A 72089-nucleotide genomic window follows, 5' to 3' on the forward strand; every position below is an offset into this window, starting at 1 on the left:
TGAAATACATCCGGAAAATCTTGTACAATTTGTATGTTACCCAAAGATACAGTAATCCCCTCCTCCGTCTCCTACTCTACCCGAAAAAAAAAATAGGTGCTATTGTCCCCGCTAGAGCGTGGCATAGCAACGACGTAAAATATCCTAATTAGGTATGGTGAACACAATAGACCTTTCCAACATAAATAACTTGAGTATGGTAGTAATAACCAATCCATCTCAAGTATCACGTCATATGTGTGCATGTCTAGGACCAAAAGACTTGTTAGACATCTGAGTCTACCAATATCTAGTGTCACAGGACCATCCTCCTATGTAAAGTGGTGGTATTGCCAAAAAGGTGTAGAAATACCCTGAGGTCTATTGCATACATGTGTCACCAACCTAAATCCCAACGGTTCAAAACACGTAAAATAAACAAAATGCTCCGAAATCTACTCAGAGTTAGAACGTCGCTCTATTTTGAGAATCTTCCTTCTATACCAAACCCAACACATTGAGTTTACACAAGTTCTTTTATAACTCCTTGGTAATCATCCTATTTCAAGACAATGAACCTATAAGCAAAACTTTGTTTGCTTGTCCAAAAACCAATCACCCTACTGTGACTGACTTCCTTTCCTTATCGCAACGTACACATTCCAATCCAATTTAATAAAACCATTCATGTATACATCACAACACAACTTCCAATAAACAAAATTGAGATAGCCAAAACCACAAGTTTACTTTATTAAGAACTTTTCAAACCAAAACTGTCAAACAAATAACCGTAAGGTATTCTTTAACATAATCCTAATGTACGTGATTAAATCCGTACTACATTCTTACTAATACTTCCTCCACTACTAGTAATTAAAAGTACTCTTAAAAGAGCAGTCATCCTTGAACTCTGGTGCCCTCCATCTCGGATGCTCCGGTATCTCCTCCATCCTGATCTTCTTCAGGGTCTTCCTCTCCCCTTGGCTCAGCTTCAAGCACCACCGAAGTTATGTTAGGTCCACAGTATGGTGGCCAATCCTGCACGCAAGAAACTTTCCTTGACTTGTACTCCGAAGCAATGCCTATTGGAATCAACTCCTTAGTCTCCAATTTTGCCTTCTTGATCGGCCTTCGTAGGGGAATTACCGGCGTAACCTTCCTCGGCCTTGGGCCCTTCTTTGCTTTCATCGCGGCCCTTATCCTCCTCCTAGTGCCAAACATTCTGCACTTACAGAATAAACTTGACATCAGTAACCTCTAAACGAACCGTAAAGGAATACGACGAATCCTAAACTTAAGCTCTAATCAAGAGAAAACGCTACGCGGAAGACTTAATACGAAATATCCTAGAGACACTTGAACCTGGAGTGCTCTGATACCAACTGTGATACCCCTCGGATCCGAGACACGGGTTGATCAGGCCCAGGCCCAAACCCGAGGGAATATCAAACAATTAAAGTATTTTAAATCGAACACAGATGACAAAATGAATTTAATAAATAAAGTTTAAGCTGGAAGAAACTAAAAGTAAAATCCTTTATAATTAAATACTTAGAATCTGATAATCCAAAACTCCATCAGTTTAACAACTCGGGAATCCGTCTCTAGTGGACCCCTAATAAAAATCCCAAACTGAATGAAAGTAAAAATTGAAAGTAAAATCCAAATCTAATATTTGGAAAGAAGTCCTACGTCGTCGGTAGAATGGAAGATCATCTCTCCTCAACACGAACAAGCTCTAGACTGGAAATGTCCGATACCTGAAAAATGATGAGTGGGTCAGGCCCACATGCAAGTTCTATACTACTACTACCCAAGCAGAGACCCGATACGCATGTACATCCTAACCAATCCAACAATAGCTAATAGTCCGTAGATAAATATATATATATAATCACACTACAGGACTCTTACTGGACTACAGGCCCATCTCAACCTGACTAGTAGGCACCATGCGAAAACGCACCCAAAGGTGGGCATGACTACCTAGTTCTAGCAGGGTACACATCCAACCATCATACCCAGCTATGCATCCCAATGCATATACGTTCCCTAACCAACGACTCTGAGACTCAAGCTCATATCGTGGCATCATAAAAATATATTTAAATTCCATTCCAAACCAAAGTGTCACTCAATTATTTATTGATCTGACACAGAAGACAGGTAGGACTTAACTTTTGTAGTTAATCCGTCCCTTAATCCAGAGTAGGTAACTTAGCATTTTTGAGTTAATCACCCTAGTATGACACCGTCCCATACCGGTGCATACAAACCATCCATCCAGTATTGATAATATATATACGATAGCATAACATATCAATATCAACATATCCAATCATAAGCATAACAAGAATGTTTAATTAGCATGCTTGTTCCATACATCTAGTACCTGATTTTCTGATAAATTTTTAAATGCGGAGAAGAAATATAACCATCCTGTAACTCACAATAAGCATAATAATAATAACAACAGTATATACATGCTTACTTGTAATTGTTCCACAACATCCCACAAGTTGACATAAATAAATTCTTGGTAACATCAACTAGTTCCTTATTAAGTATTAACTGAATTTATATTAGTTAATAGGCTTAATCCCATACCCCTGATATATGATTTACTTATCAAACTCCTAATTCAATTGCTAAATTAAAATTAAACAACTTGAATCATCCGCACAAGGCAACCATGTAAACTTTCTTAACAGTTTCATCACGTCCCTTCTACTAACCTTCTATAGTAATATGTATTTTCATGCCTTCTGAAGTTTTAGTAGAATTAAACGTCACTGAGAACCTCTAATTAAACTCTCAGTTGCCCCTAGAAACCCATTAACCCAAGCACAGTATCTAGCAGTCTCGCAGAAAACCAAAAAAATGAAAACCCACAAAGGAGCCGGCTCCACCCAAAGTGGAGCCGCCTCCATTACCAAGTAGAGCCGGCTCTACTATAAAGTAGAGCCTACTCCACTTTTTAATTGAGCCTGCTCTACTTGAAATAGAGCAGGCTCCTTCCCCTGTGCGTCGTTTTTGCAATTCCGGCGGTGTCCGGCTGTGTTGATCCTCCAAACCAAATTTCTTACTGATTAAAATTAAGTCCTTGGGTGTTCAAAAGTTAATTAACTTCCTTGATTAATAATCACATTCAGTGGGAACAAGAATTAAACAAAATAATTTAAAAACGATTAACATGCACCAAAAAGAAAACATGTTGTTCAACTTCTTCTCCAACTCCGGCAACTTTGTTCCTCTAACCCAAGTTTCTTGTTGATTTAAAACTAAATCCTAGGGTATTCCAGAGTAATTTAAATTCATCATTCATTAATTGAATTCAATTGGAACAAGAGTTACACAAAACAGCTCCTAAGTGGATTAAAATCCATACAAGAACACATACTGTTTCAGGTATCTAGCCCTGCGTCCCAGATTAATTTTAAGATTCCCCATTATGTTTTAGAACTATTAAAATTCTTAATCCATCAATTGACATCATTAAAATCATGAATTAAATAAAACAAAACAGTAAAACAACAACACTGTAAAACAAACAATTTAACAGATCATGAACATATGTTTATTAAACAATGCAAGCATGCGAACCAGATTTGTTTTAATCCTTATTTCATCCTGAGATTGTGTTAGGGATGCAAAGAACACAGGTCAAAGAGGTAGAGCTAGTTATAAAACTTGCCTGTGAGACTCGGTTCAGAAATCTCAACGTCTTTCTTCTAAGTTTTCCCGGCGCCCCTTTGGTTTTCCTCCTCTCTGTTTCTTCTGTCTCCACAACGTGGTTAGGGTTCTAAACCCTCGACAGCCTTATATAGATATATTTATAGGTTTATAAGTTTACACAAAACCCTAGTTTAATTTAAACCCTAAACTAAATCCTTAGTCGGCCCATATGAAACATAATTAATGCTTAATTATGTCGGCTACATACATGATTTCTATAACCAAAACCCTTAATTAATCCTACTAACATAAAACTCTATTTATAGAAAAACCATTTATACTAAATTAAATCATTTAACAATTAATTCAATTTCAAGAAAAATAATTAATTCTATTTAAAAATAATTACATCCAATAATTAAAACCCAATTAAATAAACAATTAAATAAAATAATCAAACAAAAACAAGTCATTTAAATAATTCATAATGAAAGCAACAAATTCACAACTAAATCAATAAAACACAATTTAAATAATTAAATAAATTCCAGAATTATCCTTATTAAATTAGGGGTATTACAAATACTGACTAGTCTCTACACATATGATTGTTATATCTCATATCCAAGTACCACAAATTTTGGTAAGCTTCCTCCTTAACATAGCACACCATTAAAAGTGAGACAAATTCCTCTTACTTCTTTGCAAAGTTAGTCTTTTCACCATGCTCTTTATTTAAGTTTGTTCTACATCCTATAACACTCAATATTGGATTTGTCTGTTGACCTTTGTCTGTAAGTGGTGGAATGATGGCTACCTCGGCCTCTTCCTCTCCCTTGGGAACCATGAAAGTGATTATCATCTGACTTTTGGTATTGGTGTTGTTGTTGATTTCTACGGTCCTTGTTTCCTCTGTCTCTACCTCTTTTTTGTTTGGTGTTGTATAGTGATTGTCATGGTTGCTCATCTTTCTCTTGTTGGGTTATTTTCTGCTCAGGAACCAACAACAAAGTTTATAATTCATCAATTGAAAGTTCTTCAATATCTTTAGATTCCTTTATAGAACATACAACAAAATTAAATTTTGGTGTCATAGACCGAAGAATCTTTTCAATGATGGTAACATCCTCCGCCTTGTCGCTATGGATCCACATTTTGCTGACGATTGCCATCGTTCTTGAGAAATAATCTGAGACCAACTCACCTGATTTCATTCGAAGCATTTCAAACTCTGAACGAAGTGCTTGAAGCTGCAGCCTCTTTGCCCTTGATGATCCTTGGTACTTCTTTTTCATCGAATCCCAAATCTGCTTAGAGGAGTTATTGCAAAGAATGGTTTCCAAAATTGAACAATCGATTGCTTGGAAAAGATAATTCTTTGCTTGAAGATCCTTCAACTTCTGCCCTTCAATCTCTGTTTTCTGCTGGTCCGTTAGTGTTGTGCCTGTTGTTGGTTCTGCTACTCCAGCTTCAACAATATGCCAATACTCTTTAGACCTTAAGAAGTTCTCCATTAGCATGCTCCAATGGCCATAGTGACCATCAAAACGTGGAAAGGCTGGTTGCACAAAATTTTCAGAGGCCATCATTTACTTCTACTACTACTGCAAATAAAACAGGTGAAATAGAAATAAAGTTACTGCTATATCACTCTCTATCTCACATTCTCTCTCTCTCTCTCTCTCTCTCTATATATATATATATATATTTGGCTTTGTTTGGCACTCTCAAGTCTCAACTTTTCTTTTCTCACTTTCTCTCTCTCTCTCTCTCTCTCTCTCTCTCTAACCTAGGCTTGGATGCCACTGTTACAAAGTAAGGCTGTATATATGAAAAGTAAAAGTGAATAGAAGAAGAAAGTGTTGAACTCTACATACTATTATTCATTAAACAAAAGGCCTATTGGCAAATACACCATGGATAAAAGCAAAAAATAAGGAAAAAATTAGCCACTAACAATAAAAATAATAACATACTACCACTACTGCATTAATAGTGGAGCTCCTAAAGACTAGCTCTCCTTATTGCATCATTTCTTAAAGACTAGGACAAAAGAAACAAACTATGACTCACATGACAGCACACTTTGATTCTAACAAACTCAGCTTTTTCAACATGGGAGTATGAGTTTTATTCAATCTCATTGCATAATTTATTTTGTAGGAAGTTTCCCATTGAAGAACTTCGATAGAGAAAAAAAGATATAAAGTAGTTTCTAATCAATCGCTAATGCGTTACCTATCCATAGAAGGAAAGCTTGGATTTTAATTCTCTAATAAGAGCCCAATAAAGGATTTTTTCAGAGTGACCCGTGACCAAATCAATTGCCAAAAAAATAACATCAGATCATCTTTATTTTCCCTCCATGAATGTATTGTATTTATATCTTTTTTAATACCCAACACATTGCTCCATATATTATCGCCGACGGGTGACAATTTATACCCAAACCTGATATCCAAATTTAAGTGAGTGAGTCAGTAATGTATAAAAAGTGGATATCCATACAATTCAATGGTCAATGATGAGTTAAGAATGTAAATCCATCTTAACCCACTCAAACAAAACTTTTTTTTTTTCCAGTGATAACTCTCTCTCTCTCTCTCTCTGCCTCACTTTTCAACTTTCTATATATATAAATTTATAAAAAGAATAAGACACGAACACAACAATGATACGGTAATAAAATAATAATATAATTATATTAAATATATGAATATAATTTATAACTCTATTTCAATTACGCCATTAAATATTTAATATTTCTTTTCGACAACAATCTTTATATTGTGTAGATAATCTTTATATTCAAAAGGTGCATGTTTTATAACTGGGCCCAAATTTGTTGCAGATCTACTTTTTACTTCTATAGCTACAGTAGCTCGTTACAGTAAAAAAATATATAAAAACATAAATTTTTTGCTCAGGTCATTTTAGGCCCATTTTACGAAACATTTCAGAAAATATGAATTCCATTACAAGACCATTGCTTCGCTATAGTAACGGGCCCAAACCTAAAAAAATACAAAGTAAAAATAAATACCAAACATGATCTAATTATCCAATGGAGTACTGATATTGGGCTTAATTACTTGATGACATGAAGTGAGAACTCTAATGAACTTTATACGTTTAAAATTAATAATAATAATAATAATAATAATAAGGGTAAAGTGCATTAAACCACCCTCAACTATACCCAAATAAGCACAAAACCCCCCTAAATTTCTAAATGAGCAGAAAACCCCCCAAACTATAGTGTTTGGTTGCAAATCACCCCATCTGGCAAGGGTCCGGTAGATTATGGCCGGTAAACACAACACATGTTATCACGTGATGTGAATTATAAAATTAAAGGACCATAGTCCCCTTGTTCACATGAAAGGACTATAATGCCCCTTTGTCACCATTACACCCAAAATTCCTTTCTGATCATCCAAGTTAGTGAATTGTAACCCAATTTCAGAGAGTTTCATCTTACAAACCAAATCCAAACCGAGCAGAGCATAATCATCTAAATTAAATCAAAAAAATGACCCAAGTCAACCACCTACATTTTTTAGTTCTTCAATGGTGGCAAAGGGTATCCGTAGAGATCCTTATTCCCCTCTAAAAGCTCACATTGAACCTCGGCAAATTCCCACTCCGATTCCCCAACGAAGCCAGAATCGGACCGAAGAGTCTATTATTGGAGACGTTGAACACTAAAAGGCAGACGAGGCAGCCCAACTGCTAAGGGATTTGATCGGTGAGCAAATTGTCGTGGAGATCGATGACGTTGAGGTAGGCGCAGAAGGCGAGCTGTTGGGGAATGTCATCGAAGTGCCGATTAGCGAAGAGGTTGAGAAGGGCGAGGTTGACAAGGTATTAGAGCTCCGGCGGGATGGGTCTGATGAAACCTTTGGAGGAGAGGTCGAGGGACTGGAGATTGGTGCAGTTGGAGAGGTAAGGGGATAAGGAGCCTTTTAGAGAGAGATTAGTGAGAGAAAGCTTCTAGATGCAACCATTGTTGCAGGTGGCGCCTTGGATGTAGGAGGTGAAGCCGGAGCAAATATTATAAAGCTGATATGGTGTTTTCAATTCTCTGTTAGGAAATGTGGTGTTTGGGACGTGACAGTATAACCCTAACCTATTTTGACAAAATCCCAAAATTAAATCCCCAAATCACACTAAATTATTTGAGTTTATAGAGAGAAGTAACGGCGATGGTGGGGTGATGGCAGTGGGTTTGTGTGGCTAAATTGGGTTAACGATGTGGTGGTGGTGTGTGTTTGGAGTGATGATAGTGGGTTTGTGTGTGGTTAAATTGGATTTGACGATGTGGTAGTGGTGATGGCATGGGTTTGTGTGGTGGCGTACGAGCATAGACGGTGTTATTGGTGGGAGTTGGGGAGCTGATAGTGTAATGACCCGGATTTTTGGATAAATTTTTTTTCTGTTGTCTTTTCCCTTCTGAGTTTGGTTTCTTGTCGATTAGTGTCGTCTCAAGTGCTCTGGAGTGATTTCCGATACTCTTTTCTTTGGATTGACAACTTCCTTTGAGGACCGAGTCATTTTCACATTTTTCGTTTTTCGACACTATTCATTTTTCGTCCTTTTTCTTATTTCGTCTTTTTTCCCTATTTTGTCTTTTTCCCGTTTGTCACTTTGTTGGTATAACCACACTTCTTGTATTCGGAGTTGGTTTTTGACTTCACGTATCTTCATCTTGAGTGGTTTCCATGAAATACGTATCATTACTTTTGCAAAAAAGTACTCTGGTTGCTCCAGGTGTCAATAGGGGCATGGATGCAAAGTTCTTTGGTAACTTTTCCTTTTCTTGGGGTATTTTTTGTAAATATCTTTTGAAGATATTTTATTTCAGGGGTATCTAAGAAAATATCTTTTGGAAGATATTTTTATTCAGGGGCAGTTTTGTAGTTAACCCTTTTTGTAGGGGCCATTGTGCAATTAACGAAAGTTATTGCAAAATATCTTGTAACACCCCCACATTTCCCACGCATAAGTTGATCAGGCTTATACACGAAAAACGAGGGATATCAAAAACAATTGGCAATATACAAGCATGGAATACAAAATGATGGAAATAAAAGAATTTAGACAGGAAAGAAACATTAAATAATACAACATCCATCCATCCTTTATTTGATACAGTACTTCATTACAACTTGGAAATCCTACGTCAGGGATCCCTAAATATAACCCTGAGAGTTCAACGTCAAAAGTAGATAAAAACTGAAACTGAAATACTACATAAAACTTCTACCCTGCACTGGATCGTAGGAGTAGATGAGTTCGGATGATGGTCCCACACTGCTAACCTCAGCCTTGAAACGGATACTGACCGTATCCTGAAATAACAACAATGGTGGGTCAACCCCACGAGCAAGTCCTCTCTACTATGACCCAAATCAGAGAATCAAATAAATTAATCATTATGAATCGGATGAGTACTATATCTGTATACATCCTACGGGAACTATCCGATGTATAACATGACCTCAACCAGAATAGACGGAGATCACTTAGACTCACACTAGGTGGTCAAGTGTCGCCTTTCCCTACCCGGGAAATCAGCTATTATACATGGTGCACGGTACTGACAACACAGACTATAACGAACTACACAGTGATAACACCTCGCAAAGTACTGATGAATATACTGAGCATATAAATTAGGCAACACATGCCAACAATATTAATAAATGTACCGAGAATGTCAATTTAGGCAACACATGCCAATAATATTAATAAATATACCGAGTATGTCAATTAGGCAACACATGCCAATAATATTAAACCACATACCCCGACAGCCACACATCTGTCTATCGCAACGAATGCATAAGGTATAAATGAGTCTAAACTTATTAGTCAGCTCACATGGTTCTATATGGCAACACATCCATATAATATAAATGCGACATAATAAACAGTCCATTTATTCCCTGAAATGCACACAGCATAATAATCATGGTTTATATATCAATTAACAGTATAAACATCCTATAAGATATCATGGATAATTTATCTGACTAAAACCATGACCTTATTTAATTTAACAGTAATGTTTGATACCATTAAATACGATAATAACACTATTTATATTTAACAATGTCGTTAAATAAATCACATTAGTATCCGTACTGCGAACGAGCCAATAAATGCTTAGAAAAGATTAATCGGCCATAAAAATGAGTAACGGGTGTTAAAATAATAATTTCGTGGCCCGTTAAACCCGTAATTACCAACACAGTACCTAAAAATCCAAGTTTAAGGTTCTGGAATTTACAAAACAGGCCCTAGGGGTATTCTGGTAATTTCCAGCAGCTGTAGGGACCCCACATGCGCCCTCACGCGCCTCCCAGAGCCTCCCCACGCGCAGCCCAACCTTCCCCACTCTCCCACGCGCCTCCACGCGCGTCTGGCATCAGCCACGCGCTCCCACGCGCGTGCACGCGCTGCCACGCGCGCACTAAGGGTGCCTTGCTGACGTGTCACTTCCTGGTTGGTTGGCTGCATCCGGATTCCGTACTCGCGTCACACCGGATCATCTCACCCTATCTTCCCTCCATCCAACGCCCACAGATCCGGGTGTACCGCGGTATCATGGACCGCGATGCACCGGATCAATCAGACTCCACTAATGGCCAGGATGCGCGCGTACACCCTCCTATGGTGTGCCGCGTCGCACCGGATCACTCCGGTCGTCTCCCCCACTGCCGGCGACCGGAAAACTCGCCGGAAGGTCGCCGGAAATTGCAGAAAATGCCCGGAAAAATCTAGAAAATTCTAGAAAAATCCCTAAAGTCTTATTTAATTATTTTTAGCCATTATTAATTTCATAGGACATTAAATAAATATATACCATCCTATATAATTAAAATTCCATTAATTTAATAAAATAAAATTAATAATTTATTAACCCCCAAACCTTGGCTCTATGCATAAAAATAAGCTAAACAATTAATTTATTAATTCAAAGGGGAAAAGTAGATAATAACTTGCCTTTTTGGATTTAAAATAAATCCGCCGGTCTGCGCGTAGTCGGGTAAAATTGCCTACACCGGTCCAAGCTTCTTTCTCTTTCTCTTTTCCTTTCACTCTTATAAAATAGCTCTCTAGAATTTATACTTTGCTTCTAACTCCCTTTATTTTTTTTTCTAAGGCAAGCTAGTTAATTTATAGACAAAATATATAATATAAATATTACAAATATCTAATTTATAATAACTTCTCACCCATTTCTCATATTCCTACCTATATGGCTTTAATTCCAACCATAACCATTGATGCAATCCTATCCTAATCTCTAATTTCATCATGACTTTGGTTTAATACTATTATTATTATTATAAATATTATTATTATTATTACTAATATTATTATTAATAAACTTTTATAATAATTATTATTATTATAATATTATTATTATTATTATTATTATTATTAAACTAATATAATTATTATTAAACTAATATAATTATTATTATTACAAAATAATACATTATATCATCATAATACTATATAACACAAATATAATACTTTAATTAACTAATAATGATTAATATAAGCATAACCAACAAATAAAATTATTATTAATAATACATGCATAAATAAATTTACTATTTTAACATACACAATCACTTTACATGCACAATTAAATGAACATAATATAATAATGTAGTATGCACAAATAAATAAAATTAATTAACCTAACACAAAATTAATTTAAATACATTCTTTAAAATTACGGGGTATTACATTCTCCCCCCCTAATAAAGGAATTTCGTCCTCGAAATTCACTACATACCTGTATTAAAAAGTCCTGGATACTTGGCACGGATAATATCTTCCCGTTCCCAAGTAGACTCTGTAGCATTATGATGACTCCACTGTACACGTACTAATGGAATAGTTTTCGTGCGCAGTATCTGATTCCTACGATCGAGAATACAGTAAGGTTGTTCCAAATAGGTTGCATCGGGTTGCAACTCAATCTCACCCACATCAATGTGTTGGTATCGATCTTCATCCCGTAGAAATTTTCGCAGCATAGATACATGAAAAACATTATGTACCCTATGAAGATTATCTGGTAGAGCCAGACGATAAGCTACTGCCCCAATCCGATCTGTAATCATAAAAGGACCCACAAAATGAGGCGATAACTTACCCTTTGACCCAAACCGCATTACTCCCTTCATAGGAGAAACCTTAAGCAAAACCTGATCACCAACCTTAAACTCCAAAGCACGAGTTCGATGGTCAGCATAACTTTTCTGTCTGCTTTGAGCTGTACGCATCCGATCCCTAATAATAGCGATCTTTTCTGACGTGTCCTTAATAAATTCAGGACCCAAAAAGCTGTTCTCACCAACTCCAAGCCAACAGACAGGAGACCTACACGGTCTGCCGTACAAAGCCTCAAATGGTGCCATACCAATAGTTTTCTGATAACTATTGTTATAAGCAAACTCTGAAAGCGGCAAATATTCCTCCCAATTGCCCTTAAAATCAAGAACACATGCCCGCAACATGTCTTCTAAAATCTGATTAACTCGCTCAGTCTGTCCATCTGTTTGAGGATGATAAGCAGTGCTAAGATATAGTTCTGTACCCAAAGCCTGCTGAAAGCTCCTCCAAAATCCTGATACAAACTTCGGATCTCTATCTGATACGATGGACAATGGTACACCATGAAGTTTCACCATTTCTGCAATATACAGCTTAGCATACTGTTCTGACGTAAAGTTTGACCGAACAGGCAGAAAGTGAGCGGACTTGGTCAATCTATCAACAATGACCCAAATAGAGTTGTGATTTTGCTGTGAAGTAGGTAATCCCTCTATAAAGTCCATGGAAATACTTTCCCATTTCCATTCTGGTATGGGAAGTGGCTGTAACGATCCTGGCGGTCTCTGATGATCAATCTTAATCATCTGACAGGTGCTACATTTAGAGACAAAGATAGCTATATCTCTTTTCATGCCGGCCCACCAAAACTGGCGTTTCATGTCCTGATACATCTTGTCTCCCCCTGGATGTACAGAGAACTGAGAAGTGTGTGTCTCTCTCATCACAACATTTCTCAAATTATCAGCTGAAGGCACAATTAAACGTCCCTTGTACCTCAATCCTCCATCAGTCCCTATAGAATAAAAAGGAACATCTCCGGAGGCTAACTCCGAAACCAAATCAATACACTGTTGATCTGAGAGTTGCGCTTGAATGACCTGATGAATGATAGAAGGAGTTACTACCACACATGTCATAAAAGCGTCTGCTAACTCATCAACCGTCTTCAGAGCATCCCACTTTGTTGTAAACAAAGCTGAAAGGCTGACATAGGGTCGGCGGCTGAGTGCGTCTGCTACAACATTCGCCTTCCCTGGATGATACTGAATAGAGAAATGATAGTCTTTCACGAACTCCAACCATCTGCGCTGTCTCATATTCAGTTCCCTCTGTGTGAACAAATACTGTAGACTCTTATGATCGCTAAACAATCGAAAAGTCTCCCCCAAAAGATAATGTCTCCAAATACGCAAGGCAAAAACCACTGCTGCGAGTTCTAGATCGTGAGTCGGGTAATTAAGCTCATGAGGCTTAAGCTTCCTAGACCCATAAGAAACTGGTCGCTCTTCTTGCATCAACACACAACCCAAACCCTTCAGAGAAGCGTCGGTAAATACTAAATACTCGATTCCACTCTGAGGTGTGGCTAAGACAGGTGCAGAAGTTAACTTGCTCTTCAATTCAGCAAAAGCAGTCTGACAAGAATCATCCCATACAAATGGTACATTCTTCTTAGTCAGATGAGTAAGTGGACCCGCAATTTTGGAAAATCCCTGGATGAACCGGCGATAATACCCCGCTAATCCCAGAAAACTGCGAATCTCTGTCGGTGAGGTAGGCTGTCCCCACTCCATAACGGCCGCAACCTTGGCTGGATCTACTGCTAACCCTTCTTCTGACACTACATGTCCCAGAAATTTGACCTCTTTCTGCCAAAATTCACACTTCTCAAACTTCGCAAACAACTGATGTTCTCGAAGTGTCTGCAATACTGTGCGTAAATGTCTGGCATGGTCCTTCTCCGACTTGGAGTAAACCAGAATATCATCAATGAAAACAATGACAAACTGATCTAAGTATTCTCTGAATACTCTATTCATCAAGTTCATAAAGACAGCTGGAGCGTTCGTTAAACCGAAAGGCATAACACGAAACTCATAAGATCCGTACCTCGTGAGAAATGCTGTCTTTGGAACATCTTGTTCTCTAACTCGTAGCTGATGATAACCAGACCTCAAATCGATCTTTGAGAAGTAAGTAGCTCCCTTCAACTGATCAAACAGGTCATCAATTCTGGGCAACGGGTACTTGTTGCGAACAGTGACCTTGTTCAGTTCTCTGTAATCAATACAAAGACGAAGAGATCCATCCTTCTTCTTTACAAACAGTACTGGTGCTCCCCATGGTGAAGTACTCCTGCGAATAAATCCCTGGCTGAGCAACTGTTGAATTTGATCTTTCAACTCTCGCATCTCCACTGGTGCCATTCGGTACGGCGCCTTAGCAATAGGCGTAGTGCCTGGAGCTAAATCAATAACGAAATCTATCTCTCGACTCGGTGGCAAGCCTGGAATTTCCTGGAATACATCCTGGAATTCCTGTACTACCGGGATGCTGTCAAGAGATACCGCAGTCGCTTCCTGTGAGTCCTCCTCAAGAACGAATAAATAAGTGCTAGGCCCTCTATCAGGTTGTGGTACAACAAGAAGATACATCTCCTGTCCTGGTATGGAAAATACAATAGACTTTTCGTAACAGTTAACCTGAGCATGGTACTGAGATAACCAGTCCATCCCAAGTATAACATCATACGAATGCATATCTAACACTAACAAATTTGCAAGAAATCGAAGCCGGCCCATATCTATAAGGATATCACCGCTATACTCTCGTAAAATTGCGCCAACTCCCAATGGTGTATAAATATTAAGAGGTTGGTCACATAACTGAGTCGTCATACCAGATAAGATAACAAAAGATCTAGACACAAAAGAATGTGATGCACCAGTGTCAAATAGTATACGAGCAGTTCTACCATGTATAGAAAACATACCCTCAATAACCTGAGGAGCCTGCGCATTATGTGGCATGAAGTTATAAACTCTGCCATGATGCAACTGCTGTGGAGGTTGTCCCAGAGGAAATGGTGGTGCTGGAAGTGCCGGAAAATTCTGAACTTGCCCACGTGGCATCGGTGGGGCCGGTAGAGGTAACGGCTGATTAGGTCTCGGCTGCCCATACTGTCCCTGTTTAGCTTTGGGACACATCTTGGCCGGATGCCCAATCTCTCTACAGTGATAACAACGTCCCGTAAAAGGACCTACCTGCCTCCTCTGTTGACTTCCCGACCACTGTTCCTGTCCGGTCTGAGGTATCCCACCTTGTCTACCCTGATTAGGGACTCCATCCCTCTGCACATCTAGGTTTCCTTTGTTTTTCTTCCAAGGTTGATGTCCTTGAAATCTGCCCCGATCATTGGACTTGGCACCACTGCTGCTTCCTTTCTCCACTGTCTGGTAGTCTCGGTTAGTCCGCTTATCTCCCTTGGACTTCCGGTAATCACTCCTCATCTGGCAGTGCTGTAAGGCGGCATTAACCACCTGGATATAAGTAGTATATGCCGGACTACCTAAGATCACCACTTTAATCGGCCATATTAACCCCTTCACAAAGCGGTCTCTCTTCTTTTCTTCCGTATTGACCTCCTCTGGTGCAAATAATGACAAATTTATGAACTTCTGTTCATACTCAGCCACAGTCATCTCTTCCTGTTGCAGATCCAGAAATTCGGTCTTCATCGCTGATCTTACTGACATAGGAAAATACTTGTCGTCAAAGCGAGTCTGAAATTCAGCATACGTCAGTCTGGTCCTCTCATCGACAGTAGTAATAGACTCCCACCACTGCAATGCATTGCCTATCAACATAAACGTAGCTAGCATCTGTTTCTGCACTTCGGTACAGATTACCATCCGAAGATGACGCTCGCTCTCCTGTTTCCACTGATATGCTAACAGGACATCTGTGGACCCCGCAAACGTTGGTGGATTTCCCCGGATGAACGAGTGACGAACTTTGTCCCATGACATTGGCTGTGCCACTGGTTCAGGAACAGGTACTATCGGAGGAGGTTGCTGGTTTCGTAGAGCAGATGTTACTCCTGCTGCTACAGCTCGTGCAATGATATCAGCAACTTGAGGAGAAAATTCCTGATTCTCATTTTGAGTTGGGGAAATACTGCGATGACGGTTCGCATTCCTTGTCCCACGCCGAGACATCCTTCTTTTAAATTCAGAAAAATCTAACGTCAGTACATTATAATGGACCGACTAAAAGAATACAAAGAACCCTAATACTTAGGCTCTAATTATCAGAATACACAACGCGGAAGTATAGTAATCACAGATCCCTAAGACACTCGAACCTGGAATGCTCTGATACCAACTGTAACACCCCCACATTTCCCACGCATAAGTTGATCAGGCTTATACACGAAAAACGAGGGATATCAAAAACAATTGGCAATATACAAGCATGGAATACAAAATGATGGAAATAAAAGAATTTAGACAGGAAAGAAACATTAAATAATACAACATCCATCCATCCTTTATTTGATACAGTACTTCATTACAACTTGGAAATCCTACGTCAGGGATCCCTAAATATAACCCTGAGAGTTCAACGTCAAAAGTAGATAAAAACTGAAACTGAAATACTACATAAAACTTCTACCCTGCACTGGATCGTAGGAGTAGATGAGTTCGGATGATGGTCCCACACTGCTAACCTCAGCCTTGAAACGGATACTGACCGTATCCTGAAATAACAACAATGGTGGGTCAACCCCACGAGCAAGTCCTCTCTACTATGACCCAAATCAGAGAATCAAATAAATTAATCATTATGAATCGGATGAGTACTATATCTGTATACATCCTACGGGAACTATCCGATATATAACATGACCTCAACCAGAATAGACGGAGATCACTTAGACTCACACTAGGTGGTCAAGTGTCGCCTTTCCCTACCCGGGAAATCAGCTATTATACATGGTGCACGGTACTGACAACACAGACTATAACGAACTACACAGTGATAACACCTCGCAAAGTACTGATGAATATACTGAGCATATAAATTAGGCAACACATGCCAACAATATTAATAAATGTACCGAGAATGTCAATTTAGGCAACACATGCCAATAATATTAATAAATATACCGAGTATGTCAATTAGGCAACACATGCCAATAATATTAAACCACATACCCCGACAGCCACACATCTGTCTATCGCAACGAATGCATAAGGTATAAATGAGTCTAAACTTATTAGTCAGCTCACATGGTTCTATATGGCAACACATCCATATAATATAAATGCGACATAATAAACAGTCCATTTATTCCCTGAAATGCACACAGCATAATAATCATGGTTTATATATCAATTAACAGTATAAACATCCTATAAGATATCATGGATAATTTATCTGACTAAAACCATGACCTTATTTAATTTAACAGTAATGTTTGATACCATTAAATACGATAATAACACTATTTATATTTAACAATGTCGTTAAATAAATCACATTAGTATCCGTACTGCGAACGAGCCAATAAATGCTTAGAAAAGATTAATCGGCCATAAAAATGAGTAACGGGTGTTAAAATAATAATTTCGTGGCCCGTTAAACCCGTAATTACCAACACAGTACCTAAAAATCCAAGTTTAAGGTTCTGGAATTTACAAAACAGGCCCTAGGGGTATTCTGGTAATTTCCAGCAGCTGTAGGGACCCCACACGCGCCCTCACGCGCCTCCCAGAGCCTCCCCACGCGCAGCCCAACCTTCCCCACTCTCCCACGCGCCTCCACGCGCGTCTGGCATCAGCCACGCGCTCCCACGCGCGTGCACGCGCTGCCACGCGCGCACTAAGGGTGCCTTGCTGACGTGTCACTTCCTGGTTGGTTGGCTGCATCCGGATTCCGTACTCGCGTCACACCGGATCATCTCACCCTATCTTCCCTCCATCCAACGCCCACAGATCCGGGTGTACCGCGGTATCATGGACCGCGATGCACCGGATCAATCAGACTCCACTAATGGCCAGGATGCGCGCGTACACCCTCCTATGGTGTGCCGCGTCGCACCGGATCACTCCGGTCGTCTCCCCCACTGCCGGCGACCGGAAAACTCGCCGGAAGGTCGCCGGAAATTGCAGAAAATGCCCGGAAAAATCTAGAAAATTCTAGAAAAATCCCTAAAGTCTTATTTAATTATTTTTAGCCATTATTAATTTCATAGGACATTAAATAAATATATACCATCCTATATAATTAAAATTCCATTAATTTAATAAAATAAAATTAATAATTTATTAACCCCCAAACCTTGGCTCTATGCATAAAAATAAGCTAAACAATTAATTTATTAATTCAAAGGGGAAAAGTAGATAATAACTTGCCTTTTTGGATTTAAAATAAATCCGCCGGTCTGCGCGTAGTCGGGTAAAATTGCCTACACCGGTCCAAGCTTCTTTCTCTTTCTCTTTTCCTTTCACTCTTATAAAATAGCTCTCTAGAATTTATACTTTGCTTCTAACTCCCTTTATTTTTTTTTCTAAGGCAAGCTAGTTAATTTATAGACAAAATATATAATATAAATATTACAAATATCTAATTTATAATAACTTCTCACCCATTTCTCATATTCCTACCTATATGGCTTTAATTCCAACCATAACCATTGATGCAATCCTATCCTAATCTCTAATTTCATCATGACTTTGGTTTAATACTATTATTATTATTATAAATATTATTATTATTATTACTAATATTATTATTAATAAACTTTTATAATAATTATTATTATTATAATATTATTATTATTATTATTATTATTATTAAACTAATATAATTATTATTAAACTAATATAATTATTATTATTACAAAATAATACATTATATCATCATAATACTATATAACACAAATATAATACTTTAATTAACTAATAATGATTAATATAAGCATAACCAACAAATAAAATTATTATTAATAATACATGCATAAATAAATTTACTATTTTAACATACACAATCACTTTACATGCACAATTAAATGAACATAATATAATAATGTAGTATGCACAAATAAATAAAATTAATTAACCTAACACAAAATTAATTTAAATACATTCTTTAAAATTACGGGGTATTACATATCTCGTCTGGAGCCTGGATCCTCGTACGAGATTCATTTTCACTTTTCGTCGAGTCATGTACTCTTAGAATTCCCTTCTGGTCGATATTTTCCAGTTTCATGGTTTTTGGCCCTGGTTAGTGCTGAACGGTTAGTGGTACCTTCTGCTGATAACTTGTTCTGGCTTTACCGGCACCGCCGCAAACTCAGGGACAGGCACCACAGCAGTTGCATTATGGCAGGGTGTATAACCCCAAGCCACAGGAGTGGTGAGTCTCAGTCATCACATCCTTCCTCAAATTATCAGCAGAAGCTACCACTAACCGTCCCTTGTACCTTAAACCTCCATCAGCCCCAACATAGTAGAATGGAACATCTCCGGAAGCTATCTCTACGACCTTGTCGACAAACTGCTGATCGATGAGTTGTGCTTGTAAAACCTTGTGAATGATGGAAGGTGTAACCACCATGCAAGCCATAAAAGCATCCGATAACTCATCCATACTCTTCAAAGCATTCCACTCAGTAGTGAATAGAGCAGAAAGACTACCAAGAGGTCGGCGACTGAGTGCATCCGCCACTACATTCGCTTTCCCTGGATGGTATTGTATAGAAAAATGATAGTCTTTTACAAACTCCAACCACCTGCGCTGTCTCATATTCAGCTCCCGCTGAGTGAACAAGTACTGCAGACTCTTGTGATCACTGAATAATCTGAAGGACTCACCCAACAGATAATGCCTCCAAATACGCAAAGCAAAGACCACTGCTGCCAACTCCAAATCATGTGTTGGATAATTAAGCTCATGAGGCTTAAGTTTCCGAGATCCATAAGAAATCGGTCGCTCCTCCTGCATCAATACACATCCAAGACCCTGCAACGATGCATCCGTGTAAACAAGATACTCTATCCCGCTCTGCGGAGTAGCCAGAACCGGTGCAGAAGTCAGCTTCCTTTTCAGCTCATCAAAAGTTCGCTGACAGTGTTCATCCCACACGAACTGTACACCCTTCTTGGTCAGATGAGTGAGTGGTCCTGCTATCTTGGAGAACCCCTGGATGAATCTCCTGTAATATCCTGCCAGACCGAGAAAACTCCGAATCTCTGCAGGTGATGTAGGCTGTCCCCACTCAACCACCGCTGAAACCTTGGCCGGATCCACTGCGATCCCCTTTTCTGACACCACGTGACCCAGAAATTTCACCTCCCGCTGCCAAAATTCACACTTCTCGAACTTGGCATACAACTGGTGTTCACGAAGCGTCTACAAGACTATGCAAAGATGTCTAGCATGATCGTCCTCCGACCGAGAATAGATCAAGATGTCATTAATAAAGACAATAACAAACTGATCCAAATAAGCCCGGAAGACTCTATTCATTAAGTCTATGAACACTGCAGGTGCATTAGTCGTCCCAAACGGCATAACACGAAACTCATAAGAACCATATCTCGTGAGAAACGCTGTCTTAGGAACATCCTGCTCCCTAACCCTCAGCTGATGATACCCAGAACGCAGATCAATCTTGGAGAAGTATGTGGCTCCCCTTAACTGATCAAACAAGTCATCAATCCTGGGCAAAGGATACTTGTTACGAATCGTAACCTTGTTCAACTCCCTGTAATCTATACACAGACGAAGCGAACCATCCTTCTTCTTCACAAACAGAACTGGTGTTCCCCAAGGTGATGTACTCCTACGAATAAAACCCTGGCTGAGTAACTGCTGAATCTGATCCCTCAGCTCTCTTATCTCTACCGGTGCCATCCTATAGGGTGCCCTAGCAATAGGCACAATGCCTGGAGCTAAGTCTATCGCAAAATCGATCTCGCGACTAGGTGGCAACCATGGAATCTCCTGAAATACATCCGGGAAATCCTGTACAATTGGTATGTTATCCAATGACACAGTAATCCCCTCATCCTTTTCCTCCTCCACATGGAACAAATAGGTGCTACCGCCTCCTTTAGAACGTGGCATAGCTACTACGTACATATCCTGACCAGATATGGTAAAAATAATAGATCTATCAAAACAATCAACTTGGGCATGGTAGTGAGACAACCAATCCATCCCAAGTATCACATCATAAGTGTGCATGTCCAGGACCAGTAGATTGGCTAGAAATCTGAGTCTGCCAATATCTAGTGTCACAGGCCCATCACTCTCATATATAATAGCTGTATCACCCAATGGTGTAGAAATACCCTAAGGTCTAGTGCATACCCTCGTCCTCATCCCAGATAAAGCAACAAAAGTCCTAGCTACAAATGAGTGTGTAGCACCTGTATCAAATAAAACACGTCCATGTAAACCATGAATAGGAAACTTACCCTCAATAGTCTGAGGTGCCTGAACATCCTGTGGCTTGGGGTTATACACCTTGCCATAATGCAACTGCTGTGGTGCCTGTCCCTGAGTTTGCGGCGGTGCCGGTAAAGCCAGATGTGTCTGTCCCTGAATCCGTGGAACCTGTGGAGCTGGTAGAGGCACTGGCGCCCTCTGTCCCTGCTGCACATACTGTCCCTGTCCCTGTCCCTGTCCCGCTTTAGGACACTGCCTGGTGGTATGACCATACTCTCCACAAGTGTAACAACTACCCTGGAAAGTACCAAATGGCCTCCTCTGTCGGTTAGCCTGTGGCTGACCCAGTCCTGCCTGTGGTCCCCCATTCTGTTGCCTCTGAATAGGTGCCCCATTCCGATGAGCATCTGAACCACCCTTGTGCTTCTTCCAAGGCTGTTGCCCTTGGAACTTACCTTTGTCATTCTGCCGGTGACCATTGCCATTCCCCTTTTCAGCTGACTGATTAGTAGAGTCTTTATCTCCCCGCTTCTCACCACGAGCCTGTCTGATGTCCACAGTCAACTGATACTGTTGTAGAGCGGCGTCTACCACCTGAGCATAGGTAGTATAGGCTGGACTACCTGTAATAGCTCTCTTGATAGACCACATCAGTCCCTTGACAAAACTGTTACGCTTCTTCTCCTCTGTATCCACCTCCTCGGTGCAAAGAGAGACAAGCGTGTGAACTGCTGCTCATACTTCGCCACTGTCATGTTTCCCTGCTGCAGACTTAGAAACTCGATCTTCATAGCTGCCCTGACTGTATAGGAAAAATATTTCTCATCAAAGCGAGCACTGAACTCATCATAAGACAATGTCATCCTCTCCTCTGAGGTGGTAACTAACTCCCACCACTGTAGTGCATCCCCAACTAACTTGAAAGTAGCAAGCATCTGCTTCTGAACCTCCGTGCACTGAACCAAACAAAGATGACGCTCAATGTCCTGTTTCCACTGGTGAGCTGCTCTCGCATCGGTTGAGCCTGAGAATACAGGTGGACTCCCCTTTGTGAAAGAGCTCCTAGCCTTTCCCCAAGAATCCGTCTGAACCACTGGTGCTGGTACAGGTGCCTGCTGAACCTGTGGTTGGTTTCGGAGTGCAGCTGTTACCCCAGCCTCTATAGCCCGAGCAACGAGGTCATTGAGGTGAGGAGGAATCTCTGGATCTCTGACCTGGTCCAGAGTCTGTTGAACATTCTCCTGTTCCTCCTGAAACTGATCCATGTCATCTTGAAACCCAAGCCTTTGTTGCTCTTCCTCCATTTGCTGACGCTGTAGGAGATATTGTTGCCTACGTGCCGCTCTCCTTTCCTTCCTAGTTCCTTGCATGTTCTGTCCATTTCTAGCGTTAACCATCTGTTAACACGAAAAGACAGACATCAGTACCATTTCTATACGAACCATAAGGAATACAATGAATCCTAACTTAAGCTCTATTCAAGAGAACGCTACGCGGAAGACTTAATACAAAAACATCCTAGAGACACTTGAACCTGGAGTGCTCTGATACCAACTGTGATACCCCTCGAATCCGAGACACGGGTTGATCAGGCCCAGGCCCAAACCCGAGGGAATATCAAACAATTAATATTTTATAGCGAACACGGAATACAAAATGAATTAAGCAATGAAAGTTTAAAGCTGAAAAGAGAACTAAAAGATAATCCTTAAATAATTAAATACTTAAATTTGATAAACCAAATATCCATAATTTGAACAACTCGAGAATCCATCTCTAGTGGACCCCTAATAAAAATCTCACACTGAATGAAAGTAAAATGAAAGATAAAATCCAAATCCAAGATCTGGAAAGAAACCCTACATCGTCGGTAGAATGGAAGATCGTCTCTGCTCAGCACGAACAAGCTCAAGCCTGGAATTGACGTACACCTGAAAAATAGGACTGGGTCAGGCCCACGAACAAGTTCTATCCTACTACAATCCAAGCAGAGACTCGATACGCATGTACATACTAAATAGTTCAACAATAACTAATAATCCGTACATAAATATATCCACACTACTGGACTCTCGCTAGGCCATGAAGGGGGTCTCAACCTGGATAGAAGGCATCACACAATACGCACCTGAGTAAGCATGAGTACCTAAACCTAAACAGGGTATACCTCAACCTTCACAGTCAGCTACACATCCAACTACATATACGCACCCTAACCGTCGACACTGAGACTTAAGTTCATGACACGGTAACATAAAAATATATCTAAACTCCGTTTCTAACCATCCACAAGAAATCCAGTAAGTCACTCGGCGTATTCAACCATACCGACTTATATATATAAGGAGGATTGTATTTTATAACTCGTGCCCTTACTCCAAAATAGGTAGGACTTAGCAATTTGAGCTAATCCAAACCTAGTATGTCACCGTCCCATACCGGTACATACAATCCAATCCGTCCAATAGTTGATAAAGCATATACAAGTACATAACAATATCAACGAGTCCATATCAAGCATATCAGAATATATTAACAACCGTTCTTGAATAGTCCCAACAAATTGATTAACATTGGAAACATAAATATCAATATTAATTACTCTATTCAACGCATTTAAATAATTTATAAATACCAAAACCAACAATTCCAACCTAACCATGTTAGAATAGATTAACCATCATGCTTTAATAAATCCAACCACTGATTAAGTACTAACAGTATCAGTGTCAAAACCCACAGTTCCAAACTAAGCACATTAAAGTATACTAGAAAAACATGCTTAATTAATCCAACAATAAGCCGTTACCTGATCACCCACATGACTGTGTCTGTAAATATAAGTTTATTCCCGGTATCCATAATTAACAGAGCTTAAACAAATGTTATAATATTTATTTCCATGGCATGCATAATAAATCTAGACAATTTATCATACTGTTAAGCTCCTATTCAACAAAATTGACGAATTAAATGTTAAGTTTAATCATCAATTAATCTTTAGCAAAAATACAGATTCCTTGTATGTATGTATATTCTAAGAATTTGCAATTAGCAGTGCACAAACTCTCACAAGAAATTTTACATTATAATCTAGAAGTTAGAAACTCCAAATCCACACAAGTCTACAAGACATTCGTAATTAACTCCATGTAATCCTAATGATTAATGCTTTGTGTCCAATTCTATGTTAATCTGATCTTTGAATATTTATGTTTACTCTAGACCACTCCTAAACCATCCATTACAGTATTCATTCTCCACTAAAACATATTAAAACAATCACTATGAAGGCTAATCACTGAAAAGTGGAAAAACAAACAACAGAACCAAAAACCCCCGTAGAAAACAACCTGGAGCCGGCTCCAGAATATTGGAGCCGCCTCCAATGGCCTTGGAGCCGGCTCCTAGACCATTGGAGCCGCCTCCAATCCAAGGAGAGCCGGCTCCAACCCAATAGGAGCCGGCTCTCTCCCTCCTCTTCTTCGTGTTCTCCTCTCCAGTCGTCGTTTACGCCTCCGACACTTCACAGTATAGGTTTTCAGAGAATTTAACTTAATCCCAGAAGATTCCAACCCTTAATTCAGTCCTTATTATGCTACTAATATGGATACCAAGAATTAACAAGAAAGTTCAAAGTTAACCAGTTTAACAATTTTAAAACAAATTCAGTTTCAATTAAACTCTAAACATGAAACAGATAACATTTTTATTTTTAAACATGTAATTCATCCTGGAACTATTGAGTATGTAAAGAACACGAGTATAAGGGAGAGAGTAAGGTTAGAACTTGCCTTTGAGATCTTTGTCCAAAAATCTCTACGCCGTCTCTAAAGTTCCAACGAAAACCAACGTGAACCCTCTCTGTTCTTCCTTTGTCTCCACAGTCGTATACTTGGTTTTGTTATGTTTCTCAAACCCTAATCAAACATCTAACATATATTTATAGGATTTTACTAAACCCTAAATTAATTCAAGCCCCAACTGAAATCCTAACCGGCCCATCCAACATACTGAGAAACCTACGACGGCTTACAAACTGATTAAAAGTAAAACCTTACTTATTAAATCAAGACAATTACCAATATAACCCTAATTATTAAATCAAGACAATTACCAATTTAAATTTACAATAAAGAATTAAATATAACACCATTACAATTAAACACATAACTAAACAATTAACTTAAATAATCACAATTATCACAATTAATGTAAATAATTCAAATAATTAATTAAACCAAAGAAAACAAATAAACCAACTAATTAATTCAAATAACACAAATAAGCCAAGTAAATCAAATAAGTAAAAAGTCAATTAAAACATATTAAAACATAATTCAAAACGATTAATGAACCAAAAATAATTAATGAACAGAAAACAATTAAACAAAATACCGAGACTATCCTTTTGAAAATTAGGGGTATTACACATTTATCTTTAATGGTTTGGAGATTTGAAGTTCTTTCAAAGCATTCTTGTTCACATGCAAGTGTTGGCATGTTTAAGTCTTACTTTTAATATTGTAACACTTAGTTAGGTTTAACATGCTCTTTTTGCTTTTTTATGTGTAAAGTGTACTAGGATACACTATTTGGGACCTATTTGATATGTATGATTTGTGGCCAAGGGTCACCAACTTTAAAGTTCAAGTGTATGCACTTAGATTCCAAGTTTTGCTTTTGAAACGTATTGTTTTCCAACTTTGAGGTTTGGTATGTGAATTTGAGCAAATGTCATGTAATGAGGTTATAGGTCATTGTAATACATTTTAATATGTAAATTATACTTGCTAGCATATTTATATAGCTTAAAATCATGTTTTTGGATCATATCCATGTTGGGGTTTGAAGTTTGGGTGAAGCTTCATCAAATCTTGGTCATAGCAGGTTCATTCTGAGCTTTTTGAGTTGTTTCGGTCGTCCAAAACTTCATTTCGGTCGACCGATAGCCTTTGGAGTTGTTAATGCACAGTAATCACTTATTTCCAGTAGGCTTTTGCACTATTTGGACCTATTTCGGTCGTCCGATGGGTTATTTCGGTAGACCGAAATGACCCCTTTCACCCAGCTTCTTCAGTTCAGTTTCAGCACTAATGTTCCGACTTCAAACGACCATAACTCCTTCATTTCTTATCCAAATGGGGTGATTCTTAAGCCTAAATTCATGGATTTTGAGTCATCTTTCCAATAGTACCAATCCCATCCTCAGATTCCAAACATAGTGGGAGTTATTCATATTTTAGTGAAGTAGTATCAGTTTTCACTTTAACCGGGATAGGGCACTTTGAGGGATTCATGTCCAATGTTCTTAGAACTTCTTGGAATGTTTTGAAATGATTAGATTAAGTTTTTTTAACCTTGTTTGACTTGTTTAGAGTCAAGTTTCTCCTTTTAATGGTGAGTTGACTATTTTGCCCCTTGGTTCACGATTTTTGCCCGTTTTGACCCTTGTTTTCGCTTTCATTCTCTTTGAGCTTCGTGACTTCATGGAAGGTCACATTGGTGTCTTAGAGATGGTTTATATCTCTAAAGACTTCGGTTTCATCTTTTGCTTCCGCATTCGGATCCGTTACCGGATCAACTTTCGGTTCATCACTGACGCACCGAGTTAAAAAACTTGGGCCGTCATAGACGGCCGGCGACTGACCGCCATGGAAATGGGAAGTGGTGGTGGCTCTCTGGTTGGTGCAAAACTATGTCATTTCATAACAAGGGCGAAATTATCTTTTATCTTTTTCGGTCACCTGATGGAGTAAAATGCAACAAAATCATAGTTTAGGGGGGGTTTTTTGTAGTTCAGTGGGGTTTTTTTTTTGCATTTAACCCTAATAATAATTTAAAATATATATATACTGTTTGTCAAATTTGTGAGATTAATTATACATTTCCTTTCACCACTCTACTATTCTTAGATTTTATAACATCAATTAGTGCAAAATAATAATAATAATAATAATAATAATTGAAAAAAAAATCTCAATTAAAACCAATTTGTTTGAGCCCTTCGCATAACCTAATAACCTTTTATCAATTTAATCAAACAATTCAGCACTTATTTTATTCTACCTTCATAAGTCTAGTAATTCCATATTTAATGTCAACACTTACATGTGTGTATATACAAATTTATATTATTAATGGGGTTAATTTCTCTCAGATCCCTTGAGGTTAGGTCATATTTCACTTAGATGGAGATTTGATTTTTAATTTGCACTCATATTTGAATTAGTGACTTAACATTTTACTTACACCCCAAATATCAATTTTTAGTGGGGTCATAGTACTTTTGAGGTGTTAAATGACTATGTTACCCTTTGATCTCATGTTGACTATTTTTGTGACTAAACTACCCCCAACACACATTTCCTCTTATCATCCTCTCAGACAATCATCCCAATTAACCTACACCAATCTGTGACCGATTCTTTGACTTGTAAAGACTCCATCTTCAACGGCGACCGAAGAACGGCATCATCGTGGAGGGATTTTGAGAGAAAGAGCGAGTTAGAGAAGGTTGGGAGGTGAATCGAAGAGATTAGGTGTTGGGTCTTGAGGTTGTCGTCAGTTGGGAGGCAAATCGAAGAGGGTTGGGAGGTCGGCGGTTGAGAGGGTTGAGAGATTGGGTGTTGGTGTCGCTGCCTACACCTCTTGAGATCGACGTCGGTTGGGAGGCGAATCGGAGAGGGTTGGGAGGTCAGCGGTTGAGAGGGTTGCGAGATCATTTGGCTGATGAAGTAGGGCCGATGAGGAAGCACAGTGATGAATTGGGGCCAATGAACTGTCACCGCTCTATCACCTAGAAGAAGCACAGTGCCGGAAAGACCCATACCATATCTTCGCCAGAGAATTCATCGCCACCACGACAGCAATTTCGGATCAGAATTGCCTTGTCTTCACCGCCGATGCTGCGTTACCGCGGAGTCCATCACCGTCGTGACTTGGTGGAGAAGAAGCAAAGAAACAATATGGATCACAATTTGCATAGAGTTGTGCGACAGCCGAGAGCTCCACTGGCCGAGCTCGATGGTCTATCTCCTCGGTTTCGGATGCAAATTTCAGAATCGCCTCTGTTTTGTATATGTGTGTGTATATATCTACCCTCACACATAAGCCATCTTCTCTCTCCTCCAATCTCTCTCTGTGTGCACAGACCCATGAATTTCAAGGAATTGACGCATAGACTTTGAGAAAGAGTTAAATTGTGATGTGGGTTCCCTGAATTGATTCAAGCTACGTCCTATTTTCACTTCTGGGTTTGAATTGTAAATTATTCTGTCATTTGGCACTTGGGTTTGAGCTTTTTTTTATGTTTAGTTAATTGAATTTACCAGAAATTGCTTATATTAGTTGTTTTACTGATTTTTCTAAATTCTGCGGGAAAAAGCCCAGTGTTATTCTATATTGTTTTGTTAATTGTCTCTGTTTAGCCATTTTGATTACAATTTGTTAGTTTTCTGTTCTTTTTTTAAATTGGAGGGTGAAACCGTTGATTTAATTTTACCAAAATCCCAGTCGGCGATTTGGGTGAAATCATTAATGAACAATCTAAAGAGGATTGGTCTGCAGAGAGAGGAGAGAGAAGGTGTTAATGTGTGCATTTGGACTATTGGGATTGCGGGACCATAGATGAGGTGGTGGTATCGGGACTAAGTGTACAAATAGTCTGTATATATATACAGAGGTGAAGACGAGGCGATTCTGAAATTCTGATCCAAAATTGCTCTGTCATGGCAGCGATGAATTCTCTGAGAAGGATGAGGCAATGGTGGGTGTTTGTGTGTATGATGTTATTTGTTGGGTGTGAGATGTAGAGGGTAGTTTTGTCTTTTAGAATTATATATATTTTTGTATTAAAAAGTTAAGGGTAAAAGAGTCAATTCACATGTGTCAGAGCCCAAAAAGCAAATTGGGGTGTAAGTGAAAGTTAAAAACTAAATCTTCATTTTGGTGAAATATGACGTAACCTCAGAGAGTCTGAGTGAAATTAACCATTATTATTAAAATTAGGGTTAATTACAATGACACCCCCTGAGGTTTGACATAATGACAATCATATATAACTTAGTTATTTTTTTAACACAGACACCCCCTGTGAGAATTTTTATCCAAACATGCCCTTAAAATGCTATAAAAGACTACTTTGTCCTTCAATGTTTAATTCATTTTTATGATAAAATATTAGAACTCATGAAAAATCAAATTTGCCCTTATAGATATATACACTATTACATCAGCACCATCAGATCAATTGCAATAAAGTTAAAGATAACCCAGATGGGTTAACACCATCCCCAGTTGAAACAATCCAGAAAACACCAAAAAATTAAGAAAAACACACACACATATATATATATAACCACCATCGCCACCCACCTACGGTCCTACACCACCGCAACTTCCACCCTCACTCTCCACTGCAACGTTCCCCACCTCTCTCCACTCCTCCACATCAGCCGTCGCTGCCGGATCGCCCCAACCACATCCGCTGCCGCTATCTCCCCAACCATAGTCGCCGTCTCTCCTACAGTCCTACACCACCACAACTTCCACCCTCACTCTCCACTGCAACGTTCCCCACCTCTCTCCACTCCTCCACATCAGTCGTCGCCCCATCCACATCAGCTGTCGCCGCTGGATCACCCCAACCACTTCCGCTGCCGCTATATCCCCAACCACAGTCGCCGTCTCTCCCCAACCACAGTCGCCGCCATCATCTCCCTCCTTATACCGCCACCACTTCTCCACCACAGCCCCCGCCACCACTTCTCCTCCACCACCAGTTATTGTGTGTAAGAACTCGAGAATGTGATCGCAACCCAGCTATCGAACGGCTACAATCTCTTCTACGACGCCATCGACACCTCCGACCTCTAGTACAGATCCCTAACGCCGCTGCCTTTACCTTTTTCTCTCCCTATGCCACCTACAACACACACACACACACACACACACACACACACACACACACACACACACACACACACACATATAAACCCAACCAACACCGGAATCATATCACCGAAGTCCAATCTCATCACTTTGGTCGTCATCGTCGCCAGAGCCCAGGAGAAAGACTTGTAGAATTTCCAAGCAAACCAATTTTCTCTCATCCCGACCAATCTCATCAATTGTGAATGTTTCCATCAAAATTTTGAACCCAAAGGTTGTAGTTGTCTCAACTGCAATCCTTTTGCCCTTGCCGGTGGCATAGGTGGCAAAAATTCTGAAATTGGGTTGGGGTTTGGGGGTATTTGGATTGTGGAGCTTTTGGTGAGATTGAGATACAAAAAGGGCTATGGGGGCTGTGAAATGGTGGTGGTGGTGGATGTTTGGTTTATTAGTATGAGTAGGGTTACTTAGGGTATTTTGGTCAATAATAAAGAATAGTAAATTGGATAAATTGGTAATTGAATGAGTCAAAGGATAATAATGTCAATTCACCATGTGTGAGGACCATTGAGTACCTTTGTTAACATTATCAAACCTAAGAGGGTGTCATTGTTTAAAAAAGACTCAACTTGTTTATAGTTGTCATTATAACAAACCTCAGGGGTGTCATTGTAATTAACTCTTAAAAGTATAAAGAATTTTAATACATATATTAATTTATTTTGTAATTAAATTATTTTAAATTTTCTTTTCAATTTTAACTACTATAAACATATAATATTAAAAAATTAAACTAATGAATAAAATCAAATTAGAAAATGATTCAATAAAAGACTATTGTAAATATACAATATTAAAAAAAATTAAACTACCGAAGAAAATCTAAGTAGAAAATGATTAATATTTAGTCCCAAGAAAATCTAATTAGAAAATGATTCAATAAAAAGAATATTTAGTAATAATTATAAAATAAACCCAATTTTATTGTATTTCTAAGTCTTCCCTAAGTAACAATTTTACAATAATATATTTCTTCTTCGTCTTTTTGATTTTGCTTCTAGGGTTTTTTCTTTTAATTTTTAATGTTTATTATTTTTAAATTTCTCTCTGTTTTGTTTCTAGGGTTTTTAAATATATTAATTTATTTTTTAATTAGATTTCTTTAGATTACTGAAGAAAATCTAATTAGAAAAAGGATTCTATAAAAGGAATATTTAGTCAGAAGAAAATCTAAAATCTAATTAAAAAAGGATTCAATAAAAAGAATAATTAGTCCTAAGAAAATCTAATTAGAAAAGGATTCAATAAAAGAAATATTTAGTAATAATTATAAATAAATCCTTTTTATTGTATTTCTAAGTCTTTCCTAAATAGCAATTTTACAATAATATATTTCATCTTCGTCCTTTTGATTTGCTTCCAGAGTTTTTTCTTTTAATTTTTAATGTCTCTTATTTTCAATTTCTTCTCTCTATTTTGCTTCTAGGAATATAGTAATTTATTTTTGAATTAGATTTCTTTAGATTTCCTTTACAATTTTAACTACTATAAATATATAATATTAAAAGTACAAATACTGGAGAAAGAAAATCTAATTAGAAAAGGATTCAATAAAAGGAATATTTAATCTGAAGAAAATCTAATTAGAAAAGGATTCAATAAAAGAAATATTTAGTAATAATTACAAATAAACCCAATTTTATTGTATTTCTAAGTCTTCCATAAATAGCAATTTTACAATAATATATTTCTTCTTCGTCTTTCTCATTTTGTTTCTAGAGTTTTTTATTTTAATTTTTAATGTCTCTTATTTTCAATTTATTCTCTCTATTTTGCTTCTAGGGTCCTTTCTTTTAATTTTTAGTGTCTCTTATTTTCAATTCATTACCTCTGTTTTGTTTCTAAAGTTGTTGTTGTTTTGCTTCTAGGGTTTTTAAATATATTAATTTATTTTTGAATTAGATTTATTTAGACTTCCTTTTCAATTTTAGATACTATAAATATATAATATTAAAAAATTAAACTAGTGAATAAAATCTAATTATAAAAAGGATTAAATAAAAGGAATATTTAGTCTGAAGAAAATCTAAAATATAATTAAAAAATATTCAATAAGAAGAATATTTAGTCCCAAGAAAATCTAATTAGAAAAGAATTCAATAAAAGGAATATTTAATTTTATTGTATTTCTAAGTCTTCCCTAAATAGCAATTTTACAATAATATATTTCTTCTTCGTCCTTTTGATTTTATGGTTTTTTCTTTTAATTTTTAAAGTCTATTTTTTTAATTTATTCTCTCTGTTTTTCATCTAGGGTTTTTAAATATAGTAATTTATTTTTTAATTAGATTTCTTTAGATTTCCTTTACAATTTTAACTAATATAAATATATAATATAAAAAAATTAAAATCTAATTAGAAAAGGATTCAATAAAAGGAATATTTAGTAATAATTATAAATAAACCCAATTTTATTGTATTTCTAAGTCTTTCATAAATAGCAATTTTACAATAATATTTTTTTTCTTCGTCCTCTTGATTTTGTTTCTAGTGTTTTTTATTTTAATTTTTAGTGTCTTTTATTTTCAATTTCTTCTCTCTGTTTTACTTCTAGGGTCTTTTCTTTTAATTTTTAATGTCTCTTGTTTTCAATTCATTTCCTCTATTTTGCTTCTAAAGTAGTTGTTGTTTTGCTTCTAAAGTTTGCAGCAGAAGAAGAATCAAGAGAAAATTGTAAGTGCTTGTGAATTTTTTTCAATTCATTTTAGTCAGTTACATCTTCTCTCTTGTGATTTTTCAATTCATTTTCTGTGTTTTGATTTTTTTTTTTCAATAATTCATTAGTAACCTTTTCTCTATTATGAATTTTTTCAGTTAACAAATTTTATTTTTTTTCAATTAACAAATTTAATTTTTTCTTTTGATTTTAAATTCCTTTTATTTTCAATTCATGTCTCTGTTTTGCTTCTAGAGTTGTTGTTGTTTTGCTTCTAGGGTTTCAAGAGAGAAAAGAATAAGTAAAAGTTGGTTCCTGTTACATTTCTATTCCATACAAAGTGTGGATTTTTAATTTTTTTAATTCTTTTTCTCTATTATGAGAATTTTTGTAATTAATTAGCAACTTGATAACAAATTAAATTTTTTTAGTAATTTGAATTTTTATTTTAAGTTTTTATTTCTCTTATTTCTTTTCAATTCAGTCTCTGGTACCTTCTATTTGTTATGAATTTTTTGAATAATGGATTAGCAACTTGAGAACAAATTAAATTTTTTTATTAAATTGAATTTTTTATTAAATTTTTAATTGCTCTCATCTCTTTTTTTTTCTTTCTTTCTTTTTTTTTTTCTCTAATTGATTAGAACATTGATAAATTTCTGCAAGTACAATTAAGTTTTTTCACACATATAGAAGCTATATTATTTCTGATTGATAGTTTTGTTTAGTTTTGGATCCCAACTAATTTTTTACATATGATCCCAACTAATTTTTTACATATAGAAGCTATATTCTTTTTCTTGATTATTTGTTTAGTTTAGTTTTGGACCACAATTAATTTTTTATTATTTGTACTTGATTATTGTTCTCAAAAATTTTTATTATAAGAAATAATAAAACAAGCAAAATTTTGTTATAAAAGTTATTAATTAAATTTTAAGTTTTGACTACGTGCATATATATATATATATATATATATATATATATATATATATATCTTTGGAATATCTTGGGGGCACCGTTAAAATAAAAAAATAAAAAAAGAAAAAGAAATACTTGGGGATACCTAGGAGTAATTCTTACCTATTCAAGCACGGAACTATATAATTTATATAAGCACAGGTATTTCTTAGTTTTTATAACATCAATTAGTGCAAAACAAAAAAAAAAATTAATTGAAAATAAAACCTCAATTAAAATCCATACTATTGTATACATTCCACACATATATCTTTATAGTGTAAATCACTATCATATTTTTATCCCTATTATTATTAAATAAATAAATATTATTACTATTTTATCAAATTAAGTTAATTTTTGTCTTTTTCAATTTAATATGATCAAAGACACCTTGTTTGAGGATAAAAAAAAAAAAAAAAAATGAAATTTTTTTTGTCATTTTAAATTTACTGAAGTTTGTCAACACAAAAGATCCAATTTGCATAAAAAATAAAAAATAAAAAAAGGAAAAAAAGCGGTGGGGGGGATTGAAATGGGTTGAACCTGACCCGCCCATTTTGTCTAACTTGCCTCCATTTTGTCCATTATCTTTCCATTTTTTTTTTGTAATATATATGGATCTTAGGTAATAGAAAGAGTTCTTTTGAGAAATTTTTTTGGTCTTTAAGTGTCATTGTATAAAACTTTATGAAATTTATATGTCATGTATTTGGTTTTGGTTTTCCTAATTCTTAAGCCCCTTCATTATAATGTACCTTTCTCCATATTTCTAATTTTGTCGCTAAGGCTTCTTGAATTTCTTTTGTTATTTTGTCTAATATTACACAAATAGGTATGGAGTAGCAGTGATCCTTGGTGTAATCCCACACATCATTGTCTCATTATACATATACTGAATAAGATTTATAAGTCTTATAGTATTAACTTTAGTCATGATTCTCAAGTCATGATTCTCAATACATAGATTATTTTTAGAAAAAATCATATTTGAGCCGATAAGCTAAAACACTGAGAGAAGGCAACATACCCTTTAGATATGTTTCAAGTGGGATTTATGTTTATCACTTAAAAAATATTAAATGGTATAAAAGCCTTTCAACTAATATTCTAAGTCTAACTTATCAATTAGAGTAACAGTGTTCTACTTTTAAATGTTCTCATCATCTCACGTGCGTGTTTGTGTGAGATAATATGTGCGTGTTTGTGTGAGATAATATGAGAAAATCAAAAAAGATTTGGTGATAGATTTTATAAAAAAAAACTTTTCTTAATTAGAGTTCTTTTTAATTTGTGTAGGAGTGGAGGCCAAAAGAGGACTACTAGTTTAACTCATTTGGTTTCCATGGATGAAACCAAGTATTCTTTTCCATAATCCCAAGAGTCATTGAACAACTCGAGATAGGGTTGAGCCTAGGGCTGCAAATGAGCCGAGTCAAGCCAAGTCGCGCCAAGCAGAGTTTGGGGTTGTTTGGGCTCGGCTTGCCAAACTCAAAGGCTTTTTTGGGCTTGGCTTGTGTTCGGATGGGCTTGGCTTGGCTTAGGCTCGGCTCGGTTCAAAGCTCGTTTATATATATATACATACATACATATATATATATATATGTGTGTGTGTGCAGCCACATATTTATATTTACAAAGAAAAACATCTCAGATCTATTTATATATATTCAAATATATATTTATATATATACACACACATGCTTAGAAGATGAAAGCCCGATGGTCGTCGATCTCTGTGTGATCCTGATTCTCAACCACCATACTTAGGGATGGCAACGGGGGCGGGGTTTGGGTGGGTGTACCCTCCCCTGCCTCCGCAACCATTTAAATTACACTGCCCCAGCCAAGTCCAAAACCAAAACCGCATAAACGGGATGCCCTTCCACCCTATCCCCACGACACGGTCTTTTGTGAGATAGTCCCTCTTGCTTTCTCCCTTTTGCCTTGCTTACAACAAACAAATTGGGCAAAAGTAATGTGACCTATTTTTAGACTTTTATTGGTAAAATTATTCCTAATGCTAAAACCAACTTCACGTCCATACTCATTGTAAAAGTCATAAGCTCTTCAAATACTTGAAAACACTATTCCAATCTTGGGTTTAGTTCCTGGTATACCTGGAGTTTCGGGTGCCATTGATGATGTTGGTGGTGGTGATGATGTAATACCACAACCGGAATTCATGGAAAACAACTAACAACCTAAGACAAGTTAGCTAGGTGTATTAGAAGGTTAAGTATGTGGTTAATTTAGATTAAAAGGCTAAGTATGTGTTTAATTTAAGAAAAATTTAAACATTTCAATACTTTATTTTCGAAAAGAAGAAAATAATAAAGACACTTGGATTCAATTAAGCAATAATTATATTGAATTTAACAACTAAAGTGCTGAATTATTTTATTTTGTGCAGAGAAATTTAACAAATGCATATAATTTACTAAATAATTTTGATTACATGATAGATAACAAATATAATTATTCAAACGTAACAAATATAATTGTTTTGGGACATGTTGTTGATAACACGATAAACATTATTCAAACCTAAAATAAAAAATTGCAAACAAATACAAAATTAAAAAAAAAAAAAAAAAAAAAAAAAAAAAAAAAGATATCAAGTGCAAAAACATAATTCCATTACATGACGTTCACACCAGAGATAAATAGTGGATGAGAAGAAGGCCGGCCCAACACACCGACGACCGCTGATGTAACAGAAAGAAGAAACTGAGAAAGAATGATAGCGATGGAGAAGAAACACAAAGAACATGGAGAGACTGAAATATGAAAGTGAACAGAGATGAAAGAGAAATAGTGCTCCTGATGTACTCGCGTGATTTGATCGGGAGGAAAATTATAATAATACTGAGCCTAGTGAGCAAGAAGTATATGCTTACGATGATGAGGCGGCGTAAAATTAAAGGAACCGGTGTTCCTACAATATAAAATAATAAAAATTAAAAGATTTGAGAGATTGCCCAGATTAAACGTAATATAATCCAAATCTAATTCTCTTTCCCTCTCTCACGCAATATGATTTGAGAAAATATCTTCTCAGTGCAAATAATGTTTAAAGATAAAAGTCAAAACTTCTTTCACTATTAGCATATTAAGGTTTCAACAGAATAATTTGACAAAGAGAAAGAAAGAGTGAGTTAAATTAGGATTTGATTTGGATCTATTTGGGTTGACCTGGTAAGCATTTAAAATTTAAAATTTAAAATTTTTATTATTTTATATTTCATAGACATTTGTCATATTACTTTTATTTCATATAAGGGGTAAGTATGTACTTCCTACTCACTTATTAATAGGCGAGTATTATTCATATAATAATGCAATACATACAGATATTTAGAACTAGTAATTTGCTAATTAGACGGAAACTTAACTAAACTTAACGGAATATCCAATTGATTAGACGGAATCGTATTACACTAAAAGGTAAGTCCCCACCTACCGCATGATTACGGCTGGATGATTTACCGCAGAGGATCCACAATCCACACTCCACACCCCACGGCGAGAGGATTGTTTTAGAGAGCACAAGTGATAGAGAACAAAGTCAGAAAATAAACTCAACCTATTAAATAATTTGAACAAAATAAAATCACAGCTGGTTTGCCCGAGAGGTTAAGGGGGAAGACTTAAGATCTTCTGCACATAAGTGCGCATGGGTTCGAACCCCATAGCCAGCAAATATATATATTTTTCTTTTTTCCTTCACCGTGTAGTTTTAATTTCATACTGTTAAATGTCAAGTGAGCCTCTGAGTTCGGAATATGATGTCAAAATTCATATACATCAGGTGACTACCCTCATTTTCTTTCCCTTTTTTTTATTTTTATTTATTTGTGTTTCAAACTGTAAGTATTTTCCCTTTTTTATTTTTATTTATTTGTGTTTTAAACTGTAAGTATTTTATTGGGTGAAACCAGCGGATTGATTTCTGGGCAGAACCTAAAAACATGGGATGGAACTTCCAGCATTCGATTATGCTTTGCTGCGAAGCAAAGTAAATTGGAAAACCAACCATTAGTAACTCATATACTCTTTAAACATTATTACACTGTAAAGTGCCTTTTATGTACAGTACATCATCAATCCACCACCAAAAGCAAGCTAGAAACAACATGCACCCATCTTTTTTTATCCTGAGAGAATGAAGGCACTCACTTCAACCAAGCATGCTCTGTGTAAGTCACCCAATGAATGCTTACTAGCATAAAAAACAAATACCACTCGAAACAGCCGAAAAGTATGTTGAAAAGATTTCCCAAGAGCAAGAAAAAAATTTGCCCATAAATAAATTTATCATCTCTCATTTGGAAAGAAACAGTCGGAATTCCTAATCACAACCAATAAAGATCCAACAACATCATCATTAAGGCCTTAGGAACTGAGTTCATTTAACATTTAGACCGTCTAGTTAACAACTGTTGCTAAAAATGCATCTCATTTAAAGATAACAAACATCAAACCATAGTCTGAAACCACATTAAGAAGAATGGCTTATAATTTCTACTCTGCAGCATCCACCTGTTTTGTTGCCTCGCCTTCTTTCAACTTCTCCAGTGCTGATATACGTCCATCCAGGGATTCATATAAGCCATTCATCTGATGATAAGAAAGAGAAAGTGGTAACTTTATTGTCATCATAATACAACAAACCACAGAAGATATGTGCAGACAAAGATTCCTAAAGACAATTCATCCAAACACACAAGATACTAAATCATTGCTAATAGAATCATTACCAATGGCACGCTGCTCGCCTACGTGCGAAAAGACAGTGCAAGCTTTGTTATGCCGAAACCTAAATGTCAAGCAGCAAATTGCACCCCATCCGCAGACTCACTTTTACTGGATGTGTGTAATTATTGTATTAATTAGTTTCCTCTGTCATTTTTATTATAAACATTTCATGTGATCAGGCAAATAGTTTACCCATTTTTTAATTTACATTATTCATGCCAACCTAATTTCTGGTATTGTTTAGTCACATCATAATTTCAGCAGTTCTATTTGTACGATTATTTTGCTACACAATTCCAATCTAAAAACTGCATAAATTTCTTCCCCACAGAAAGACAGTCAAAATTCAATAATAAAAGTCCAACAAAAATGATATTGCAACTTCATATACCGTAGAAACACCCAACAGTATTTGGAATGCTCCTCTCAAAGCTATATAGCTGCTTCAATAGTTTTTCAAGCAAAACATCAGTCTCCTTCTTCTCCTTCGTCTTTTCCATTTTCTTTTTCCTCTGTAAGTAGCAAAATATCAACATTATACAGCCCCCAAAGCCACCAATCCAATCCATGCATTTGGTTAACCCTGAGTAGAGTTCCTATCCAGATTTAATTGTGCCCTCAATTTATTAATTGCATAACAATGTATGTTACTTTTTTTTTGATAAGTAACATAACAATGTATGTTACTTGAACTCGAGTATGTGTGTCGGGAATGTGTATGCATCCACGCGTCGGATGTGTCAAATTTCCAAATAAAATGACACATGGACAATGCTAAATGCTCATATTATTTAATATTTTTACTATATTTTCTAGAGTAAAAGAATGTTTTTGTGTAACATAGTGTTTAATATAGGAATTTCACTCCTTTTAAAGTAATAAATATAATAAAAGTGAATTATTAAATGTGTTTTTTAGGTGCATGTCCAACCAAAAGTGTCGGGCACATATCCCATACCCATGCCCGAATATTGTGTGTCCAACACAGGTACTTCACTTGCTTTTGAAGAGTGGAGAAGTGCATGTTAGCATGAAGTACAAGTACATAAAAGAGGATTACATAAACACCATGTTTTCCTTTCCCGTTATTCCCCATAACCAAGAGTCTCTAATTTTCCTTCCTTTCTTTTTGCTTCTCCTTTTCTTTTTAATAAGGAACCAAATGGTGTTGATCATAAAATATATAAGGAACATCAACTAGCATGACAATGAGGTACCGTGTCGTAAAGGTAACGTTCTTCTAACATCTCTTTAAGTAGGCATCTATTATCTGGTTATTCTTAACTTACTGTACTTTTCTTCTTCATTCATCTGTTTTTCCTTTTCTTCTGTTCATTCTTTTCATTTGCACAAGCTACTTGATTCTTTATTATTTTAAAAAAAACGGATGGCCACTCATGATAGCGAATTAGCTATTGTACCGGATACTCGTATACACAAGGCTTAAAACATGTTTATATTCAACATTCATTTAAATTTCTTTTAATTAAGTCAAAATCAACACAATCTCCAGCAATTCAATTCAATTCCATTCCGCAGAACCAAAAATACGTGTGTTGGGTTGTATAAGAGAGATTGCACATGATGTTTGAGCAATAGAGAGCAATACAATATGCTACATTATATGTTTCTTAGTTTGATTAAGATATTATATCCTTTCAAGCATCCAATTTGTTGGACCATACACTTGGCCAGCGAATTGTAATATTTGAGCTTTATATCTGATTGTAGGAGGATAATTGTTTTGAAGACCATAGTATGGTTAAAAAGTTGTTTAAACAGTCCAGATTATGGTATATAATCAATTGAGTATTGTTCCTTTCGCATTGTACAGTCTACAGCTGAACCTCTTTCTCAAGAATGTTTGACCCAATAAATCATTAACTTGTTACGCATAGCAAAGGCAAGAATATAATTCAACAAAGATAAATATGATACACATAAATCCACCAACATTTTGTATGCCATCAGTTCTCATACATAGGAAAGACAAGACTACAATTCCACAATGAGCTGTGAGCAGTATATATATATATATATATATATATATATATATAACACAAACAGGTACATACCCTTTTTACATTTATGTATTTAGTGCTAAAAATAATGCAATAGCAAAATTTCAGCAACCTCCTAGACAAAAAAAAAAAAAAAAAAAAGAGAGTAAAATAGCCTCTGTGCGCACATGTATAATTGCTTGTAAATATGAAAAATTGGGCGGAATAGTTTAGTTGAAAATGAAAATATGAATGTTACAGCAGCTAAGCTAGCAATTAATTTGAGTTGGGTATAATTTTGAGTCCCGTTAGATAAAGGTGGAATTGAATAATGAGAAATAAAATAAAATAATGTAATGGAAGAGGAATAATGAGAAGAGTAAATGATAGAGAGATTGATGATGGTATAAGAAGGAATAGAGACCTGTCGAGAGATGGATTGATGAGCGAGCATGTAATCCCCGTGAAGCTTGTAAAGACCCAACCCAGACGCCACCGCCGCCCCTGCAAAGAACGACGCCAACCTCACTCGAAGCACGTAACCCATGATTCCTGTCTGTCTTCCTTTCCTGAAATCAAAGATCAAAGATCCAAGTTTGGCTGACTTCAATTTTCTTAGGTTGTTTGGAGAATTCTCTCTCTCTCTCTCTCTCCCCTCCTGTTTGTTGAAATGCCCAGGAGAGAAGGCCCTACTGCCAAACAACAAACCAACAGGGGGGCAACGGCGTCGTATCAAGCAAGACCTATTTACTTTTCTTCTTTTGCACATACTATTCCTAGCATATGTATGGATGGCCCAAGTTGAGTTGTGTGGATTAACCCACCATAACTATGAGTTTGGGAAATTGGGTTGGGTTGGGTTGGGTTTGGGTTTGTATTTCCATCTATACTAAAAACCGAGCCCAGCCCCCAACTATATATAATCTAATATTTCCACCAAATCTAAGAAACTAATCAAGCGCAAGCTTTATGAGGATATTTTTATTTTTATTTTTTTTACACCTTTATGAGAGTATATATATATATATATATATATAGAAGATGAGCAATTTTGAATAACTGCTCTTAATACATAAAAGAATATAATTACAACAAAACCACTCGATCTGAATTATGGTATTTATATATGCAAATATTGTTAGAATAACCCTTGTTTTTTTTTTTTTTTTTTTTTTTTTTTCTTAGCAACCAAAGCACACACAGGAAAGGGCCAGCATGGGCCATCCCCTCTACAGCCAGGGGCGGAGTCAATGTATGCCCTGGGAGGCACGTCCCTCTGGCTTGGCCCCATTTACTTTAATATATATATGAAGATGCAAGAAACTTCTTCTTTCTTTCTCTAGAATTCTTCTTACACTTCAACAGAAAAAAATCCCCTCTTTTCCTCTCACAATGGTCTATTTATCTGTAATTACCAGTCCCGTTAGAGTGTTGTAACTAACTTCTTATGTAGGGCTCTGAGCTTCGGGTCTCCTTCCTTTTCGACCTGACTTTGTTCGGCAAATCCTGGATGTTAGGCCCAGTCTACAATGTTACAGTATGGGCTGAGTCCAACTGTTTGATCCGATGCTTCCTTCGTAGGTCAAATCCGGCCCACTCTATCTTCGGCATCCTCAATTGCCCCCATAATTATTCCCTATTAAATAGGGGGTAATTATTAATGGCTGTTAATTATGACTTGACGACTCAAGGAGATCGCATAGGAAATCGAACGGTTGGATCTGGAACCGATGCCTTGAAACTTGCAAACTCCTCGTTTCCCTAACGTCTCAACCCCAGGGCCCACTTTGCCTTTATAAACTCCAAAGGGACTCCATTGCCCCTCTTTACTGTCTCTATCTCACCTCGCTGTCAATCACATCGCTACTTGCTCTATTTCAAAATAAGTCAAACTTCCTCCGGCGAATACCTGCAAAAGTTTCTTCCTTTTCAGCAATCCTGCAGTGTTCTTTGCAATCTTAAACCTCTGAGGTTAGTTTCGTTTCTACTTCTCCTTCTAAATGCTTTTTTTATTTTCTCGGAATTTCTGTTTACTTTCATTATGTCTATTGATTTGGATGTCCTGTGTATGAAACTTCAACTTCCCAGTGATGTGCATATTAGAATGTGTCCTGAAGATGTTAATGTTAGAACTGGTGCCGGTCTTCTTCCCAGTGAGGTTCTGTTTTCCCATCTTCATCTTAACATCATTAGGTTCCCACTGCATCCCTTCTTTAGCTTTGTTTTTAACAAATTGAAACTCTCCCCTCTGTAGGTAAACCCAAATTTCCTTAGGGTTCTGTTTGCTCTGCTACTCCTGAACCGTGATAGGGTTTTAGATCTTGACATCATAGATCTTCTCCTCTGTCACAAGGTTAGTAAAATCCGGCTTGACTAACCGTTCTACCATTTCTACCCTATTGATAAGAGATCCATATGTAAAGATAAAATCAAATCTGAGAAAGGTTGGAGAAAAAACATAATAGGGGTTAGTGGGGCCTGGTCCTCTCCAACTGCAGAGGATTACCCAATTCCGAACGCTTTCGGCGAATGTTCTATTTCCTCTTATATGAAATTCAAAACACATAAAAGCGACTGCGCTTATGAAATTTGCGTTCCCCACTTTTGTAGTTTTCTATGCCATTCCTTATAACGACTTGGGTTATGGTGTTTGCAGGGATAGGATCAACTACTTGAACGAGTACGTGCTAAACGACGTCCGTTCCTGCTCTGACCTTCTTGTGTCCGATAACCTTGCTGACATCTCTATCATTGGCAAAACCATGAGTCAGCTTCAGATTCCTTCCTTCAGCAGAAGAAAAGATCATCCCCGAGTCACTGCTGTTGCTGCAGTAACCTCTTCCCCTGCCTCAGCATCTTCCTTTGCCACTATTTTTAACTCCACTCCGAACGTTGTGGCCGTTGATCCAATTGTTAGCGTTCTTCCTACCAATCCGAACGCATCTCCTCAGGTCAATACCTCTTCTGTTGTCACTGTGGGTGCTCAGGACAAAGAACGAGGCAAAAGGCCTCAACCTGACAATGAACCCAACCTTGATGACATCCCTCTGACAAGGAGGATTCGGACCTCTGGCCTGAGCTTACCCATGCATTGCCTAGTCAGACCTACTGCCCCTTCTGGGTCTGCTACAATTTCTGCCTCCACTTCCGCGATATTGCCATGGACTCCTCGTCTCGTCCAAATGGATGGGTCAACTGTGAAGCCGAACGAGACCATGTTCAAGGATGGTTAGACCGCTATGGCATTTTACAGGAACATGTGGACTCCTAAAAACATTGAGGTAGCTAAAGGTCTGTCTCAAAAGGAGGTGTTCAGCCGCTTTCCCGTATCTGCTATGGAGGTAATTTTTATCCCTCAATCAACAGATCTTCACATAGTCTTTATACTTGAATTCCTTTAACCATACGTTCGGCTTAACCAGTGTTCGTGCATATCTCTACAGACTTTATTCGAGATGATGGCCATGCAGAAGCAAGTGGAGTTGGGAAATGTAATACCCCTAATTTCAAAAGGATAGTCCTGGTATTTAAATTATTGTTTAAATTGCAATTTTTATTTATTATTTGACTAATTTTTTTTTTTTTTATTATTTGACTAATTGTTTTGTTATTTGCATTTCAAGTTTTTTTTTATTTATTATTTGACTAATTGTTTTGTTTAATTGATTATTTGCATAAATGGTTTTTAATTTCATTATTTGGTTATTTGTTTTGAATTTATTTGATTATTTGTTTTATTTGAAATTAATTGTTTTAATTTATTTAATTGGTTGTTGTAATTAGTTGTTTAAATTATTGCTTTAAATGGTATGCATTTATTTAATAGTTTTTACGTGACTTTTATATAGTTCCATTAGGTAAACACATAAGTAGCCGTCATGCTTTTCACTTAGATTGTGTTATGGGCCGAGTAATCTGATTAGGGTTTAACTAAGTCTAGGGTTAGTATGTTCTATAAATACTTATCTAAGAGGTCTGCCTAGGGTTTTAGAATATCATTACGACACAGTAAGGTGGTGAGAAGTTTTGGTGACGTCTGGGTAATTAGCCAAGTGAAGAAACAGAGTTTCACCGGAACCTTAGAAGCCGACGTAGAGACTTTGAACAAAAGTCTCAAAGGCAAGTTCTGTCTTAACTCTCTCCCTTAGGCTTCATGTTCTTTGTATACTTAAATAGTTTCAGGTTGAGTTACATGTTTAAAACAAAAAGAAAATATATGTTTTCATGTTTAGAAATTGGAAGCGTATCAGTATGTGTTTATACTTGTTAAATTGGGTACACTTGAAACTTTATTGTAAATTTCTTTGTTTAAATCCATGCTAGTAGTATACTAAGGACATAAATAAGGGTGGAAATTTACTGGAAGTAAGGCATAAATTCTGGAAACCAAAATACTGAAGTGCCGAAGGTGTAAACGATGCTAGAATGCGAGAACAGAGAGAAGATGAGGGAGAGAGTCGGCTCTCCCTTGGAGGGAGCCGGCTCTCCTTGTAAAGGAGGCGGCTCCAAGGAATTAGGAGCCGGCTCCAAGGCCAATGGAGGCGGCTCCATGGTTTTTGGAGCCTGCTCCATTTTGGTTTTTCCCAGTTTTTACGTTCTATTAATTTTTCTTTTGGTTTTCAGTGAAACAGGTTCTTAGGTATGGAATTTCTAAGTTTTCTAACAGAAACTAAATACTGTAATGGATGGTTTAATAGTGGTCTGGTGTGGGAATAAATTTTAAAGGGTGTTGAGTCTGCTCCATGTTGTCTTCTTCACAGTTTTTACATTCTGTTCTTATTTTTCAGTTTAGTAAGGAAGCCTCTTGGTTAGTGAATTTCTAGTATTGTTTGAGGAGATTAATTACTGTAATGAGTGTTGAGCTACTGTCCAGAGGAAGATTAGAGTATAGAGGAACAAAGTAATATAAATTTAGGCACTGAGTGTTAATCGTTAAAACTGTATGGATTTTGTATGTGCCTTGCAGGCCTGTTTGGTTTTGGATACTGTATTTCTAAATTTTATTAGAAATTTTTGTGATAGTTGGTTCACTGTTAATTACATATATTTGAAAAAAAAAATACATGTTTTAAATCTATATTTTTGTTAAGGATTAATTGATGGTTGCATTGTAAAACCTAGTGCATCAATTTGTTGGACAGAAAATTGTATATATGATACATTACTTACATTTATTTTGCATGCCATAGAACAGATTGATACAATGTCTATTGGGCTGGGTTAATTATATGGAAACTGGGAATAGAGTTATATTTACAGACACGGTTCTGTGTGACCAAGTTGTGATTTCTATATTGGTTTACTTAAGCATGTTGTTTACTCTACTCTAATATGCTTAGTTTGGAATGGTTGATATTGTTATTTAATTGTCAATGCCATATGAACTGTTGGACGGATGGAATTGTATGCACCGGTATGGGACGGTGTCATACTGGGTTTGGATTAGCTCAAGTAGCTAAGTCTTACCTATTTTGGAGTAAGGGCACGGGTTATAAAATACAATCCTCCTCATATATATAAGTCGGTACGGTGGAATACGCCGAGTGACTAACTGGATTTCTTGTGGATGGTTAGAAACGGAGTTTAGATATATTTTTATGTTACCGTGTCATGAGCTTGAGTCTCAGTGTCGACGGTTAGGGTGCGTATATGCAGTTGGATGTGTAGTTGACTGTGAAGGTTGAGGTATACCCTGTTTAGGTTTAGGTACTCATGCCCACTCAGGTGTGTATTGTGTGATGCCTTCTATCCAGGTTGAGACCCCTTCATAGCCTAGCGAGAGTCCAGTAGTGTGGATATATTTATGTACGGATTATTAGTTATTGTTGAACTATTTAGTATATACATGCGTATCGAGTTTCTGCTTGGATTATAGTATGATAGAACTTGTTCGTGGGCCTGACCCACTCCTATTTTTCAGGTGTACGTCAGTTCCAGGCTTGAGCTTGTTCGTGCTGAGTGATGAGCACTGAAAAGTGCGCATTTAAACCCGTTAAGCTTAAGCATTCTAGTACCTTTATCTATCTTACTTTGCCGTTTTAGACTAATTACGTATTATTTATATTTTCAGGCACGAATCCCAAAATTGAGCTAACTCAGCCAAATAAGAGCTTAATTGAAGCAATCCTGAGATAAACCAAAGGAGGGAGCAAAGTAGAGAAAGAAAGGAGCAAAAAGGAATTAAGTTGTGCAGCTGAAAAGTTCGATCGATCCAACTTAGAGTTCGATCGATCGAACATCTATGATCGATCACAGTACTTCTTGATAGATCCAACCTTGGCCTTTGTTGAAATTCCAAGTTCGATCGATCCAACATCACCTTCGATCGATCGAACCCTATTTTGTCCTATTCAAATGATTGATCTTATCTACAGCTGTACGCCTACCAACCACTTTTGTCCTTTTCCCCATAAATATCTTCGAAATATCTCAGCCTTGTCCTTATCCGGAGGAGTCAGACCACTTCGATCGATCCAAGATGCAGTTTGATCGATCGAACCCATCTTTGATCGATCCAAGTTAAAGTTCGATCGATTGAACTTCCTCCAGCGAGAAAAAGTTAAAGTCCAGCTCATTTATTCAGTCCTTCACCCAATCATTGGAGAATATGCCCTGCACGACTACAACTCATCATATGGTGTATTTGACCTACCTATATAAGGAATATGATACACTTTTTGGGAGGAGTCTAGAGTCTCTTGACACACATTGAAAATCATCTTGGAGGCTCTTCTTGGAGAGGAGGAAGGAGGGAAGCTAGAGCACCATTGGAGGAGATCTTCACCAACAAGGAGCAGCCATGGAGTTAGCCCTTGAGGGTTGGATCATCACTACCATGAGTGTCTAGACATCCTCTTGGGGCTAGAGTTAGCCCCAAGCATGCTTTCTATACTCTAATCTTGTGTATTATTGAGGGATTAGTGTTGTATGATACATCTTGATATTCATGTATATATAAATCTTGATTATTTCATGGTTTGTATGGTTTAATGCTTCCAATTGACTATTCTATTCTACCCATATGTCTATGTATGCTACAGTGGGATATTCATGTGCTTATCTCTAGATTTAGTGTTTTTGATGCATGTCTATGAGTATTGATGCAATAGATCTAGAGATTATCAAGATGATATGCTTAATGAATGCTATTTTGGTTCATTTGATGGTTTATGCCTATTCTTGATAGCTTGTGCCTCTCCCCTAGTCTAGATAGCTTTATTTTCATGCTAGTAGTGTAGATTTAGTGTAGTGGTAGTATAATGTTAGATGGGAGGACAATCTACTCTTGATGTTTGATGTTCCATGCTTGTGAGTCCAAATGGCATATTCCTCTAATATTGTGTTGTATATGGATTGTGAGCTTAATGAAGGATTAATGACTAGTTATGATATGTTGTATCTTTCACATGTGTTTAGACAATTTATTCCTCTCCCAATAGATAAATTGTGGCCTCTCACATGATGTTTAGATAATGCATGTTTAACTAAGTCACCCTTATGGATTGCTTGGACTATGAGCTTAATGAAAGGTTCAATGACTTGATTTGATATTTTGTTCTCTTCACATGATGTCTAGACAATATATTCCTCTACCAATAGATGTATTGTGGCCTCACACATGTTGATTGAGACAATTTGCACTTGTTGAGTCACCCTTACCAATTGAATGTCTTTTACACACACAACATTGTCGCAACACATTCATTTCCCTCATTAGTCACTTGATTATGGTTTGGAATAGTATTGTTTGGTGGTGATCTCTACACCCTAAGACCTTTCCTTCTTACTTACTCTTTATTTTATTGCATTTTAATTAATTCTTTTCTAGAAGTAATCAACCAACCCAATTCTCTTTTGCAATCATTTGGTACGCTAGAGTCGAAGTTGAAATTCCAACATGTATAATCCCTTGAGATGATCCCTACTCACTCTTGCTACGTTAGTAGTAGTGTTGGTAGTGGTTTTTATAAATTTAAATTTGACATAAAAGGCTTTTCTTGAACCACACATTCACTGCATTCAGTTTGGCGTATTGGAACGGCCGTCGTCAGATTTTGGCGCCGTTGCCGGGTAATACGCCAAACTGAATGCAGTGAATGTATGGTTCAAGAAAAGCCTTTTATGTCAAATTTAAATTTATAAAAACCACTACCAACACTACTACTAACGTAGCAAGACTGAGTAGGGATAGTCCCAAGGGATTATACGTGTTGGAATTTCAACTTCGACTCTAGCGTACCAAATGATTGCAAAAGAGAATTGGGTTGGTCGATTACTTCTAGAAAAGAATTAATTAAAATACAATAAAATAAAGAGTAAGTAAGAAGGAAAGGTCTTGGAGTGTAGAGATCACCACCAAACAATACTATTCCAAACCATAATCAAGTGACTAATGAGGGAAATGAATGTGTTGCGACAATGTTGTGTGTGTAAAAGACATTCAATTGGTAAGGGTGACTCAACAAGTGCAAATTGTCTCAATCAACATGTGTGAGGCCACAATACATCTATTGGTAGAGGAATATATTGTCTAGACATCATGTGAAGAGAACAAAATATCAAATCAAGTCATTGAACCTTTCATTAAGCTCATAGTCCAAGCAATCCATAAGGATGACTTAGTTAAACATGCATTATCTAAACATCATGTGAGAGGCCACAATTTATCTATTGGGAGAAGAATAAATTGTCTAAACACATGTGAAAGATACAACATATCATAACTAGTCATTAATCCTTCATTAAGCTCACAATCCACATACAACACAATATTAGAAGAATATGCCATTTGGACTCACAAGCATGGAACATCAAACATCAAGAGTAGATTGTCCTCCCATCTAACATTATACTACCACTACACTAAATCTACACTACTAGCATGAAAATAAAGCTATCTAGACTAGGGGAGAGGCACAAACCATCAAGAATAGGCATAAACCATCAAATGAACCAAAATAGCATTCATTAAGCATATCATCTTGATAATCTCTAGATCTATAGCATCAATACACATAGACATGTATCAAAAACACTAAATCTAGAGATAAGCACATGAATATCCTACTCTAGCATACATAGACATATGGATAGAATAGAATAGTCAATTGGAAGCATTAAACCATACAAACCATGAAATAATCAAGATTTATATATACATGAATATTAAGATGTATCATACAACACTAATCCCTCAATAATACACAAGATTAGAGTATAGAAAGCATACTTGGGGCTAACTCTAGCCCCAAGAGGATGTCTAGACACTCATGGTAGTGATGATCCAACCCTCAAGGGCTAATTCCATGGCTTTTCCTTGTTGGTGAAGATCTCCTCCAATGGTGCTCTAGCTTCCCTCCTTCCTCCTCTCCAAGAAGAGCCTCCAAGATGATTTTCAATGTGTGTCAAGAGACTCTAGACTCCTCCCAAAAAGTGTATCATATTCCTTATATAGGTAGGTCAAATACACCCTATGATGAGCTGTGGTCGTGCAGGGCATATTCTCCAATGATTGGGTGAAGGACGGAATAAATGAGCTGGACTTTAACTTTTTCTCGCTGGAGGAAGTTCGATCGATCGAACCTTAACTTGGATCGATCGAAGATGGGTTCGATCGATCGAACTGCATCTTGGATCGATCGAAGTGGTCTGACTCCTCCGGATAAGGACAAGGCTGAGGTATTTCGAAGATATTTATGGGGAAAAGGACAAAAGTGGTTGGTAGGCGTACAGCTGTGGATAAGATCAATCATTTGAATAGGACAAAATAGGGTTCGATCGATCGAAGGTGATTTTGGATCGATCGAACTTGGAATTTCAGCAAAGGCCAAGGTTGGATCTATCGAGAAGTACTGTGATCGATCATAGATGTTCGATCGATCGAACTCTAAGTTGGATCGATCGAACTTTTCAGCTGCACAACTTAATTCCTTTTTGCTCCTTTCTTTCTCCATTTTGCTCCTTCCTTTGGTTTATCTCAGGATTGCTTCAATTAAGCTCTTATTTGGCTGAGTTAGCTCAATTTTGGGATTAGTGCCTGAAAATATAAATAACACGTAATAAGTCTAAAACGGCAAAGTAAGATAGATAAAGGTACTAGAATGCTTAAGCTTAACGGGTTTAAATGCGCACTTTTCAGTGCTCATCACACCCCCAAACTTAAATATTGCTAGTCCCTAGCAATGAACTAAGAAGTAAAGGAATGAAATAAATAACTAAACAAGTATAAACTGGAAAGCAAGTAAAATGATAACACCATTTTCATAGGGAACACGATTGCATTTAACATATACAACAAGCCTTTTAAACCCCTAGGTTACCCCTAGTGGACGAGTGAAGTCTCGTGAGGGTTTCCAGAAATGGTACCCACAAACATTAAGCTCATTATTTCAAAAGAGGCACCAATATTACAAACAAGCATTGGGAGAAAACTACCTCAAGTATGCAATTTTTCAACCATTTCCAAGCAATCTCCCAAAATCTCAACATCAAACAAGCAAGCATGGTCCTCCACACATCAAGAAAATGATCATGAATATCGAAACAAGTCTAGAATCCATGTGAGAGGTCCGGCATCAAGTGTGTTGCTATCTTAGCTAACTAGAGAAGTAATCACATCCTTACCCTCAAACTAGCACACAAATCTAGTACTGATCATCAAGATAAGAGAGTGGACCTTTTATTAAAGCTTTATTCTTCTAGGTGCGCTTATTCTTTTCATTATATTTTATTTTATTTTATTTTTTTTTATTGAGGATCAAAGATGGAAGTATTGTGCAATGTGTTGATCTCTTAAGCTTTCTAGAAGATTCATGTAGTGAGCTTTAGGTCAATGACTCCCAAACTAGATGGCTTTAGGGCATTAGGTGTTAAGACACCCCTACGAACTTACAAACTCAAATCAACTAGGTTACAAATCAAGACAACAACCATCTAATCATTTCCCACTTCTCGCCTTTTGGGAGAAGTCCTCACTTTTATTGCTTTTGCAACATCTTCTTCTTCTTCTTTTTTTTTTTTAATTATTAACCTAGAGTTTGGGCCCTCCACCTTTCGGCGCGAGAAGTTCACTGCTTAATGAGGCAAGAATCCTGGCTACTCAATGAAAAGGGGTTGTTATCCACCTTTATCAAGAATGAAAGCTTTCAATGCACTATTAGCTCAATTGGGATATAACCAATTCAATAATCAACAAAACATGTACCCCACAAATGAATGCTAGTGTGCACCGGTGCTAGTGTAGAATCCTAGAATGAATCTCAAAACAATCACAAATTCAGGATGATGTGGACCACAAATGCAAGCAAGATATCAATCTTTTGAAAAATTTACTCCTAAATGGCATCCTCAAGGCATACAAGGAATATTGGACTCTCAAGTCAAGCAATTTTTAAATTTTAAGCAATATAGTCCTCAAAAGATCAAAATCATAGCTAGAAATGGACCAAGTATAAAAATATCCCTCAAATACACAAGACATGCTCAAAATTTGAATTTTAAAGTAACACTGAAACATACACCAATACCTCTAAACTTAAACTGCACATTGTCCTCAATGTGTGAAGAGAACAAAGGAAAGAGTATACCAGTGCTTTAGACATGAATGATCGGGATAGAAGTATCCAAAGTGGGTGGCATGGCCCCCCCAAACTTGGGATAAACTGTGGTCCTGAAAAGTTTGCACTCGGATAAACTCATTAGATAACAAAATAGGATAATCAGTGCACAGTGGACATGCAAGTGTAAAATGGGATAAATAGAGAATAGAGAGAGAGGTGTAAGAGTGGTCCTGAAAAATTGGGCAGCACTCTCTTACTGAAGTCACTGTGGTGTACCTGATGGAGTCAAACATACAAATATGAGATACTAAGAGACATCCATAATCAAAAAGCAATATATAGAGAATATAAAGTGCAGGTACATCAATAAAATAATAAGGCCGACAGACCGGCCGCAAAGTATAATACAGTAACAGTGACAGTATAATACAGATCCAGAATAAAAGAAATGAAAGCATAGAACAACTGGAGGTGAAGTCTCAGGAGGCCTGATCGTGAAGATCTGCAGTGGCTGGAAGTGCAGGTGCAGGGAGTCGGCTGGAGAGATCGGCAAAGCAAGCCATGACATCCGTCCTGAAAGAGGTGAACTCAGCTCGGTGGGCAGTGATGTCGGCTCGCATGGCTGCTACGTCCTCCTCCAGTGTCTGCAAGCGTGCTCCGAAACCGGGAGTGGGAACTGGAGACTCAGGCAGAGATGCCTCTGAAGAAGACTCCCGAACTCGCTCCTGAGCAGCGGCTCGATCACTGGTATCATCAGCATCAGCATCATCTGCAGCATCGGCATACTCCTCCGCAGGTCGCTCTAGGTCAATATCCATGCGATCGGTAGCCGGACCGACTGGTGCATCGTCCGCTGCGATATCTGTGCCTGGGCTGCATCCTCCTCCTCTAGTTCAGCTGCTGCCTCTACAGCTGGCTCCTGAAGACTCCGAATAAGAGCATTGTAGCTCTTATTCCAGTCGCTCCTCCTATAGAAGCTGGACCGTGCAAGGGGCTCCTCATCTGGGGGCACTCTGTAGCACTGGTCAAGAAGGATCTGCGTGATGAGGTGTCCGAAGGGCAGGACCTTGGACCGCTTAGGGTCTTTCCTGGAACTGAAAGAATCATACAGCAACCTCATCACGCTCCAGATGAGGACTGGGATAGATACCCAGCAGCCCGTGTAAAAAGCGTAAAGAGCTGTCAAGTAGTCATGACGCCTCTGGATCTTGTGGCCCGCCATGTAAATGTTCTGGAAAAGAACTGTGTCGATGAACCAGAGGTCGTCAGGCAAGAAGGTCCTGGTGGCGAATGTCTGGCCACCGGCATGATGGCCTGTCAAGGAGACAGCCATGTCAGAAAATGAAGGCCTATGCAGCCTCGGGTATGTCTCTGCAAGCTCAGGTGGACACCGGTGTGGGCACCGGCAAGCACGGGCCAGAGTGTCAACTGTGATGACAATCTTGTGGCCGTCCAGTGTAGTGATCATCTCTGCGGTAGATCGTGGTGAGGGCCGGAGATGCTAAAAAAATAGCCGCACCAGTCGCGGGTATACAAGGCCGGTGACTGGGGCAAAGATGGCTGAGAGGCCCCGCTGCATGATATCCTGATAGCCAGACCGGGTCAGGATAGACTCGGAGAAGTACTCAGTATCGAAGTATGACTCTTGAGCCATGGTCATAGCTGCATATCTCGGCAGCAACTGGTCACGGCGCTGAGCCGGTAGAGGTGGCTGCGGTGATGGCATGGCGGCTGCATCTGCCTGATGGCGCACAGGAGAAGGTGATGGTGTGAAGGCTGGAGGAGCCTGGGATGTAGATGGCATGTGGTCAGCTCCCTCCTCAGCCTCGTGGGATGGGGACTGAGGGGGAGTAGCCTGTGCGGGCTCCTCCTGAGCATGAGATGGCTCTGCAACCATCTCTATCCTGGGCCGTATATGTCTGCGGGGTCACTGTGGCCCCGAAGATCTCCTGGCTGTACTCTTGTACCGCGGAGGCATGATCTGTAAAAAGACAAGAAAATTTCAATATATAAGTCAGTGCCAGATATATAAGAATTTAAGTGCATAATAGAAACATGTATGTCAAATAAGATAGACAAAATACAGATGACATGAATCTATGATGATGATGAAATGTGAATCATGCTAAGCAATGTAGGTATGAAATGCATCCAATGTGGAATATCACAGGCATTGTGCATATAAAGATAGCATGAAGACGACACATGATGAATGGAGTGTGTATGTGTGATCTTTGAAAGTTCGATCGATCACCGAAAATTTTCGATCGATCGAAGTGAAAAATGTTCAAAAGTTGGATCGATCGAAGTGAATTGGATCAATCCAACACTTGGATCGATCGAAGCATGAAAGTGCACAAGATTGGATCGATCGAAGATAGTGAAATGAAGTTCACTACTTCGATCGATCGAAGCACAAGTTCGATCGATCGACTGTGCGAATGCCGAATCTGAAAAGTCGCAGATCTGTGAGATCTAGAGCACGGGGCCCACACAAACGTGTTTGTGGGCCCATCTACACACCAAACATCCTATCCTCAACACCCAAACACTCCCCAAACTCCACAAATCACATCACAATCCCCAATTTGGTTCGGCCGAATGGATATGTATATGTATATCATGTAACAGGAAATTCAAGCTTCAAAATGGATGATTTACACATTTATAACATAATTCGACATAGAAAATCAATAACATGCATCAATTTAAGCTTGGAATCAATAAATGGCTCGCGGTTTACCTCAAAACCGAGAGGGATGAGATGAGAGAGAGGGTGCAAAGTCGCGGTGAAAATAAGGCTCTACCTTGCCGGAATTGGCTCGCCGGAGATGAGGAAGATGATTGTGCTGGGTTTTTGCCGGATTAGGATGAGATTGAGAGAAGAGGGAAACTAGGGTTTGGTTTCCTTTTGAAGTTGGATCGATCCAAAGTGATCGATCCAACTCGGTTATATTTTTAAAAACATGATATGCAGAGTTCGATCGATCGAACTTAGGTCCACTCTTAATGGCATTTTTTGATTTTTTTTTTTTTTTTTTGACTGAATTTTGAAAAATCAGAGGAAATTAAATTAATGAGATGCAAATTTCGATCGATCGAAGAAAGATTTCGATCGACCGAAGAGGATAAAGAATGTACAAGTTTAAGGGTTCAAGAGTTGATACGTGTTGGAACCTTGGATCGATCGAACTTGGAATTCGATCGATCAAATATGAAAAATTTTGAAAAGTCCCGAGAGCATGCATTTTGGAATTTGGATGCAGATCCAAAATTTTTCTAAGTGTTGGGACTCATGATCGATCGAACCACATGTTGGATCGATCGAAAGGAAGTTCGATCGATCGAAATGGTTTACGATCGATCGAACTTTTGAAAATTTGGAGATCCCGAGAGCATGCATTTTGGAATTTGGATGCAGGTCCAAAATTTTTCTAAGTGTTGGGTGCAAAATGAGAGCTGGATCGATCGAGTCCATAGTTGGATCGATCGAACCAATGTTCGATCGATCGAACCAAAACTTGGATCGATCAAAATTATGCCTAAATGCTCAAAATGACTTGAATGCTCATGCAATCCCTTACTCAGTTCCTTCCAATGTATATGAACCACAAAAACAGTATCTAGACTTCGCAAGAATCAAAATGCAAGATAGAAATGAGGGAAGAATAAAGTTGTGAAACTCTACGAATACTAGTGTTTAACGTCTCTAACAAGACGATAGGTCAACTTACTAATCAAATGAATCAAAAACTGGATATGAAACATCCTTATTGACCCTCTTTTCACTTTTCTCATTTAATGTCCCACTTATGACAATAAAATCATCCTCCAAAAGAATGACTTGAAAAGAAATAAAAGATATGATATTGTTCCTTTCATCCACGGTCTTGAAAACAAAATCAATCATGGTTAGGCTTGCCTCTTTGTTGTGTTCTTGAAACACATTCAAATGATCATCCACATTGATAATTGGTGAGGCATTGTCTTTCAAAGACTCATTTGGATTAATAAGAAACACCCTCTCTTCATCCCTCTTCTCCTCCTCATAAATTACCATTTTCTCACCTTCTAAGTAAGCTAAGGAGTCCATTAGAGAGTTTATTTCATTTTTAGAGCTTTTAAAGTCAAAACCATAATTTTTATACATTTCCAAAAGACATTCCTCAAGAGGGTCATTAGAAATAATAGAAAGAAGGCCCTCTTCAACAAGTTCCTCCTCCTTCTCTCCTACCTCAAGTGTGGTCAACATCTCCTCACTCTCTAGAGTAGCCATATCATAGATAAAATCATAATCAAAACAAGGAAAGTCCTCATTAATCATGTTATGTTCTATTGGATTAGCCACTAACTCACTTGCCACTTCCTCCTCTATACAAGATAGAGTGCTAGGCATTAGCTCACTTGTTTCATTCTCCTCACTCTCATCATCCTCATCTATATACATTGAAGTTCTTGCCATTTTTTCATTTGCCTTTTCCTCCTCCTCTTGATGAGAAAGAGTACTTGCAATTTGCTCAACTTGAGCTTCTAAGTTGGCTAAAGCTTGAGAATGAGAATTAATAAGTAAATTGTGTGAAATATGCACATCAAGTAAAGCTAACACTTTTTCTTCAAATCCGGTTGAGTACTTAGAAGGTGGTGGAATTGATTCATCATAAAATGGTGGGGGAGGGTAATAGTCACAAGAAGGATTAAATGAGTGATCAAGTCCATAATAAGATGATGCATGAAATGAATTGGACTCAATCTCATAAGGATTAAAATGTGATGGAGGAGCATAAGGTGAAAGGATGTAATTCCCCCCCAAACTTGGATCAAACAATTCTTCCATTCACAATTAAAACCCAAATGCAAGAAAAAATTGGCCTCAACAAGGGCCTATGCTTGGACAAAAATTTAGCAATAAAATGAGCCTCAACAAGGGCTATCACAAGCATACAAAGAAGTAAAACAATTACAATACAAGAGAACTAAGAATTGGTCACAATGGTCCTTTAGCACTTCAATTCCAAATTTAGCTTTTAAGCTCCAATGATTGCTTTAAGTTCCAAAGTTCGCCTTCCTTGTAGTCAAGTACCTAATTGAACAAATAATAATGAGAATCAAGAGAAAAGAATATACAATGGAAAATAAAATAAAAATAGAAGCAATCTAATGAACACTATTGTCTAGTTTAATTCTAACAAAACCGTTAATCCCCGGCAACGCCGCCAAAATCTGACGAGGTCGCTTGTAATACGCCAAACTGAATGTAGTGAATGTGTGGTTCAAGAAAAGCCTTTTATGTCAAATTTAAATTTATAAAAACCACTACCAACACTACTACTAACGTAGCAAGAGTGAGTAGGGATCGTCCCAAGGGATTATACGTGTTGGAATTTCAACTTCGACTCTAGCGTACCAAATGATTGCAAAAGAGAATTTGGTTGGTTGATTACTTCTAGAAAAGAATTAATTAAAATGTAATAAAATAAAGAGTAAGTAAGAAGGAAATGTCTTGGGGTGTAGAGATCACCACCAAACAATACTATTCCAAACCATAATCAAGTGACTAATGAGGGAAATGAATGTGTTGCGACAATGTTGTGTGTGTAAAAGACATTCAATTGGTAAGGGTGACTCAACAAGTGCAAATTGTCTCAATCAACATGTGTGAGGCCACAATACATCTATTGGTAGAGAAATATATTGTCTAGACATCATGTGAAGAGAACAAAATATCAAATCAAGTCATTGAACCTTTCATTAAGCTCATAGTCCAAGCAATCCATAAGAATGACTTAGTTAAACATGCCTTATCTAAACATCATGTGAGAGGCCACAATTTATCTATTGGGAGAGGAATAAATTGTCTAAACACATGTGAAAGATACAACATATCATAACTAGTCATTAATCTTTCATTAAGCTCACAATCCACATACAACACAATATTAGAGGAATATGCCATTTGGACTCACAAGCATGGAACATCAAACATCAAGAGTAGATTGTCCTCCCATCTAACATTATACTACCACTACATTAAATCTACACTACTAGCATGAAAATAAAGCTATCTAGACTAGGGGAGAGGCACAAGCCATCAAGAATAGGCATAAACCATCAAATGAACCAAAATAGCATTCATTAAGCATATCATCTTGATAATCTCTAGATCTATTGCATCAATACACATAGACATGCATCAAAAACACTAAATCTAGAGATAAGCACATGAATATCCCACTGTAGCATACATAGACATATGGGTAGAATAGAATAGTCAATTGGAAGCATTAAACCATACAAACCATGAAATAATCAAGATTTATATATACATGAATATCAAGATGTATCATACAACACTAATCCCTCAATAATACACAAGATTAGAGTATAGAAAGCATGCTTGGGGCTAACTCTAGCCCCAAGAGGATGTCTAGACACTCATGGTAGTGATGATCCAACCCTCAAGGGCTAACTCCATGGCTGCTCCTTGTTGGTGAAGATCCCCTCCAATGGTGCTCTAGCTTCCCTCCTTCCTCCTCTCCAAGAAGAGCCTCCAAGATGATTTTCAATGTGTGTCAAGAGACTCTAGACTCCTCCCAAAAAGTGTATCATATTCCTTATATAGGTAGGTCAAATACAACCTATGATGAGCTGTGGTCGTGCAGGGCATATTCTCCAATGATTGGGTGAAGGACGGAATAAATGAGCTGGACTTTAACTTTTTCTCGCTGGAGGAAGTTCGATCGATCGAACCTTAACTTGGATCGATCGAAGATGGGTTCGTTCGATCGATCGAACTGCATCTTGGATCGATCGAAGTGGTCTGACTCCTCCGGATAAGGACAAGGCTGAGGTATTTCGAAGATATTTATGGGGAAAAGGACAAAAGTGGTTGGTAGGCGTACAGCTGTGGATAAGATCAATCATTTGAATAGGACAAAATAGGGTTCGATCGATCGAAGGTGATGTTGGATCGATCGAACTTGGAATTTCAGCAAAGGCCAAGGTTGGATCTATCGAGAAGTACTGTGATCGATCATAGATGTTCGATCGATTGAACTCTAAGTTGGATCGATTGAACTTTTCAGCTGCACAACTTAATTCCTTTTTGCTCCTTTCTTTCTCCACTTTGCTCCCTCCTTTGGTGTATCTCAAGATTGCTTCAATTAAGCTCTTATTTGGCTGAGTTAGCTCAATTTTGGGATTAGTGCCTGAAAATATAAATAACACATAATAAGTCTAAAACGGCAAAGTAAGATAGATAAAGGTACTAGAATGCTTAAGCTTAACGGGTTTAAATGCGCACTTTTCAGTGCTCATCACTGAGCAGAGACGATCTTCCATTCTACCGACGATGTAGGATTTCTTTCCAGATCTTGGATTTGGATTTTATCTTCCATTTTACTTTCATTCAGTGTGAGATTTTTATTAGGGGTCCACTAGAGATGGATTCCCGAGTTGTTCAAATTATGGATTTTTGGTTTATCAGATTTGAGTATTTAATTATTTAAGGATTATCTTTTAGTTTTCTTTTCAGCTTTAAACTTTTATTCTTAAATTCATATTTTTGTATTCTGTGTTCGTTATAACATATTGATTGTTTGATATCCCTCGGGTTTGGGCCTGGGCCTGATCAACCCGTTGTCTCGGATCCGAGGGGTATCACAGGAAATGCCAGGGCTCATAAATCTGTTGACAGCCTTGATGCTGCCAAGAAGGAGAATAAGATCTTGAGTACCCAGAATGCTGAGTTAACGGTGCAACTGAACAAGGTCGAAAAGGAAAGGGATGCCTTAAAAAAAGGAGGCAGACTCCCTTCAGGATGAGAAGGATGCTCTCCAAATTGAGAAGAGCGTCTGGCAGACTGAACGAGAGTCTCTTAAGGCAGAGAAAGAGGAACTTCAACGCTTACTAAGTGATGAGCAGACCGCGTGGATGGCTTTTGAAAAGAGGGCCTTGGATGAGCGCAACGCCTTACTCAGCACTATTGGTAAGGTGAATGGCGGTATGATGGCTCTTTATATGCGTTTCTCCAGGATCGGTGCCCTCAGGTATGCACAGGGGTTCCGAGAGAGTTATACCGATCGTGTTCCTACTGAAGGTCCGATCGGTTCTTCTCCAGATGAGGTTGATAAGAAGTTAGATATCGACCCCCCAAGAGTCTTTGTTGATCCAGACTCTACTCCTGCTGAGCATATTTTTGATGAGTGTCAGGAGATTGCCTCTTCCAGGGTTGCTTCAACTCCCTCCACTGTTCAGCCTTTGGACGTTCATCCTCTGTCCTCCATGGTCCCTCCCACAACCACTACTGAGGTTGGGTCTCAACAGAACGATTCAATTATTCATCTCGACTCTCTTCCTCATGGAGATGGGATGACCAATGATAGTGAAGAGACGAGTCAACGCAACCAAGAGGCTGATGGAGCAGAGGCAGCTAGCTAGGACTCTTCTGATGCCTTAATTTCCTACTCATTTGTATTCATGTCATCTAAATACTTTACTTTTTATAACTTCAAAGATTTATTATAAATGAGATAATAGATTTTTTGGCTGAACTTTGCCCAAACTTTTTTGCTACTTTCTCATTGACTTCATTTGTGCATCGGTGATAACAATCAACTTTTCATTCTGCTACAGCAAATTTTGGCGTTCGGCTCATAGTGCCAGCTGCCACTTACTTTGCTGAGCGATTGACACTCGGCAAGAATGCCATTTGCCACTTTCACTTTTGATTTTTGGCAAGTGTTTGGCATTCGGCTCATAGTGCCAGCTGCCACTTACTTTGCTGAGTGATTGGCGCTCGGCAAGAATGCCACTTGCCACTTTCACTTTTGATTTTTGGCAAGTATTTGGCGTTCGGCTCATAGTGCCAGCTACCACTTACTTTGCTGAGTGATTGGCGCTCGGTAAGAATGCCACTTGCCACTTTCTCTTTTGATTTTTGGCAAGTATTTGGCGTTCGGCTCATAGTGCCAGTTGCCACTTACTTCACTGAGTGATTGGCACTCGGCAAGAATGCCACTTGCCACTTTCATTTTTTCACTTAATCAACTTCTCATGGAAAAACAATATTTTTATAGATCTCTAAATTTCATACACTCGTACGTATATTATTGAGAAATGAACAATTACCAGAATTGAAACTCGACTTTCTATTAATAATACATTTTCAAAGATGTAGCATTCCATGGCTTGTTAACCAGATTTCCAGCCATGGTCTCCAAGGTATATGCCCCCTTCCCTATGACTTCTGTAATTCTATATGGGCCCTCCCAGGGCAACATCATCTTTTTAACTATCCCCACCTTCTTCTTCAGAACCAGGTCACCAGGGACGAAATCTCTATGTTTCACCCTTCTGTTGTGGCTATTTACAAGTGTTTGATGAAAGACGCGAGTCTTATTGCTGCTGCATCTCTTTTTTCTTCCAACTAATCAAGGTTAAATTTCAACATACTGTCGTTCTGTTCTTGATTCCATGCAAAACTTCAGATAGTTGGAACTAAATGCTCGATCGATATGATTGCCTCGCTGCCATATGCCATGGCAAATGGGTTCTCCCCTGTCAGCCGTCTCGGGGTCGTTCTGTAGGCTTACAAGACGTTCGGAAGTTCGTCTAGCCATTTTCCTTTCTGATCCTCGAGCTTCTTCTTGATGCAAGCAAAGATTGTTCTGTTTGTAATTTCTGCTTGGCCATTTGCTTGCGGATGACTTACCGCTGCCAGCTTTGGTTTATTCCATACTCTTCCATCAGCTCCCTTACTCGCTTGCTGTCGAGATTGGTCCCATTGTCAATGACGATCGACCTTGGAACCCCTAAGTGACAAATAATATTATTCCAGATAAAACGCCTCACATGAGTTTAGGTCACACTAGGATATGGCTCTATTTCCACCCACTTGGTAAAGTAATCTGTTGCTAACAGAACGTACTTGTTCTGTGACCTCGCGGTCGGCAGAGGGCCAATCACATCCATCCCCCATTGCGCGAAAGGCCAAGGTGTGGCCATTACGTGCAAATCTTCAGGTGGTTGGTGGATTAATGGTCCGAATCTTTGGCATTTATCACATCTTCTAGAGAAGTCTTCTGCATCTCGTGACATGTTCAGCCAAAAATACCCTTGCGTCATTGCTTTATGCGCTAAAGACCTCCCCCCTGAATGATTTCCACATACTCCTTCATGGATGGTTCGTAATATCTATCGAGCCTCCGTAGGAATGACACACTTCAAGTATGGTCCGGAGAAAAACCTTCTGTACAACTGGTCATGCACTATAACGTATTTTGCAGCATTCGATTTGATTTTCCTTGCTTCATCTTGCTGCTCGGGCAACACACCATCTCGTATATAAGTTATGATTGGATCGATCTAACTTGGCTCATATGGAATGACATTCACTTGCCAAGGATCTGAGCCCGAAGGTTCTTCAAAGATGGATGGCTGGGTCAGTACGCTTATTAGAACCACCCTTGCCAGTGTTTCTCCATAACTCGACGCACTGCACACTAACCGATTGGCATCTTCGTTATGTTCCCTTGGCAACTGGACGAACTCAATTTTTTCAAAGTCTCTTGCTTTGCGCATAACGGCAGAGCGGTATGCTTCCATTGTTTCATCTTTGGTTCCATATTCTTCGTTCACTTGCTAAATGATCAGCTGCGAGTCACTAAAAGCAATTGAGTGCCTGACTTTCAGTTCTTTGGCTAATTTGAGCCCCATCAGCAACGCCTCATACTCTGCTTCATTATTGGTGGCACGGAACTCTAGTCTGAGTGCTTGACTTAGGGATGTGCCTTCTGGCATCTGTATTTTGATCCCAATGCCTGCCCTTATCTGATTTGAGGATCCATCTACAAAGAGTTTCCACGAGCAACTTCGAAGGTCTTCTTCTACATCTTCTGAGTCACATTCTAATAAAAAATCAGCTACTACCTGCCCTTTGATAGCTGTTCGCGGCTCGTACATTATGTCAAATGAGCTTAACTCTATGGCCGACTTCGTTATTATCCCCGAGAGGTCTGGCTTATGCAGGATTACTCTGATTGGAAAAGTGGTCAGAACGACAACATGATGAGACTCGAAATAATGCCTGGGCTTCTTTTTTGCATTTACGAGCGAGAGTATCACTTGTTCGGCCCTTGAATATTTGCGTTCGGCCTCGGTCATTGTTTTACAAATATAGAACACTAGGTACTGTGCTCCTTCCTTGCAACAGATCAAAACGGCACTCATCGCGATACTAGATACCCTAAAAATAGCTTTTCTCCTGGTTCGGGGGCAGACAGGACCGGAGGGTTCTGCATATATTTTTTCAAACCAGTTAGTGCTTGTCGCTGTTCATCCCCCCAGGACTGTCTCCCATGGCTTCATATTGTGTCAAAGAATGGCTTGCAGCGATCTGACAACTTAGAAATGAACCGGCTTAATGCAGCTATTCGTCCTGTCAGGGCTTGTACTTCTTTGACTGTCTTTGGTTCGGCATTCTTGGTCAGAGCTTTTGCTTGAGTTGGGCTAGCCTCTATTCCTCTATGATTAACCACATGTCCCAAAAATTGACCAGAACTCACGCCGAATGAGTATTTGGTCGAATTAAGCCTCATTCTATATCTTCTCAACACATCAAGCACATCCTGCAGATGTTTCAGATGGTCAACTTTCCTCTTACTTTTCACCACCATATCGTCAATGTAAGCCTCTACAATTTTTCCCATTTGGGCCTTGAAAATCTTGCTGATTAATCTCTGATAAGTTGCCCCAGCATTCTTCAATCCGAATGGCATAACATTGTAACAGTAGGTCCCTCGCTCGGTAACGAAAGAAGTTTTCTCCTCATCAGTCGGGTCCATAGGGATTTGATTATAACCTGAATAAGCATCCAGGAAAGTTAAACGTTCGTACCCAATAATAGCATCTACCATTTGATCAATCTTGGGCAACGGGAAGCTATCATTCGGACAGGCTTTGTTTAAATTGGTGAAATCAATGCATACTCGCCATTCCCATTCTTCTTCTGCATAACAACAGCATTTGAAAGCCAATCAGCGTACTGCACCTCTCTAATGAACCCTGCATCAAGCAACCTATCAACCTCCTCGGCTATGATCTAATTGCGTTCTAGAGCAAACCTTCTCTGCTTCTGCCTTACAAGTTTTACGCTCGGATTGACGTTAAGAGAATGGCAAGAAACTGTTGGACTGATTTTGAGCATGTCTGAGTGACTCCATGCGAACGCATCTGAGTTCTAGGACAAGAAATTAGTTAACCCCTGTTTCTCCTCTGCGGTGAGTTTCATTCCCACTTTTGTCGTTCGGTCTGGCTTATGATGGGTGATCTGCACATCCACAAGAGGTTCTTCGGTTAAGCTCAGAGGCTCCTCCTCCCCACTCTTGGTGGGTGGAGGTTCCTGTAATTGCTATTTCGGGCTCACAGAACGGATGGGAATTTTGCCCTTTTTAGCGAATTTCAGCATCACAGAATAGCATTCCTTGGCTGCTACTTAGTCGCCATGAATGTCAATCACCTTGGTGTCGTCTGGTCCCAGGCATCTCATTACTTGGTGCAAAGTTGAGGGAACACCTTGGACTCTGTGAATCCACCCTTTGCCCATCAGAAGGTTGTAAGATGGATGAATTTCAACAACATCAAAGCTTTCTGTCAAGACTCTCTCCACAGCTTGCACAGTTACTTCCACCATTCCGATGGGTTCGACCCTTTTTCCATCGAACCCTAGCAAGGGATTTCCAGTAGGCTTGAGCTTCTCTGGCTTGATCTCGAGCCGATCGAACATGTCCCTCGGCATAACATTTGCGCTGCTTCCAGGATCAATCAAAACTCTTCGTACCAGCCATTCCGCCACTGTCAGGCTGACGACTAATGGATCCTCATGAGGAATTTGAACATGTAACAAATCTGTCCTATCAAACTTTATCTGTGTTGATGTGCTCTGCTGGTGCAGAACGTTCACACTGCCTACCTTCCTTTTCATTTACGCTTGGCGAAGACGCGTTCGGAGTAATTCGCCTAACTCTTCGCTTAATTCAGGCAGACCGTGAATCACATTTATTATCCGAATTGGTTGTGTGTTATGGGAGCTCGATTTCTGACTCCTTTTCACTTGCTCCATCGGTCGGTTATGTTCTGCTGCAGGCCCTTGAATATAACTTGTAAATTGGCCTCTGGCGATCAGCATCTCCACCTGCCTCCTTAAGTTCCTGCATTCGTTAGTCTGGTGACCAAAATCGCTATGGAAAGCACAGTGCTTAGTCTGATCCCTCTGTTCGAGAGGTTGCCAAATTGGCAGAGGTGGACGGAACTTATCTTTGTTTTCCTGGTATAGCCTCGCCAGAGTGACCTTCAGTGAAGTGATCAACTCTTCCTCTCTAGGCCTCTTATCTGCCTTCCAAAGGGTCTGACACTGTGGCTGAGCTTGCTTTTGCTTGATCTTTGCTTTGGTCTTCTCTTCTATTGATATGATGGATGTTTTCTGAGCGTTGGCTGCTTCCTCCTCTTCTAGACGCACGAAACCATCAGCTCTTTCATTGAGTTCGTCCATAGTCTTCGGCGTGTTCACTACCAGGCTTGTGTGGAACGGAGTGCAACGAGTCATGGCCAACTTGAACGCTTGAACCGCCATTGTAGGATGGCATTCAATCACAATGCTCTTAGTAAGGTTAAACCTGGTAAGAAAAGCTTGGAGGCGCTCGTCTTCATGATGCTTCATCGTGAACAGACTCCCTCTCACAATGGTCTATTTATCTATAATTACCAGTCCCGTTAAAGTGTTGTAACTAACTTCTTATGTAGGGCTCTTAGCTTCGGGTCTCCTTCCTTTTGGGCCTAACTTTGTTCGGTAGATCCCAGATGTTAGGCCCAGTCTACAATGTTACAGTATAGGTTGAGTCCAACTGTTTGATCCGATGCTTCCTTCGTAGGTCAAATCCGGCCCACTCTATCTTCAGCATCCTCAATATATATGAAAAAAATTATATAATGTCCTCCTAAAATTTTTATTTTCTAAAATTTTCTCTTAAATTTTGTATTTTTTTTATGTTTAATTTCCTCTAAAAAAAAAGTTAATTTTTTCTTTTTGAATCAAACTCCAATTTTTATCCCTTTAAAAATTCTCTCATTTTTCTTTCTTTTTAAATTATTTTTGTTAACTATTTATCTTTCTTAAATTATTTATTGATTGACATATTATTTTAACTAATTTTTCTTCTTTTGACTCTTGATTTATAGAATCTATATTTATTGTCGTAATTATTGATTTTTTTTTTTTTTTACACTGTGCTTTTCATGAATTTAATTTCTGGCTCTACCCCTAAATACAACCTAAAATAAAAAATAATATAGATAAATGCATACTTGCCCCCAGAATATTTTTAATAGTGAATTGGTGATATTTTTTTAATAGTGAATTGAGTAAGAATGTCTTTTATTAGTTAATTGCACAAAATGGCATTGACAGAACTTCGGACAGAGGTCCTCCCACTATAAATGGTTTCTAACTTTCTATTAAAAATGAGTAATGATACTCTATCCGATCAAATTGACCTACTCCTGCTCTGAATCTTATGTGTAACTATCACATAATTACCTAAATAGTTGATATTTTATTTGCGCGCTAAAGATACCAAAAATAAATATAAAAAGAAGAGGTTTCTCTAATCCTTTTCTTCTTCGTTGCTTCCTTGATTATTTCTCTCTCCAACTCACTATTCTCTATTTTCCAAAATTGAAAGAAAAACAAAGTATTGAGAAGTCTCCATTGGTTCATAAAATCAAAGGGAATTATATATATAAACGTATATGTTTGCTTGTATAGGAAAAAACAAACCCTAATAAGATTGAAATTGTTTTTAAGAAGATTTATTAATTTTTAATTTTCAAAAGTATATCGTTCTTTGTTTTTAAGAAGATTTCTTAATTTTTTATTTTCAAAAGTCTTGAACTTTTAAACATTATGTCTTTTTGTCGTTAATTAAATAATAGGTATATTGTTTAAATAATAGGAATATTGATTGTAGTTTTGCAAAGTAAAAAAGAGAGAATAAGAAGGAAGATTTATAATGAAGAAGAAGAGGAATGGAGAAATCAGAGAGATAGAGAGAGGTCATCAAAACCTCTTCAGCTTCTTTCTATATTTATTTTTAGTGCAAAAATAAAATATCAACTATTTAAGTAATTAGATTACATATTTGATAATATCATTTTTTTTTTTTTTTTACAAGGCAAGAAAGGATAGAGTTAGATCAGTAGGTACAAAGAGTCGAAACCTGGCACTCCCAAAATCCACCGAAGGTACTAATCACTAGGCTATCGAGACATCTGCAAATTTGATAATATCATTACTCATTAAAAATACACAACTTTCTTATATTACTCTTTTCTTTTTTTCTTAAACCTTTTCAATATTAGTATATTAAACTAAGCCCATTTGCAATAATAGATAATATTATTCACTTTATTTTATAGTTGAAGAACTTACAGAGAGACTTGCAGCAATACATGATAGGCTTCATAGCATTACCATCAATTGACCATTGAATCTATACAAAATCTCACCACCATCCTACGGTACAATATGTAAGTATTCATCTATCTATCTCTCCTATTAGACTATTATGGAAATTTCTCATTTTGTTAATTACAAAATCACAAATTTTACTTTTATCTAAAACCCTAATTTTTTATTTTTATATTATTCTACTTTTGTACACATTGGATTTTTTTGATTCAGCCTAAATCTTGTTGTGGATTGGATAATGGACAAGACTCAAGAAAGTGATGTTGGAGTTGGGTAACAGAATGCCTAGAATTTAGAATTCGTATTGCGTATTAAACGTTAGTATATATATTTTTTCTTGCAGTGTTCTGTGTTTCTATTTGGCTCACAAAGTGGTCTGAGGTCGCTAACCAATGAATAGCTGACATAGAACGTGGGCGTGCCAGAGTCCTGATGGACTCGAATATTTCTTGCCAAAACTATTCCTATTGGGTCGGGTCACCGACCTAAGGTGATTCAGGCGAAAGTTGGAGAGTAGGAATGACCCTCTCCTTGAGGTTGCTATTGCCTTTAAGAAAGGACTTTAAACATTCAAGATAAATATCAATTGGAAGCAACTTAATTGAACAATAAATATACCTGGATCTGCAAACCTTTCTTCATTGAACTTGACTGATTACAATGATGAATGAATTACAAACTCTTGATTGAAACGGAAACTAGATGAACTAAGTACTAAACTGATAGTGCTAAACTGAACTTGATGAAATAAAAGCTAAGTGCTAAACTGAACTTAATGAAATAAAAGCTAAGTGCTAAATGATATGAATGATAAAGGTTGAACTTTAGAAATGGTCTTGGACCCCTTCCTTATGGGGCTTGAGTGGGTATTTATAGAGGCTTCCACCTGGTGTTGTCCCTTTCAACCGTTTCTCTAGAAATTGATTGGTTGTAAGCTGAAAGTGACTTTTCCTAACCACCTTGCTGAGCTGGTCAGGTTGACTGACTTGCACATCTCTCTATAGGCAGATACAAGTATGTCAGACATAGTATTTTTGACTAAGTGGTGCCCTTTCTTTCATGCTTGATGATTTTGGTCTTCAAGCCATTTTCAGCTCTCTGCACCTGTCATGTCTGGCTTGATTTGTACATTAGCCTGGAGTCATATGATTACTGACAACTCTGACTTTCCTCGTCAGATGTAAGCGAGAACCTTCCATCTGTAGTTCTAAACTTCTGATATTGTCAAGTTGTCCTTTTCTATTTCAAGCTTTCTTTATGTTTCTAGACCTGACTTGTTGGGTTCTTGAATCATTGGGATTCACAGCCGGTCTTCATTTGAATTACTCCAAAGATTCCTCAAGTGACTATGACCCGAGACCCTTGATCATGACCATATTTGGTTATGAGTCTTGATCATGGCCATAGTGACTAAAAATCTTGGTTAAGATTCATGATCATGACCATTATGACCGAGAGTCTTATGATCATTGTGACCGAGAGAAATAATGGTCGAGACTCTTGATCATGGCTGGTTATGAGACTTTGGAGAGACTGTGGAGAGATTTTGGATCATGACCATTATAACTGAGAGTCTCATGATTATGACCGTTGTGACTGAGAGTCTCAGTCATTGTGACGCTGAGAGTTTTGGTCGGGACTCATGATCATTGAGACTGAGACTCTCATGACCATAGTAACTGAGTGAAATTTAGCAAAAACTCATGACCATGACCATTGACACCGAAAGTCATAACCATAGTGACTGAGAGGATCATGACCATAGTGACTGAGAAGATTTTGGCCTAAGCTCATGACCATAGCGACTGAGAGGATATATGGCCTAAATTCATGATCATGATACTGAGAGAAAAATGGTCTAAACTCATGACCATGAGACTGAGACTCTCATGACTATAGTGACTGAGAGGATTTTGGCCTAAACTCATGATCATGATGACCGAGACTCATGATCATGATGATTGAGACTACCATAGTGACTGAGAAGATTTTGGCCTAATGTTCATGATCATGATGACTGAGAGGATATATGGCCTAAGTTCATGATCATGATACTGAGAGAAAAATGGCCTAAACTCATGACCATGAGACTGAGACTCTCATGACCATAGTGACTGAGAAGATTTTGGCCTAAACTCATGATCATGATGACTGAGACTCTCATGACCATAGTGACTGAGAAGATTTTGGCCTAATGTTCATGACCATGATGACTGAGAGAATTTTGGCCTAAACTCATGATCATGATGATTGAGACCAAGTCTCAATCATGGCCGGTTATGAGCTCGGAACCTCATATCAATTTTAATGGCCTAAAAATCCACTCTTCTTCCTTCTCAGCCTTAAATTGGATCACTATGATTAGAAATTAATCTTTCGCCCTGATGATCATGGGTTGACCCAAAGTTTAGACCTCGTGATTTTTTGACCACGTGGCCTAATTGTCTCGAATTATATTTTAGGTGTTAACAATTTCAAATCTCATTGATTCTGATTCATATGGTTGGAGACTTGGAGTCTTGCTCTTATATTGGACTAGATTGGTGTAAAGAACTACTGAATTAGAGGTACCACTTTTGAATTATTATTATTATTATTATTATTATTATTATATGATTTATACTATTAATTGATAATTGAAAATAGTAGTAGAATATAATTGATTTGTTATTACACTTGATGTGTTCTGGTTTTTGCTTTATAGTTAAGGTTTTTTTAAATTTTGGCTTAACGTCTTATGGTCTGTTTTTTTTTGTGTTTATTACGGAAGTTTGATAAAATAAAAAAAATAAAAAATTTAATTTCAAGTTAATTGGTTATACATGGTCAAGCTACCAATCGATAATATATGAATTTTATTGTCTCAAAGATAATTATTTGGCCTTTTGTAGTAGTTATTGGGTCTTTTTTGTTGATTTTTGTACATATTTATGTCATTTTTGACTAAATAGACTAATTTTTTTTTTTTTACACTACTTGGCTGGCGGTTGATTTAATAAATTTTTGTATGTATAATCGAGAATATATATTTTTGGTTTAAAATATTCTTATATTAGATGGTAATGTTGCTTATAAGTTCGGCCCCAATCATAGAATCCTGGCTCCACCTCTGCAACTACACAACAATATTACATAAGTCATTTTGTATGTATAATCGAGAATATATATTTTTGGTTTAAAATATTCTTATATTAGATGGTAATGTTGCTTATAAGTTCGGCCCCAATCATAGAATCAACATAGCTCTGCAACTACACAACAATATTACATAAGTCATCCTTCACTATCACAAGAACATCAACATAGCTAACATTCAACAAACATAACAACATGAGGTCATTGACTGGACGCTTGATAATAGTCTGGCCACCAGAAGTTCCTCGACAACGGATAATCGAAAACAAAACGATCTGGAGCCAAGCTTTTGCCACCATGATAACAAAAATGATGGGAGGAAATCTCAAGAAGAGAAAGAGGAGTAATCATCGATTGCAACAATCACCTCATTCACAACACTTTCAAACCACACATCCTTAACGGCAGGCTTCTTTGCCCCAGTTGAGGGTATGTAATAAGCACACTATCTGTGTCTCACGAATAGTGGATGAGGAGAACGGCTTAAACACAACTAAACCAACATCGGTGCCCTTAGGAGCTCCGAATACTGCCCCTTCTCCTCTGATCAGATGTTACATTTGAAAACCAACATCCACGCCACATTTCACCATTTTCATCCAAGGTGGCTTCCATACTTGAGGCATTGCAAGCTTTGAAAATCCTCCAGGCTAGCAAATTGCACACATTGGACTTGAGTATCAGTAAAGTTCCAATACCAATTACATACTACCAAATCCACCAGAAGATTCCCTACTGTATCCGGGTTGAATAATTAGCAGAACCCACTAGATTATTGGGTTGATTACTGTTAGAGTACCTATTAAGTTTGGTTGTTTTTTAATAAAAGAAGCTTAGGGGGGAAAATCGCTCCATCAGTAAAATTAGACAACTCTACTATATTACAGAACAAACATGAAAACGAAGCTCCAAATGATATAATTTGGTCAACAAAATGTCAAAACTAGTGAGCTAGTGAGTATTGATTGCTTTACCAGGATATGGATGTTCAAATTGAATTGAAAACCGTGTTACATATGATATTTAAGCTTTTGACTGTCCAAACTATTCATTAAAGTTTTCATAATATGATTTGTCACCTCAAATTTATGAAATTGACTTTGTGGACACCAAACCTTGGTTGGATTTGTAAGGTCCATCAAGGCCCAATTAACCCAAATGCTAAATCTCATCTCTTGGTAGTTCACGTTACAGAGTTACAGTACACATGCACGCATAAACCATACATATTTACAAATTTCACTTAAGTAAAGAGGAGAAAATTACTACAGTTACACGCATACAGCAATCCAGTT

The 72089-nt window shown here is 37.8% G+C and overlaps 2 protein-coding genes, 1 non-coding gene and 1 pseudogene across 3 annotated transcripts; 1 reads left to right on the forward strand and 3 right to left on the reverse strand.

The window, feature by feature from the left end:
• Window positions 1-4670: 4670 nt before the first annotated feature.
• LOC132286538 (uncharacterized) lies at window positions 4671-5243 on the reverse strand. Its single transcript, XM_059788888.1, has one exon. It carries the CDS (start codon window positions 5241-5243, stop codon window positions 4671-4673), a length of 573 nt encoding a protein of 190 aa, XP_059644871.1.
• Window positions 5244-7216: 1973 nt separating this feature from the next.
• LOC132286544 (receptor-like protein 44) lies at window positions 7217-30308 on the reverse strand (annotated as a pseudogene).
• A 7133-nt stretch (window positions 30309-37441) lies between these two features.
• Window positions 37442-37524, forward strand: TRNAL-UAA (transfer RNA leucine (anticodon UAA)). Its single transcript has one exon. It is a non-coding gene; the product is annotated as a tRNA-Leu (tRNA).
• Window positions 37525-65118: 27594 nt separating this feature from the next.
• LOC132286586 (uncharacterized) lies at window positions 65119-65853 on the reverse strand. The gene has a single exon (XM_059788944.1). It carries the CDS (start codon window positions 65851-65853, stop codon window positions 65119-65121), a length of 735 nt encoding a protein of 244 aa, XP_059644927.1.
• Between the last annotated feature and the right edge of the window lie 6236 nt (window positions 65854-72089).

The sequence above is a fragment of the Cornus florida genome, unplaced genomic scaffold (genome assembly GCF_030987335.1).
Source record: "Cornus florida cultivar Cherokee Brave unplaced genomic scaffold, ASM3098733v1 CherokeeBrave_3.0.0_Hap2_Chr11, whole genome shotgun sequence".
In the NCBI taxonomy this organism is placed as follows: Eukaryota; Viridiplantae; Streptophyta; class Magnoliopsida; order Cornales; family Cornaceae; genus Cornus; species Cornus florida.

Bases quoted from the DNA above. Each gene is read 5' to 3' on its own strand.
- LOC132286538 (XM_059788888.1), bottom strand. From the start codon at position 5,243: ATGGCCTCTGAAAATTTTGTGCAACCAGCCTTTCCACGTTTTGATGGT.
- LOC132286586 (XM_059788944.1), bottom strand. From the start codon at position 65,853: ATGAAGCATCATGAAGACGAGCGCCTCCAAGCTTTTCTTACCAGGTTT.